The sequence below is a fragment of the Bos grunniens genome, chromosome 19 (genome assembly GCF_055505025.1).
Source record: "Bos grunniens cultivar Pamir isolate PY7600 chromosome 19, Bosgru_T2T1.0, whole genome shotgun sequence".
NCBI lineage: Eukaryota > Metazoa > Chordata > Mammalia > Artiodactyla > Bovidae > Bos > Bos grunniens.
The window spans coordinates 48062302-48134390 of NC_141183.1; positions in this window are offsets into that span (position 1 = coordinate 48062302).

The window sequence follows — 72089 nt, forward strand, 5'->3', positions numbered from 1 at the left end:
CTTTTCATACTGTTCATGGGGTTCTCAAGACAAGAATACTGAAGTGGTTTGCCATTCCCTTCTCCAGTGGACCACATTCTGTCAGACCTCTCCACCATGACCCGTCCATCTTGGGTGAACCCACACGGCATGGTCTAGTTTCATTGAGTTAGATGAGGCTGTGGTCCATGATAGTATTAGGTAGGATGTGGGAACTTTGGGAGGTAATTAAGTCATGAAGGTGGAACCCTAATGAATGGGATTAGTGCCCTTTTAAAGAGACCCCAGATACTTCTCTCCCATCTTTCTACTATGTGAGGATATAAGTAGGCAGTGTATAGCCCAGAAGAAGGCTCTTGCCAGGATTCACCATGCTGGAAAACTGATCCCAAAGTACTAGCCTCCAGAACTATAAGAAATAAATTTCTATTGCTTGTAAGTCATCCAGTCTATGGCAGTATTTTTAAAATTTTTTCTTTATTTTGGCTATGCCCCCATTTAGTTGTGGCACATGGGGTCTTCAATCTTTGTTGCAGCATGAGGGTTCATTCATTGCAGCATGCAAACTCTTATTAATTATGGCATGTGGGATCTAGTTCCCTGACCAGGGATCAAACCCAGGCCTTCCAAATTGGGAGCATGGATTCATAGCCACTGGACCACCAGGGAAGTCTATGGTCATCTGTTGTAGAAGCCTGAACTAAGACCAACCCAGATTCTTGGTTTCCCAGCCCAGAGAAGATCTGGGATTGCAGGATGCTTAGAGCACATTTGGTCCTAAACCCACATATTCCAAGTCAAGGAAACCACCAAGGCCTGGGTTCCAAGTCTTATTCCAATACATACTAGCTATATGACCTTGGCTAGACCCTGGAGTCCTGAGTTTTCTCATGCATAAAATCAAGATTGTCATCTTCTTCACTGACACGCATGAGGATCAAATGAGTTGGTCCCTGACAAAGTTCTTTATAAATTGCAAAGTACCATATAAATGTGAGTTACTGTTATTACTTACCAATGAAGGAAACTGAGTCCCAGGGGAATTAAGTGATTAATCCAAAGTCACATTGCAAGTAAATACAGATGAGAGCTTGAACCTAAATCTCCAGTGTTCTTTCCATAGGAAAGACACTGTGGGATAGTGGTTAGAGTACAGACTTTGGAACGGGCTGCCTGGTCTGCAATTTGCCAGCCATGGGACTTTGGTTAAGTCAGTTATCGTCCCTGTGCCTCAATTTACCCATCTGTAAAATGAAGATAATAATAGTACCAACCTCAGAGAGCTATTATGAGTTAATATGTGTGAAGCATTTAGAACAGTACTTGCAACTGGTATTTAATACATGTCATTTAATAACAGCTATCACTGTTACTCAGGAAATATGGGCTAAACCCAGGTAATCTCAAGGCATGTGGGGACCTACACTTGAGGATCCTCTCAAAGACCAAGAAAGGAGGAAAGAGAGCCATGTGCAGTGATAAGTATTCTAGCTAGGTTGAGTTAGAACCTCAAGCGTGGTAAAGGCTAATGGTCCTGCTTTAGAGTCAGGAGACCTGGTTTCTGGCCCCAGTTCTACCACCTAAGACAATCTCTCCAAGATCCAAGTGCCTTCTCTACAAAATGAAGCTGACAATACTTTCCAACCTGTTCATACTACAAGACTTTGAGTACACCTAAGTGGGACACATCACAGAGTGTGAAGTTACCTTTACAACTCCCATACCAGACTGGGAACCGTTTAAAGAAAGGAATTCACTTTATAACCTTTGTGTCCAGATCCTGGCATACCATAGTAGCTCAATTTTTGAGTGAATATTTGTTAGAGATTAGAAAGTATCATTAGCTGTTAGAATTATTTCTGATAACTATCAACTGCACCTCTTTGCCTTTTTTAGAATGTAGGAAGCAGCAGGAACCTTACCCCATAAATACTCCTCTACCCTATGACCTGGGCAGATTATGGGAGACCTTTAAAGTGTAAAGATTAAAGCAGATAGGAAGAGAGGAGCCTAAGATCAAAGACCAACCCAGAGTTAAGTTCCTGATCCTGTCAGTGACCATGACCCACTGAACCAAGATTGGGGTGGGGATGGGGAAGGAAACCCCAAAGCCTAGTTCAAAGTATCCTGCTTCCTAAATTCTAAAGTGAGCACCACCGATCTGACCTGGACATCCTTCCTGGAGGCAGAAACATGGACAAATTGACTTTGACCACATTTTGTTTCCTTGGTCATGAAATTCAACCTTAGCCACAGTTTTATGTGCCCTGACCTTCCCCATTCCAGACCTCTTTGTCATTCACCATAATTAAGCAGTCACAAAAACTCCATAAAAGTCCAGTTATTGCTACAAACAGAAGATCAGGAGTTATTCTCTGTTACCTGTACATAAATGTTCCTACTTAATGTGTAAAAGCACCTATTCTATGATTGAATGGGCTCTAGGTTTATGGTTGTAGCTGTTGCGTTCCTGTAGCCTGTGGTTTTATGGCCGTAATTCCATACTAAACCTTCGTTTTAATTTTCTCATCCTACCCTGAAGCCAGAGTTTCCTGGATGTGGGGGAAGGGAGAAGGTTCCTGCCCAATCACTCTAGGCCACCTGTCACAGCAAAATTTCTCACTAGAGCCAAACCAACCCACCTGCTCCTCCATCAAAGAAGAAGGTCACCTACCCTGTGGGGAGGAGGCCTGAGCAGCCCAGATGCCCTCTGTGTTGGAGGCCTGGGCTTCGAAAGTCGCAGGTTTGTCCTGTCAGTGTGCCAGGGCAGTGCCAGTTGTTCACGGCCCCAGGAGATATCCAGGCTAAGGCAAAGGGAGAGCAGGGACAGATAAACAGGTCAAGAGAGGAAGACCTGCCAGCTGGAAGACCTGACCCTAGCCATAGACACAGCATCATTGAACAAAGAGAAACTGGAGGACGGCAGGTAACAAGCTCTGTCTCTGTCCATGGTGCTGACTCATGTTTGTGACACTTGGTTCTCACTGTTTCTCCCTAACTCCAGGATTCCAGTGACTCCTGTTCAATCTTCCTTTGCTTTTATTTCCTCTCTTCATGACATTTTATCAGTTTTTACACTGCTGTAGAATACACAGAATTGTAACCTGTGTCTCACAATTGACTCTATTGGTTTCAAGGAATGTTGACAATTCTATCACACTCACAACATTTCCAAGAGTTTTCTTTTGAGCACATTGAGGACTCCTCCTCATAACACATCATTTCCCCTCACACAGTCCTTACTCATGATGTAGAGGTGAGAAGTGGAGAGAGAATTAATGGCATCAGCAGGAGCTATTGGGTGAGCAAAGATGGTCCCAGCAGAAGATTTAGTAGTCTAGGGAGCCACTAAACAGCCTTTGTGGAGCAGAGTGGGTTGTGTGGACATTTCAAAATCTGAAAAGCCACTTAGTGTGACCAAAAAAAACTCTCCCAAGAGGCATAGTTGGAGGGCAAGGATAAAGAGGAAGAAGCCCCACTGCAGCTCCATGCTCCAGAGAAGGGAGAAGGATGGACTTGCTCTATGAGGAAATCTGGTATTTACCTGCTACAGCCAAGACAGGGCTAAGGATGGGAAATGATAGGTGGTGTGATAGGACTCCCTAGGGGGATTCTTTTAGGTCCATTCTCTTCTTACCTGTGGACCTGTCATTCATTTTGGAGTGGAAGAAATATGAGTTCTGAACTGGAAACTATAATCTATCACTTGCTAAATGGTGAGTTTGGGCCAGATATTTAATCTTTCTAGATTTCTGCTTCCACATCTGTAAAATGTATGATAACAGCATCCTTTTTCACAGGATTCTTATGTGGATGCAATGAAATAATAAGTGTAAAACACCCAAAGCATGATGAGGACTCGGTGAATGGAGGGTGAGTCTCTTCTGTCCTCCCTTCTGTGCTTCACTCTTCTCAGATACACAGTGAGACTTTGAACATTTGCTCAGAAACCCAAAAAGGCAAAGATCCTTTGATTTCAGATTACTGAAGCTCAAATCCTTACCCTACTCTAAAGATAGGACCAGAGAGGAAAGTAGGATTTTTGAGACCAGTTCTAACATTCTTAAGACTTTGGGGGGGATCATAAAGTCATGGATATTAGTTATTGGTAAAACAATCATTGTCATACCATGGAATGAATCACTCACACTCATCCAGTGGGGGAGAAGAAAGAGCCATTTAAGTAAATAATCTGTTCCTTTTCTGTTCCATGTCCCTATAATTATTCTCCATGAACCCTTCCTCCATAAAGATGAGAGTATTTGGGGAAATAGGCATTAATAGAAGTTTTAATCAATGCAACATGGATATGAACTTGAGCAAACTCTGGGAGATGGTGAGGGACAGGGAAGCCTGCCACGCTGCAGTCCATGGGGTCGTGAAGAGTTGGGCACGACTTGGCAACTAAACAACAACCACCACCAATGCAACCAGGTGGTGGACATCACTATAAAGTGAGAGAGTTGGAATAGATGTCCTCTAAGCCGGGAGAAATATCAATAACCTCAGATATGCAGATGACTCCACCCTTGTGGCAGAAAGTGAAGAGGAACTCAAAAGCCTCTTGATGAAAGTGAAAGTGGAGAGTGAAAAAGTTGGCTTAAAGCTCAACATTCAGAAAACGAAGATCATGGCACCTGGTCCCATCACTTCATGGGAAATAGATGGGGAAACAGGGGAAACAGTGTCAGACTTTATTTTGGGGGGCTCCAAAATCACTGCAGATGGTGTCTGAAGCCATGAAATTAAAAGACGCTTACTCCTTGGAAGGAAAGTTATGATCAACCTAGATAGCATATTCAAAAGCAGAGACATTACTTTGTCAACAAAGGTCCATTTAGTCAAGGCTATGGTTTTTCCAGTGGTCATGTATGGATGTGAGAGTTGGACTGTGAAGAAAGCTGAGCACCAAAGAATTGATGCTTTTGAAGTGTGGTGTTGGAGAAGACTCTTGGGAGTCCCTTGGACTGCAAGGAGATCCAACCAGTCCATTCTAAAGGAGATCAGTCCTGGGTGTTCTTTGGAAGGACTGATGCTAAAGCTGAAACTCCAGTACTTTGGCCACCTCATGAGAAGAGTTGACTCATTGGAAAAGACTCTGATGCTGGGAGGGATTGGGGGCAGGAGGAGAAGGGGACGACAGAGGATGAGATGGCTGGATGGCATGACTGACTCGATGGACGTGAGTCTGAGTGAACTCCGGGAGTTGGTGATGGACAGAGAGGCCTGGCCTGCTGTGATTCATGGGGTCGCAAAGAGTCGGACACGACTGAGTGACTGAACTGAACTGAACTGAAGCTTCTTCAGCCCTGATTTTGTTACAGGTATACTAAGGCTTACACAAGCTGCTTGTAAACAGGGCTTGAACCCTGTGCTTTGACACCTGTCACCCTTAGATCTGCTTACAGTGCCTTTCACAGGTGTGCACAAAACTCGATGGCTGACAAATGGGCAACATTATGACTAATGGGCTCAGATATGCGATTCCCATTGGCCCCAAGTTCCTCAAAACCATGGACCTTCATGAACCATGGAAACTGTTCCCAAGGGGAAGTTGGTTGAGAAGACTCACAAAAGGGAAGAAAAACAAGAACAAAAGCAAGAATGTCAAGAGCTAGCAGAGACCTGAGAGATTTTTTAAATTTAATTAACCATTTTACAGATGGGAAAGATGAGGCCCAGAGAGGAGGAAGGACTCTTCTGAAGCCATACAGTGACCAAGTGTGCTCTTATGACTCCCAGACCTTTTTTTCAAACTCAGCAAATACAAATTCCAACAACTTCAACTTGCTAGAGGTAGATGATGTTTGTATGTCTGTTCCCAATTTGAGCTTTTCTGCTCCAAATGATAAGGAAAAGGACAACAGAATCCTTTTCTCGAGGTTTATTTGTGATAGTCTCTGTAAAACAAATTTAGAAAGTAAGAGTTCCTGTCCTGGGCATGAAATTACACACACACACACACACACTCAATTCAATATTATTGGGTTCCCTGCAAGTGACTCATCTCCCATCAAGAGAAAAGTCCACCTGAGGGCAGAGACCTTCCTCTTTACCCCAGCATCAAGTTGAATACTCTTCATCAGTCATCTTTTTGCACTTGAACTTTATATTTTCCCCTTCCAGCCCCCTTAACTTCTTTAGGCCAGCTTTCACTAAGGCAAGCAGACTGTCTTCCTCACTGGCCCAAGCATTCCCTCTGGGAGGCAGCCACAGTGTCTCTTTGGGCTGGGTACACCTTCCCACTAGGAGTTATGCCTCTGTCATTGGGCTCATATTCCCACAGGACCCAGCAGGCAGAGCCTCAATACATAGGATGCTAGGGTAAGCCCCAAGGAATGGAATAATTATAAGAAAATTATACTCGGGCCAGGAGTCTTTTCGGGAACCAGACACCTTCCTAAAAGCATGAAGGGAAGTGCAGCACCCAGGAGTCTGAAACATCTCTCGCTACGTTTTTACAGGTTCGCATCCTACCTTCTGTTCTCTACATCCCAGCCCCAGAAACATCTTCATTATTCAGTGCATCCAATGGCAGGAAAGCATCTGGAATGCATCTGGGAACTTTGGTGCTAAGCCGCTAATTGGGTTCTGTGGCTTGGAAGGAGGGGTCAAAGAAAGAGGAGTTATTGTGCCACCGAGAAATTTATTCAGGCTTCCTTGCGCACTGGAGCCCTGAGAATGAGCTGTCTCCTGGCTCCTTTCCTGGTGGCAGACATATACCTGCAGAGCTAGAACCAGTAGCCAAAGGACTAGGTGTCTGAATGTGGTAATGATGACTTCCTGCACAGCATGAAGACTCCACTCTAATTCACTAATGACAAAGGTCAGCCCAGATGCCTGGATAACCCTCCAAGCTATTCTTGGTTCTCAACTTCAGGCTGGGGAGGGAGCCCCCCAAACTCTCACCTCTTCAGTGCAGAAAGACAGCGCTAAAAGGGACTTTGGAAATCATCTGACTGAATCTTCTCATTTTACAGATGGACAAATAAAGGCCCAGAGAAATTCATCTGGGAATTTAGCATTGACATACATCTCTGAAACTCAGAACTTCCAACTCTTGAGCCACAGAGAGGCACCGTGGTAAAGTCGAAAAGGCTCTGGAGTCAGACAGGGCTGGTATCTAAACCCTGACTCTGCCACCTGACATGCTGTGCTCCTGGGCTAATCACTTAACCTCTCTGAGCCTGTTTCCTTGGGGATGATGGGGATTGTGAGGATTTAACAAGATGGCGTGTGTGGAAGAGCTTCATATACAACAGATGATCAAAGAAGTGAATCCTCTTTCCCCTGGATTTCCTCTGCACCCCACTCCTTCTCAACCCCATCAGAAATCTGTTCTCCCCACCAGCCTACAGGACAGCTGCCCTTTCCTTTCCTGCCACCATCGGAGTGCTCCCAACTCCCTCCACCAGAGTAAGTGGGGGAAGGAGGCTTCTTGAGTCCCTTCTGAACTCTGCCTCCCTACTTCACTCTGAGGGACAGCAGAAGTTCTAATACAACCAAGCAGAGGCAGGGATCAGAACAAGGTGGGAGGAAACCAGCAAGGTCAGCAAGCTGGCCTCTTTGTTCCTGGAAAATGAGTGCAATTTCCCTTCCTTTCCACAGGAAGCTGGGTCCAGTGAGACTGCGACAGCTAAGGGGTTGCCGTGGTGAGTAATGGCCCCAACAATGATTCTGACCTTGGCTTGTACCTCATGCCCCAAAGATGAACTTGGGGCCTATGAGTCAAGGGGAGTGACAGCTTCAACTCGGCTCTGGTCCCCACCCCAGCCCCTCAATTCTTGGCAGTATGTCTGTTCTCCAGGGAGTCCTCCAAACCCGGTCTCGTGAGAAGCCACCAGAGCTCATTTGATGCAGTGCAACAGGGGCAGATGGATGCCCAGAGAGGCGCAGGGCCTCATCTGAAGACACAAGAGCCACTCAGAGCACTGAGACCTCTGAGCCATCGGTGCTCCCTCCCTCAGGGGCCTCGGGACTTTCTGACACCCTCCTGGGCCCTGCCACTAGCCCACCTGCTTATCTGCATAGGGAGGAATGAAAACCAGACAGACCTAGATGGAATGTTAGCTTGCTAGCTATGTGACCTCAGGTAAATTACCTAACCTCAATGTTTCCATCTATAAAAGGTGATAATGATGGCGTCTCTACAGCCATTAAAGAATTGATGGATTGGCTGTTTAAAGTGCTGTGCACGATGCCTGCACACAGCAGGCGCTTAATATGTATGAGTTCCCTCTCAGCCCCGTTCTCAGACCCTGTGTATTTTTCCAGCAGGAACGAATCCACCTGCAATGCAGGAGATGTAGGAAATGCAGTTTTGATTCCTGGGTTAAGAGCCTCTGGAGCAGGAAATGGCAACCCACTTCAGTCTCCTTGCCTAGGAACGCCCACAGACAGAGGAGCTTGGGGGGCTACAGTCCATGAGGTTACAAAGAGTCAGACATGACTGAGTGACTGAGCACGCGCGCGCACACACACACGCACACACACACACACACACATTTATTTATTTACTCATTTTGCTGTCCTGGGTCTTAATTGCAGCATGTGAACTCTTAGTTACAGCATATAGGTTCAGCATGTAGTTCCCTGAACAGGGATTGAACCCACACACCCCCTTCATTGGGAGTGCAGAGTCCTAGCCACTGGATCACCAGGGAAATCCCCCAGAACCAACCTCTTAATTGCTCTGCTATCTCTGATGCACTGACCCTTTGCACAAAAGACACACACTCTCTCTCTCACACACACACACAAACACATACTCACAGGAAGATAAAAAGCTGGTCTGAAGCCCTAGAGTGAACCCTCTACCTGGAAAAATGCAGAAATGTGTCTGTCCACAATTCCCTTCCCTCGCCCAGCCCCCTCCATGAGGGAAAAAACCACCCTCCTTTCCCCTCCCTGCCCCAACCCCATCTCCCTAAGGTCCCATCTCCTTGGTCCCCCAGGGGCCTCGGTTGTGTTGCAAAGATGTCCTGGCAGTCAGGAGGCAAGAACAGAATGAAATATATGTAACATCTTATTAGTAAAGGACATCTGAGCCTCTAATTAAAATTTGCCTAATGACCCAACTTCTCCATCATTTTCGCTCTCGGAGACATTAATTTAAGGTGACAGGTACTTAGGCAAAGGGAAAATTAATTTTTCCTTTAAAAAATTAAACGGGAAAAGAGTGGCCTGCTCCCTTATTTATTGATTTCTCATTAAAATGTTTATTTTTCAAATTCCCTCCCACTCTTTCCCAATAAAACCTGAGGTGGAGAATAACTTGATGAAGGGGAAAGGGGTGGAAGGAAAGCATCATGGGGGTGGGCAACAGGTGCCCTGGGGGGAGTGGGCAAGCTGCTGCCCTGGGTGGGGCTGGGTGGTCCCTCTGCCTAGGATCCTGGATGGTCACTGAGAAGCTGGTTGTTGGTGATTCCAGGTGAACTTGTATTTATCCAAGCTGTTTGACTTGGCTGAGCCAATGTTGTCTGTTTCTTCACAGAACAGATGGTGGGTACCTCTCCCTCAACACCAGGCTGCAGCCGAGCTTTCTGCCAGGGAGGAATTCCCTGAGCAACAGTCTGCAGCCTCCAACACGCTCCAGGGGTACAGGGACCGGGCTTGAGACGCCCAGGGAGGCAGCCGAGGTGTGTCTACAGGACCCCTGTGCTGCTCCCTGGCCTCCCGATTACACGGGTCTCTAAGGACACAGGCGGGTGATGAGCCAGGGGTGGGGTGCGGCCCTCCAATCAGGGAAGAAGGACACGGCCAGGATGACTTTCCAACCTCAGAGTCCCATTGGGGATTGGTCTAGAGAATACAGAAACATTGCCCCGCCCCTTCCCCTGTTTATGAATTTGTGTCCCAAAATCTCCTCTTCAGATTCCCTGATGCTGGGAATCCCCAGGCAGTCCAGTGGTTGGGACTCTGAGCTCTCATTGCTGAGGGCCAGGGTGCAGTCCTGGTCAGGTTAACTAGGATCCACAAGTTGCACGGTGCGGCCAAAGAGTTAAAAAAAGGGGGGCGGCATTTCCTGATGCTTTCTGCCTCTCCCCAGGAGGCCTGTGCCTTTTCCTCTGTATTTCCATCCCCTCCCCAGAAGCTCTATGTCCCACCCCTGTTCCTAAATCTTTCTAATGGTCCATCCTTCAAGAGGGCTTCCCTGGTAGCGCAGTGGGTGAAAAATCCTCCTGCAACGCAAGAGACCCCGGTTTGATTCCTGGGTTGGGAAGATGACCTGGAGAAGAGATAGTCTACCCACTCCAGGATTCTTGGGCTTCCCCTGTGGCTCAGCTGGTAAAGAATCCACCTGCAATGCAGGAGACGCAGGTTCGATCCCTGGGTTGGGAAGATCCCCTGGAGAAGGGAACGGCTACCCACTCTAGTATTCTGGCTTGGAACCAGGGGTTCATGGTAGACTCAAGGGGAGAGAACGGAGGGGCAGAGGGCAGAGAGGTCAGGAGGAAAGAGAGTCTTCCTTTGTAGAGACTAGAAGTCTTATTGCTATGCTACTAACTTCTCTCTGTCGTTCTCTGTCCCTGTGTCTCTCCATCTCTGTCTCTCTGTCTCTCTCTGCCTCTATGTCTCTCTATCTCTCTGTCTCTCTCTGCGTCTCTGCCTCTCTGTTTCTCTAATTCTCTCTATGTCTCTCTCTGTCTCTGCCTCTCTCTGTCTCTGCCTCTCTCTCTGCCTCTCTGTCTCTCTGATTCTCTCTTTGTCTCTCTCTGCTCCTGTCTCTCTCTCTCTCTCTCTCTCTCTCCCTGTCTCTGTCTCTCTGTCTCTCTCTCTGTCTCTCTCTGCCTCTCCGTCTCTGCCTCTCTGTCTCTCTCTGTCTCCCTGATTCTCTCTCTCCTCTCTCTGCCTCACTTATCTTTGTCATCCCCTCTCTCTTTCCCCCTCCAGCGACATGACTGCTGCTGGGAAATCTGTCAGGTTTTGCTTCCTGGGGAGCCAGGAAGGCTTTTCTAGCAATTAGGCCAAGGCCTCTGATCCGAGAGATTGCTGAACACCTGGCAAGCAATAACTCACTCCACTGGGCCCCAAGGGGGACAGGAGATGGGGGAGAGGGCTAGAGGGGGAGCCTCCCTCCATCTCCTGGTCAAGGGAAGGCCAACCGCAGGCAGCAGCGGGGTGGACGTGGCCATGGTGATGAGGGCCTCAAAAAGTCCTTCCCCATAGGCCACCTTGCCGAGGGCCACTGGCCCCGCACGGCCCCTGCCAGGCCACCTGAGCGGCTATTCCCCATCACACAAGGGCCAGGAAAGAAGTTGGCGGTAAGGCCGTAGGCAGAAGAGGCACCCGTGCAGGCAGAGAAAAGAAAATGGGATTTGGAAGCAAAAGAGCCAAGCTTGAGCTTCACCCTTTCCTTCCTGTGTAATCTTGAGCATGTCACTTCACACCTTTGAGACTCAATGGCTTTGGAAGTGGGGCTTCCCTGGAGGCTCAGCTGGTAGAGGATCTGCCTGCAATGCAGGAAACCCAGGATCAATCCGAGTTGGGAAGATCCCCTGGAAAAGGGAATGGCAAGCTACCCCAGTATTCTCGCCTGGAGAATTCCATGGACAGAGGAGGTTGGCGGGCTTTCAAAGTAAAATGGGAATGTTAGCACCCACCGCCGAGGGCCCCTGGGAGGGACAGATGAGCCAGGGGACAGGAACTTGGTTTGGAAAGTGACTTAGGACCCCCTCCCCCGCATCCGCCCACGCTGCCACCTCTCCACCCACTGACTGCAATTCCACTAATGCAAGGAGGTAAAAAAATGTGTCAGGGCTTTAAAGATGCCTGTTCATCTTGCTTTGCATGCATTTGCATATTGAGTTCAAGAGGCTCGTCCTAATTCTGAGGATGGAAAATAAAATAAATTAACGAACGCGAGATTAACAAATGGGACTCCTGCTGCAGTTGTCTCTCTGGCTGCTCCAGGCTTGACACCTGGGAGACAATGTTCTCAGGGCAATCAACATTTAATCCTCTCTGGACCCTGCCCCTCTGACCCCCAGCCAGAGGTCAGTACTGGGGGAGCTGGAGGTGGGGAGCTTGAAAAGTGGGGGCCAGGCCCAGGCCCCGGGGCAAGGAGTTCCCCTCAGCTTGCTCCATTGTGAATCTGCAGTGCAGGTATGGTGCTCAAGATCATGCCCCCCCGGACCACGCTGCCTAGGTCTGAATCCCAGCTCTGCCACATCCAGCTCTACGGCTTTGGGGAAGTCACTAAATCTCTTGGTTTTTCAAAACCCTTGAGAGTCAAACAGGAAAAATTGTGACACCTAATGCATTGAGTTGGTGTGAGGGCTGAATGAGTTATGTATATAGTACTTAGAGCTGAGCCCTGAATAGGCAACTTCTTGGTAAGTGTCCTGGTGTTTATTTATCTATTTTCATCATCACCATCACCTCAACATCACCATCAAAGCCATCACCATCATCAGCATGTGGTAGAAAATGTCTACAGGACTAGGAACCAGAGACCCAATTCTTGTTCTCACTTTACCCTTCATCCACTGTGTGGCTTTGGGGAAATACCCTGGCCTTTTTGGCCTTTGTTCCCCAAAGGGACCGACCCAGGCCCCCTTCAAGCTGTGACACAACACGTCGAGCTGAGAAAGCTCCCAGCTTGCTCCAAGGCTGCCTGAGAACAGACTCTGAGGCATCTTGTCATGTGCAAAACACATGTAAAACACATACAAATTACCATCTCCATTGCACTCCAGGCTCCTACAGCTCCTACACCTGAGAAGGGCCCTCGGGGCCATCCTTGTGCAGGCCCAGAAGCTGGGACACTGCCTAGCCACCAGCTCCGTCTCCTTTCTTCCACCCCTGCCCACATTGCCCCCCTCCCCTCCGCCACTCTGTTTTCCTTACTGAATCCCTCACCACCTGGGAGACGGCAGATCACATATCACCAAGATGTACATCTGCCCTATGCTGGGCCCTTCACCCATTTTTTTTTTCACAATTCTCTCTCATCGCTGGGAGGGTGGGTGTCAAGACCCCCACTTTACAGATGGAAAGACTGAGGCTCAGAATGAAACAACTTCTGAGAAGTCACCCTGCTAGGAAGGTGATTGGGGAACCAAGAGACTCACCATGCTGGAATTCCTTTCCACGGGCTGTGGCTCAGAGAGGGAGAAAGGAGATAGAGATGGGGGGAAGCTTGTCAGTCCTCCTTCCCATCTTAGTGCCCTGGAGGCCAGCAGCTTCTCTGCTCAGGGAGCTGGCACCGGTAATCGAGGCTGAGAATCGATGTGGCTGTCTGCCAGGAGATTCCTGGAGCCCCCACTGATTGATAGTGTCTGAGAGTCACCAGAGGCCCACCTCTGCGACCACGATCCTTGACCCACATATGAGGGCTTCCCCAACTTCTCTCTAGCCCAGCACTCTGGATTTCAGAGGCTGCTAAGCTGTGTCAGGGGTCAGAAAGCAGATGCTAATGGCCAGGTCCTCCCAATTCCCTCGAGGAATTCACTTCCCCTCCCAAATCCCAGAGGGGCCAGGCTGTGGCCTGGAGAGAGGGTTAGGAGGGAAATGATGACACTCTCGACCATCAGTCAGCACCCATGCTTCCACAAGGACCCTCCTCAGGCCCCCCGGTCAGCCCAGCTCTGCCAGGACCCTGCCCACGTGCTGCACTCACAGCCTCCGTAGTCATCTCTCTGTCTTCTACCTTCTAAGGTCCTTGTTCAGCCTGAGGCCCATTAAGTTGATTAACAGGCACATTCCAGAATGGAGGGATAAATTTCAGTCCCTAGAGGACCCTCCTTCTCCACCTCCACCTCCTCCTCTCTGTCCTGCTCGCCTCCTCCTCCCCCACCTCCTCCTCTTCATCAAGCCCCTGCCCTGCCCACCCTGCTTCTGTCACTCACTCTCTGGTCCTCCAAATTCTAGAGACAGAGATGTTGGAAACAGGGAGGGCCAAGACTGGACCAGGCTGACATTTGAGATGTGCGGTTGGAGAAGGAGGAAACGGGAGTTTTTCTGCAGTGATCATTGATTTAATCCTCTCATTGGCCCTTCCAGGAAATGAGTATCCCTGTTTTTTATAGATGAGGAGACTAAAATCCAGAGAGGTTGAGTAGTGCCTTGCCCAAGGTCACCTAGCTAAAGGTCACTTAACGGAGACAAAACCTCCCTTGTTCTGTAGCCAAGCCCTGCGCTTGTGGGAAGCTGGTTTGACACAGAGATTCCTAAGCCCTCTCCCAGAGATGCTAGGTCTGGCTGGGGTGGGGCCCAGGGATCTGTATTTAGCCACCACTTTAAGTAGTTCAGATCTGTAGACAGGTTTAAAAACCACTTTATTAACCCAAATTCTTCATTTTGCAAATGTGAAAACTTAAGACCCAGAGAGGGTATGTGATTGGCCCAAGGTCACACAGGAAAAGGCCAAAGAAGGGCCTAAGTCCCAGCTCACCACTTGGAGGACCATTAGCAGAGAGCAGCCCCAGGTCTCCTCTGGTACCACCCCCCACCCCCATCTTTACCTGCGCTTCCCATAGAGTGGAAGGCCAGGGCAGGGCCTTCTGCAGGAAAAAATAGCTCCTTCTTTGGGCCTTGTCTTTTGGATCTGCAACTTGAGATGTGATTTTTGCCTCCTGGAGAGGAGAAGGAAACCCCACAAATGCAAGGAAGGATCCTGGCCAGTTCCTTTGTCCACGGTGGAAAACAAGAGGACAAGCTGCCTGCAGAAGCCTAGGGTTTATGCGAATGGTCCCTACCCTTGGGGTTGTTCAGGTTGAGATCTCATGGCTGCACCAGGACCCTCATCAAAGGGACCCTGGATGGAAGGAAGCTGCCTGACTTTGACAAATCAGCAGGCCCTCCTTGTGGCTGTTACCCGCCATGGATGAAGGAAATGGGTCAGAACCCAGAGATGACAGCAAGATGACCAACCAGCCTGGGATTTGCGAGGACTTTCCCACTTTATCACTGATGGAGCCCCACAGCCTCCATCTTGGAAAAAAAAATAGACCATTGGCCACTCTAGACAATAAATCACACACTCAGGGTCACGCGGCATGAGTCCCCACAGCCTCCTTCTCCTCCCTTTTCCAGGAGTTCTTTTCCTTTTTATGGTGAGGAGTAGGTAGCAGCATCCAGTGACAATAAATAACAACAATAATAATGTGAGGCTTCTTCAGTCCTAAGGTGCTATTGATTTTAAGTGAAATCCAAGTTAACAGCTTTTCAGAAGCAAAAGGAGACCTGTGTTACTATATTATATTATTAATCCATTATGATAGGATGCTTCATGATGGCAAAATGAAAACGTTAGAAAGATAATGGGGGCGTCTTCCAGTTGAGGAAATACGGTTGTGGTAATCACCCTAATAGAGGCACAGCCCGGCACGTGTGGTCCCTGTCCTTGGATGAGCACCACGTGGTATGGCAGGTGCTATTGTTACTCCACTGCAGTGATGAGGAAACTGAGGCTTAGGGCGGGCACACACCCTCCCGGGGATCCTCAGCTACATTCAGCTGACCTCTCACTCCTTGGGGCTCCCAGAGCAGACACTCAGCCAAAGAGGGTGGAGTCAGGGGAGGCTCTCTGCATCCTTCTGGGGACTAACAGTATTAGCTCCAGTCGTATAACACCAATGGCCTCGTAATTTATATTATGGTTTTCATTACTTCCCTTCTCTGCAGGCTTGTTCAATAAATTACCATTTTTATGAATTCCAAAGTGCTCGGTGGAGGGCAGAGCTCCACCTGGCTCCGACTGCCGTGGAGAGGACAAAGGAGAGGGGGGTGGTGGTGGCTGGAGAAAGGATGGGGGGTTTCCCACGTCCTGCATGCCAGGGACTGGACAGAGGAGGGGAAACCCAACAGGCTTGGAGGATGCCAGTCTGGGATCAAGTCACTCCACGTCCTGGCATTGGGAGCTGGGGCCTCCCTTCTGCCTTTGTGATACACATGGCGGGGGATCAGTCCTCCTTTGCAGATCCCGTGAGAGGTCAATACAATGATGGGAGTAGCATACCTCATGCATGGCAGTGATAAGTGCCGTTTTCATGTCTTGCTTGTAACCACCTCCCTGCCCCTCTCAGGCAAGATGGTGAGTTCCACCCCCACCCCCACACACACACACTCCGCGGAGCCTCTCAGGATTGCCCCTGCTTCAGGCCTCCTCTTCTTCTGCCCTTCTCAGCAACATAAGATAGATCAATACTTACTGATATGGAAAATCTCCAGTGTATATCTCAAAGTTTAAAAAGCAAGATGTAGGGGCTTACCTGGTGGTACGGTGGTTAAAAATCTGATTGCCAATGCAGGGGACATGGGTTTGATCCCTGGTCTGTGAAGATTCCCCATGCTGCAGTGCATACTAAGCCCACGTGCTCCAACTATCGAAGCCCATTCACCTAGAGCCTGTGCTCTGCAACAAGAGAAACCCCCACAATGAGAAGCCCATGCATGGAAAGTGAAAGTCACTTAGTCATGTCCAACTCCTTGCAACCCCCACGGACTACACAGTCCATGGAATTCTCCAGGCCAGAATACTGGAGTGGGCAGCCTTTCCCTTCCCCAGGGGATCCTCCCAACCCAGGGATCGAACTCTGGTCTCCTGCATTGCAGGTGGATTCTTTACCAGCTGAGCCACAAGGGAAGCCCAAGAATACTAGAGTGGGTAGACTATCCCTTCTCCAGCGGATCTTCCTGACCCAGGAGAGTAGTCCCTACCCGTAGCAACTAGAGAAAGCCCACATGAAACAACAAAGACCCAGCACAGCCAAAACTAAATAAATCAATAGGCTGTAGCCCATTTGTTGCTACAAATATTCACTTTTTAAAAAGCAAGACATAAACTAATTTGTAGAGTATGATTCCAATTTAATACAATATATTGTTACATGTATGAATATACAGAGACAGATCTGTATAAGCACAGAAAAATCAGTGAGTAGATTTCATAAGTGGTTCAATAGTTTGTAGGATTTCACAAGTGGTTCAGTGGTAAAGAATCCACCTGCCAATGCAGGAGACACAAGAGACACAAGTTTGATCCCTGGGTCAGGAAGATCTCCTGGAGTAGGAAATGGCTCCCCACTCCAGCATTCTTGCCTGGAAAATCCCATGGACAGATGAGCCTAGAGGGCTGCAGTCCATGGGGTTGCAAAGAGACAGACATGACTGAGCACACCATTTTTCTTTTCTTTTCTTTTTCTTCATAGTTTGTGAAACTTCTGAGTGATAAGACTTAATGATGAGGGGAGCAATTTTATTTTTGTGCAATTTTCCATAGTGGGATGGAGGTAATTTTTTACAGTGGGTATTTTTAATATATTTTTCACATTAAAAAGGAAAAGAAAATATGACTCCTCCCTTGAAGAACACAAAATTCCCAATTCCTCGTTGCTCTAAAAAGAAGCAGCCAGAGGTTAGTAGCTGATGCTCTCACGCTGTGGATTCTGAAGCCAGAAATTTCAAGGGGAGTGTTTTACTTTCAAGTGAGTTGGACTCTGGGCCCTGCTCCTGCCCTCCTACCCTTCCCCAGTCTCTGCCCCCCTCTCCGACCAGAGGCCTAACCCTGTCTTCACGCCCAGTGAGCGCTGCATGTCAGAGGACCTGTCTGCACACCGCTGGCTCTCTCTTAGAGGGGGACTCAGGGCCAGTTAGGAAGTAGAGCTGTTTCCTTCACCATCTTGATGCACCTGTACCCACTACAGTCACCATGGCAACACAACTGCAGCAGGGGGCACTGCCCAGGAAACAGGTTGCCTGGAAACAGTGCTGAGAATGGGCGGGGTCCGACCAGAGACAGTCCCTTCCCCTCTTTCTGAGGGGGAAGTAAAGAGGGAGAACCAGGCAAGAGAGACGGCCCTCCATCAGGAGTGGGGAATCCAGCCAGCATCTCCTTGCTCGCTACCTAAAGAGACAATGACAGAGATTTGTCAGGACCACTGTGGGTCTTGTAGTCGCTACTCTGTCTGGAGAAGGGTGGCCGATAGCAGGGTTAAGAGTCTGGGCTCTGGAGGGACCTCCCTGGTGATCCAGTGACTAAAAACTCCATGTTCCCCATGCAGGGGACCCGGGTTTGATCCCTGGTCAAAGAAGCAGATTCTATATGCTTCAGGTAAGACCCGGCACAGACAAATTACTTAATTAATTTAAAAAAAGAAAGAGTTTGGGTCTGGAGTAGACAACTTCACCTGGTCAATATCAAAAATGTTGGGCTCTCCCTGTGCCTCAGTTTCTTCATCTGTGCAAAAGAGGGCTAATAGAAGTACCTGCCTCTCCTTGTTCTTGTGAGGAATAACTATGTCTACTCTATAGAGTAGAAACACAATACACGTCAACTCTTGTTATTAAAGTGCCTGGCATACATTAAACACTCAATGAAGTGAAAATGAAAGTATTAATTTTTCAGTTGTGTTTGACTCTTTGCATCCCCATGGACTGTAGCCCACCACGCTACTCTGTCCATGGAATTGTCTAGGCAAAAACACTGAAGTGGATTGCCATTCCCTTCTCTGGGGGCATCTTCCTGACCCAGGGATTGAACCTGGGTCTCCTGCATTGCAGGCAGATTCTTTACCATCTGAGCCACCAGGGAAGCCCCTAAACACTCAATAAGCATACTACTTATTAATTCCTCTTCATCCTAGTGGAGTTCAGACAGCTTGCACCTTCCATCGACCCTCAACAATTATTTGTTGACATTTACACCCTGCCAAGCTTTGTTCTTGGCCCTGGGAACAAAAGATTTAATAAAAAATAGTAATTCTCGCTTTGTGGGCCTCACAGACTAAGGAGTTGTGGAAACCCATGAAGGGACAATGTGACACTGTGACCTGTCCTGGATGGAAGCCAAAGCAGCCTGGGGGCGGGGGACCGGGGGTGGTGGTGGAGCTTTTCCTGAGTCAGTAACACCTGAGCTGAAGTTTGATTAAGACGCTGGCCAGGGAGAGAAAGGCACTCCAGGCAGGAACAACATATGCGAAGGTGGAGAGGCAAGAAGGAGGCAGCAAGTTACATTTGCAGAATGGTGGTGCGGTTGGAGTAGGGACTGGGAAAGGGAGAGCAGGGAGACCAAGGCTGGAAAGACGGGCAGGGGGCGGATGGTGAACGGCCTCAAATGTCACATGAGGGTTTGAATGTCATTGTGAGGACAAGGCGAGCCCTGGAGAGTCTCTAGCAGAGAGGGGCAGAAGCATGCCTGAAGAGGGCAAGGGTGAAGGCAGGGGGTGTCAGGAGGGTCCCTGGGTCATGGAAAGAGAAGAAGGGCCAGCAGAGCTCTGCCCTCTTTCCAGGGCACCACTGGGGGCTCGTGGCCCTGCCGGCTTCCTGCTGCAGCCCTCATCCCAGGGGACCAGGATGTGGCTAGAAGAACTGGCCAAGCGTAGTGCCTGGAGCACTTGGTCAGCTCCTCCTGGGTCTCCTGGTAGCTCTCATGGCCTTTCCCATAGGGAGTGTCCCAGACAGTCCAAGCAACACAGGCCACCGGAACAAGCGCCGTGTCTCCCAAGAGAATGCCAGGATGGTGGGCAGCGCCCACGTCACAAAGCCATCTTATCTTTCTGTTTCAAGAAAATCGAGGTGCACGGCAGCACACTCACACCCCAGATTTCAGGTCAGGGCTCAGGTATGCAGGAGCCTTGGAGACCCTGTTCTCTGACTCTTGGAGACGGAGACCCTAGCGCCCCTCTATGAGGGAGTCACCCCAGTTTCCCCAGCCCCTTTCTTCAGAGCCAGGAGAACTCAGCTGTTCCACCAGGAACTGGAACTGCTGTGGACGGGAAATGGGGGTGCAAAGGTTTCAGCCAGCGGGAGCCTAGTAACATCACCCTCCCCGAGCTTTGCAGATGACGAAGCAGAGGGCCAGTGAGGACCCACTTGCTCAAGGCTGCGAGGGGCTCTGGGTCATTCTGCAGGCGGCCCCCTTCCCCAGCCTTCCAGAGCACTGGCCGGACAGTGCCCGCCGCCCCAGGCGCTGCGCAGTCTCAGCTCCAACCTGACTCAGACTGCCTAGGCAGCCCGACCTGTTCCTGTTCTTTTTAAAAATCTGTTTTCTTTTAGCCTGACCCTGAGTTCTGCTCAGTTGAGGGAATAAAGTGAGGGTTCTGGATGGCAGAAAGGAATGGGGCAAAAGGTGCTGGGAGTGAGATTCAGGTTCCCCATGAGCCCAGAATTTCACCCATTTTCAACTGGGCTCAGGACAGAAAGGGTTTGGTACACAGCCCTAGAGAGAGGCATCACTCAACTGAGAAGAGAGGGCAAGGACGGGAGATCAGGGACCCTGGACCACCAGCTTATAAACCCTGGACCTGGGAAGATCCTCTTTTAAACATCTACCAGCCTGAGCCCTCCTGAGTTTCTTCAGGTCTTCCCCAGCCCCACCTGCAGCCTCCCAGGGAAGCAGGAAGGGAAGGAGGAAGAGGAGGGACGGGAGGCCCCGCCTGCAAACTGTGAGGTCCTAAAGAGGAAGAACTGGATCTTATTCTTTGTTGGGTTCTCAGCATCAAACACAGTAAACTGCCTTTAATTGGAGTTCAACAAATACATCACAATAGAATCAGCAAGTAATTATTAAGCTCCCATAGTGAATCAGGCTCTCTGCTAGGAGTATTCACACACATCGCCTCATGTTAGCAACACCTCCGTGCACTCAGAGTGTTGCAGGAAGGGGGACCCCTTCCAGCGCCCGAAACTGGGCTCTTGTCTAACACTCGGAAATGAATTGTCTGAGGAGACACATGTGCTGACAAAGTAAGAGATTTTATTGGGAAAGGGCGCCCGGGTGGAGAGCAGTAGGGTAAGGGAACCCAGGAGAACTGCTCTGCCACGTGGCTCGCAGTCTCGGGTTTTATGGTGATGGGATTAGTTTCTGGGTTATCTTTGGCCAATCATTCTAATTCAAAGTCTTTCCTGGTGGTGCACGCATCGCTCAGCCAAGATGGATGCTAGCGAGGGGGATTCTGGGAAGTGGACAGACACGCGGTGTCTCCTTTTGGCCTTTCCCGAACTCTTCCGGTTGGTGGTGGCTTATTAGTTCCGTATTCCTTACCAGGATCTCCTGTCATAAAACAACTCATGCAAATGGTTACTATGGTGCCTGGCCAGGGTCGGCGGTTTCGGTCAGTGTGCTTCCCCTAACAAGAGGACTGTGGCGGTCCCCACCTTGCAAGTGGGGACACTGAGATTCAGAGAGCTTCAGTTCATCTGCTAAGGCCACACAGCTCGTGAGGGGCAGAGCTGGGATTCATGCTGGGGCAGCCTGGCTCTGAAGCCTGGTTTGTCCTCCTCACCTGTCACCCCCACGGTGGAGGGGGAGCTGGGGTGGGGTGGTGGCACTCAGCTCTGGGAGCCAGGCCTCCTGAAGCAGCCCCACCAGTCTGCAGTCCTTCTCCTCGAGCTGCTCTGCAGCTATGGCCCCCACTTCCTCATCCTGCTTCCTGGAACTCGGCTCCCTGTCGATGCCTCATTCATTGTGTCCCCGTGTAAACATCTACCAAGAAATGGAAATTTCCCAAAATGACTTTTTCACCGAATCTGACCTTCGGGGCTTACTTGAAAAGGGCACTGTGACAGGCATGTACTGGTGGCTGAGGCACTGAGTCAGAGGGTCAGGGCGGGAGGGCATGGGGCCTGGGGAGACGGGCAGAGTGTGACCCCCACCCAAGTGGCCATCCCCTACCCCCGCCACCTGGAGATCGGGGTGCAGGCTCTAAGCAGTAGTGGCCAAGGAGAAGGGAGGGGATTAACCCCCACTGAGAAGCAGCCGTGCCTGCAGGAGGAGGGGGTTCTGTCCACACCCGGGGCTGCATTTAGTCTTTAAAAAGCCCTGAGAGGAAGGCACTTTTGGCCCCACTAGACTGCAAATGAACCCTGCAGAAGAGACTTGTCCAAAGCTACACAGCCTGGAAGTAGCAAAATCAGGATTTAAAGCCAGATCTCCCTGGCCCCTGAGCTGTGTTTTTTCCTGTGGCGTTGCACTGAGTGGGAGACTCGAGCTGAATGTCCCCTGCAGGATGTGCCCGCAGCCACGTGGACCACTCCCGATGGGGCGGGGCACATGGCCTTCTGGCAATTATCCAGCAGATTAAGCCCACAGAGGTGGGCTCCAGCAGCAGTCAACCTCCATCACTTCCTGGATCCCTCCTTCCTGACCTCTGGGAGTCAAGGGTTCCTCTGCTCTGTCACTGCAGGGACCCCCCACGAAAGACTCAAAGAGTCCACCGGTTTTGCCTCTAAGATGACCATTTGGGATCCTTTCAACCAACCTTCCCTGCATTTGGCAGGTGGAGAAGTTGGCGTGCAGAGTGGAGCAGGGACATAACCAAGCCCACCAGCCCATGGGAGGAGGGCGGCTGAGACAAGAAGACTCATCCCCTGCCACCCTCCCCTTGTGGGAGCGCCTCTCCCCACAGTCTTGGAAGGGGGTACCATTTGAGAAGCCTGGGCCTTTGAGCCAGCCCCAACCAGTGGGTATTGAGGATGCAGGAATGACTGGATTAATGCTGCCTTAGTCCAGTGGGTAATTATTTCTCAGGTTTTGCAGGGGGGTGAGATGACACAGCATATGGAGAAGATGGCCTTCCAGGGACAGAGGAGGTTCATCACTGTGACAAAGAGCTTAGCAGGGGCCAAGCATTCCACAGGCCGTCTCACGCACACCTGTGTTAAATGAGAGCATCACTGTCCTGTTCGACCCTGAAGCCCAGATCTCAGGGTGAGTGAGTTGCGCGGCCAGGGTCCAAAGTGCCCAGGACGGGGACCCTAACACCCTCCCCATCTCTTGGAGCCCCCGCCTCCTCCCCCATCCAGGTCAGAGTTGGTGAGGATGAAGCGCAGCCCCCCTCCCCAGCCCAGGTGCCTCTGAGCACCTGGAAAGAGGCTCCGCCGGGAGCGGTGGCGGGGGCAGGCTGGGAGGCAGCGCTGTCAGCTCCCACCTGCGTGGGTTTGACGCCCGCTGCAAATTTCCGCTCCCATTCAGGGGAGGTGACTGAAGGCACCGGAGGGGAATCTCATCTCCCAGGAGGAGGAGGGTTGTTCGCTGGATAATGACTCCATGTCTATTCTTAAGCAGGGGGCTGGGGCCAGGTGCCCCCTCCTACTGTGACCTCGGTTCTCCACTGAGGCCTGCTGTTCCCAGGCTGCCCTTTCAATCACAGGAAACCTCCACTGAGACCCGGTGGGTACTCGGGCTGGAGGCCAGGGCTCAGCTGGAACTCCCAAGCTGCCCTTGGTGGGTAAGCAGCCTGAGAGCTCTCCCCAGGCCAGCTCCGAGCTTCCTCTGCGTTTGTGACAACAATCAGAGGCAAGAAGTTCTTCGTCAAGTTCAACCTGTCATGGGAAGGGCTAAGACACTAACCCAAGAGAAAAGGACCCAAGTTCCAATCCTGGTTCTGCCACGACCATGCAGGATGCCAACCCCTGGGTCAAAGGCGCTTGACTGGAGAAACTTTTTTCTTTTTCTTTTTGGCCATGCTGTGCAGCATGTGTGGGATCTTAAGTTTCCTGACCAAGGATCAAACCTGCACCCCTTGCATTGGAAGCATGGAGTGTTAACTCCTGGACTGTCAGGGAAGTCCAACTGGACACTCTTGAAGCTCTATCAACTCATGGTTCAAACCCAAGACATCCTGCAGATCATGTTCGTCTATTGCTCAGACCCCCGAAGAGCAGCTGGCCCCTTCTTCTGCTCGCCCTGCCCACCTGAGTCACCGTGAAGCAATGAAGAGGGGGGCTACCCCGCAACTCTCAGGCCCAGGTCACCAGTTGCTCCTGTCTGTGACACCAGGGTGTACCCAAGATACCCTCTCCTCCCCCATGAAGAGCCATGCCTTCTCCATCAGAAGGGGCCTCTGCCAGACCCACAGTGGGTCTCCCACCACCACGAGGGTCCCGTTTCCATGGAAATGCTGCTTCCCTCCATCCTCACATCTTCACTAGGGGACCTTCACTAGGCTCAGACTCCACCCCCACCCAGAGCTCGAAGCACCAAACTGGGTTGGAGCCTCTTAGAGCTGTAGGAAAAAGCTCCTCCAGAGACCCGTCAGGGCTGAAGGCAGAGGAACCCTTATGAGGATGTCATGGAGATGTCTGATCTGGGGAGCAGTGCATAGACGCCCCAGACCTTGCTGAAGCTCCAAAAGCCATCCAGCCCTCAGAGAGCCCCTCTGAATGCCAGTGTCCATAGGGCCTGGCGGGTGAGCAGGGCGAGAGACCCTCACCTCCCCCTGCCATGAAGACCCCAGTGCTCCAATCAGAGGAATGGCAGTAGCTACTGCCCACCAGCCCCCTCCCCACAGGTCAGGGACAGAAGTGGTACTTCTCCTTCCAGGGGCTCAAGAGGAGTTGGGGAAGGGATAGGGCGAGATTGGGGGCTGGGGGCAGAGGCAGCGGGCCTGGAAAGAAGGGTCCAAGGTATTTTCCTGTGTCTCCTGCAAATGTTCTATACAGAGGGCTCTGGGGCACAAATCTTCCAAAAGGACGCTCTTCAACTCGCGCTGCCTTTGCACAGCGAGATTGTTGTTACTCTGCAGAGGATTCCAAATCAGTGAAAATAGCCAGCCTTCTGAAGGTGCTTTATTCATACTTTTCCATGAGATTGCGAAATCATCAGTTGCCCACATTACGAATAATCCCACCACTTTAAAGGATGACTTTAGAAGTGGGTGGGAAGATAGGGAGGTTGATGAAATCCTGGGGAAGCAAAAGCCATTCTTCCATTTGCTTGTTTATTTCGCTGTGCCGGGTCTTAGTTGCAGCATGAGGGATCTTTGATCTTCATTGCAGCACGCCGGACCTCTAGCTGTGGCATATGAACTCTCAGTTGCAGCATGTGGGACCTAGTTCCCTGACCAGGGATCAAACCTGGGCCTCCTGCACTGGGAATGCGTAGTCTTAGCCACTGGACCACCAGGGAAGTCCACAAAAACCACTCCAGAAGCTTTGAAGGAAGGCAGCCGCCTTGCCTGGCTTCTTAGAAAGGTGAGCCTGGTGAGTCCCATTCTGAAATCTACCAGGTTTCTCCCCATCCCCTTCTATCAAAGGCAATTTTCCAAAAGTTTTCACATACTAAGTCCTGAATGAAAAACTAGGGTCCCCAGCCTCCCAGGGCCCTTAAGGAGCCAGGTCTCCAAAGACTGAGGCACTGGAGGATATGCAAGTCTGTCTACTCCTTGGCAGAAACACAAATCTCCCTGGCTTCAAAGAAAAGAGGCTTAAAAAGGTTTGGGCACCAAGACGCAAACATCAAAAGCCTCCTGCACACTGCTAACCAGATGTGTTAACTGCAAATGAAGCTGAAATGTACATATTCAATTTCCCTGGAAGTGTACCTGTCAGGCCTGAAGGGAAGTTCAAGGCTCTCCTTGGCCTATTGCACCTGCCCTCCTCCCTGGCCCCCAACCCCCCAGCTCCTCCCTCCACGTGAGTACCGAAATCTCTTCCTCCTTGGGTTGACTGCTCATTCTCAGGGTGTTTCGGGAAGGGAGGAAAAAGCTCTTCCAGAGGCCCGTCAGGGTTGAAGGCAGAGGAACCCTTATGAGGATCTCATCTGTAGAAAGTGAATTGAGGGACCTCCCTGGTGGTCCGGGGGCTAAGACTCCACGCTCCCAGTGCAGGGGGTCTGGGTTTGATCCCTGGCCAGGGAATTAGATCCCACATGCTGCAACTAAATATCCTGCATGCCACAATGAAAATCAAAGGTCTCACAGGCTACAACTAAGACCATCGCAGAGGAAGGAAGGAGAATTGAGGATGCTTTGCTTCTTTCTCTGGAGCAGAGGGGCATCTACCCAAGGACTGAAAATGACAGAAGCCCTGCCCCATCCCAGGGGTTCCCAAGGCCTGTAGGAAAGACCCGGTCCTGGCACCAGAGCCTTCAGTTTGCTGGGAAAGACACAGCCCAACTGGAGAAGCAGGTTTCCCCTGGTCTGAAGGGGCAGAGACAATTCATGCTTCCCAGGAGCCCCAGCCTGACAGAGGAGATGCAGACCTGACTCAGACGCGCTCCTACTCCCATGGGGGCGATAGCTCTGCCCACGATCCCCCAGGTGGATCCCCCAGGTCCCCCAGGACCCACCATCCCCTGATGGTCGGTCCACTTGTCCAATATCTGATACACAGTCAAACAGAGTTTCCTTAGCCCTGCAGAGTCCCTGGATGAGCCTTTACCAGCTTTGCTACAAGCAAGGACAGCTGCCGGGCGTCTGAGCACCAGATGTTCTTCTCATCTGCTTCTGGCCCAATCCAGGGACCCAGGGCCTTTCCCCCACTCACACCTCGAGTCTGAGCAGTTCCCAGCCTGGGCTACCCTGCCCCACTCTCACCCACCACCCCTCCATCTATCTTCCCCACCGAACATTCCGGGAAGACTGGATTCCGAAAGCAGAAATAGTAGTGTCCGCTCAGCCTGGCAACAGTCCCTGAAAATCAGCAACAGAATCAGCGAACATTATCGAGTGCTAACCACGTGCCAGGCATGGGCAATGTGCTGGGGAAGGAATGGCCAATAAGACACGGTCCTGCCCCCCGCTCCCGGGGGAATCCCCTGTCCCAAACACTGAGGTGTCACACAATCTGGTGCCTACAGATTGAATGTGCCTGCACGAATCCTGAGGAAATGCAGATGAGGGAATGATTGAGTCTGCCTGGGTGGGGGTGGGGTGGAGAGGCTCCTGGGAGGAGGGGCCCTGTGGCTCCAGCCTGGAAAAATAAACATGAATTTGCCAAGTGGAGCAGGGAGGTGGGGAGGAGCATTCTGGCAGGAAGAGAAAATACAGGCTCCGGGAAGGGACATAGTTTGTGGCACTGAGAGATAAAGAGAGGGGCAGCCTGGTTGAACAATCTGTGGCTCTCAAACTAGAGCCTGCCTCACCCCCAGAGTTTCTGATTCAGTAGGTCTGGGGTGGGTGGGATGCAAGTGATGGTGATGATTCTTACTAGTCCAGGGCCTATAACTTCAAGAACCACAATTGTAAAGGACTGTGGCAAATTGCTTTATTATCCCCAGTTCTTCAGTTCCTCCTTGTAATAGAATTACATATCTTTTCCTTTTGTCATGGAGCTCGCCTGCTCCTATTAGAGGAAGCAGAGTATATTTCTCTGCCACCATTGGGCTTAGCCACGCAACTTGCTTTGGCTGATGAAGTGTTAGTGGACTTGCTATGCCCAGAGACTTTAATCTCGTTCTGAGGGTCAGCTTGGTACTTGTGCTTCCGCCATCTGGCATGGAAAGAGCTTGGTTTGGGTAGTTGCTGGTCCCAGGACAAGAGCCATAAGTCACAGACCTGAATCCAGCCTGCAGCTTAAGACAGCTGCCCCAGACAACCCGAAGACTCTGGAATGAGAAAAACAAGGGTTTGTGGTTGTAAGCCATTGAGGTTTGGGGGACTGTTTGTTATACAGCATCATCGTAACAGAAGCCTGATGAATACGAGGGTTTTGAATGATATAGTAAGGAACCTGGGATCAGTACAGGAAGGCGAATAAAAGCTGATTGTGGAACAGGTCTAATTGGGCAAACTCGGAGGCAGGGAGGCCAGGGAGAGGCTGCTGCCATGTTTCAAACAAGATACAGGATGGGCATCCCAGTGAGCAGAGGGGAGAAGGTAAGGTATGGAGAGAACAGAGATGCTAGAGCCAAACCCACAGGGCCTGGTTAGTAACTGGCTGAAGAGAGGAAGGAGACAGAAGAAGCTCACGATTATAGTCACCCTCCTAGACAGGAGGGAGGAGATGGAGAAGTTCAGTAAGAACACAGAGGAGCCTCCACAATGCGCCAGGGAGGCCTATCACAGCCCGAAAGCCAATACACATAGAGCTCCCTCCAGCACCCCACCACCCACCCTAAGCTGGGTCCTAGCCAGGGTGCTCACCTGGGCAGGCTTCATTTCCTCTGCCCCCGCCCCCGTCCCGCCCTGCCCCACTGCCAGAGCACCATCCAAGAGCTGCAGGGCGACTTGCCTGGCTAAGGAACCGGAGCCTCTGCAATTTATGTTGTTTTTCTCCACTCCATTTGGTTCTAAGTCAGCTGTAGACGAGCTTCGCCCACAACCGCCGGTCTTTTAATTTAATTGTGTGCTGCTAGGGTGTTTTTCCCCCTGGCAAATACATCAGAATTGTCACATTGTAAATAAACAGCCTTCTTCCACGGTTCAACACCCACCATTCACCGCCCTACACTACCCCCCAACACACACACACACAGCTGCAACATCTGGAAGGAAAGGAGGCCCGCCCTGGGCCTGGATCACTTCCGGAAGAACGTGAGCCCTGCCTTCTGAGCCAGGGGACCTCAGGGATAGAGTCCCCTGCGAACCTCCACCATTTAGAGAGCGCCTGGAGCCCTGGAGAGGCTGGGCTGCAAACTGGGCCATAGGGGAGCATCCCTAGCTGTCTGAGCCTCAGTCTTCCTATCGGAAAAAATGGGCTTTGCAATGAGTCAAAATACAGAGCTACAATCAGATCTTGTCAATTGCATAAAGTTGGACTTCTCTGGTGGTGCAGTAGCTAGGAACCCACCTGCCAATACAGGGGACATGGGTTCAACCCCTGGTCTGGAAAGGGTCCACATGCTGAAGAGCAACTCAGCCCATATGCCACAACTGCTGAGCCGTCACACCCAGAGGCTGTGCTCAGGAACAAGAGAAATCAGCACAGCGAGGAGCCTGGGCGCCGCGACGAAGAGTAGCCCCCACTCAGCACAACAAGGGAAAGCCCGAGCAAAGCAGCAAACACCCAGCCAAAACTAAATAAATCAAAGCACAAAAAATTGTACAAAGTTACCTGTCACAGTCACAGGTGCGTGATTGGGCTTTATCCCGGCTCCATCATTTGCTGTGTGATCTTGGGCAGGTTATTTAACCTCTCTGTGCCTCAATTTCCTTGTCTGCAAAATAGAACTAACAAAGGTGCCTGAATCAAAGGACAGGGTCAGAAAGAAAGGTGGTACGTTTAAAGCATCTAGAACAGGGCTTCCCTTGTGGCTCAGACGGTAAAGAAACTGTCTGCAATGCGGGAGGCCCTGGTTCGATCCCTGGGTCGGGAAGATCCCCTGGAGAAAGAAATGGCAACCCACTCCAGTATTCTTGCCTGGAGAATCCCATGGACAGAGGAGCCTGCAGGGCTCCACGGAGTTGCAAAGAATCAGACACAACTGAGCAACTAACACTACACTAAGAACAAGGAGCGCATGGTAAGGGACTGATGAATGTTAGCTATTAACGTTACATCCAGGAGGAAACTGATCGGAGAGGCACAGCCTCCCTCTGGATTACTCAGCCTCGAACTTCCAGGGAGAGGCAGACACAGTCTGAGAGCCAGGGGACAACACAGAAGAAGTCTTTTTGGCCTAGTTCTCACCCTTGAAAACCAGATTCACCAAGGAAATCAAAGTTGCAATGGCGGGCACCCCCACTGGGAGGGAAAAAGTAAAGAAATGGAGACCGGATTGGCACATTCCCACAGGGCAAGAAAAAATGGAAGTTGCTCCTCTTAGGTTGAGGTGCCAACAGAAAAAAAACCAGAAATTCACTCATTCCAGAAATATTAATAATTCGGCCCCTCCTGTTGGAAGCGCTAAGAATAGAGCTGTGAAGAAAACTGACAATGCCCTTCCCTCCTTGGGATATCTCCTTCGAGGGATGTGATGGGAAAGTCCTGGGTTCTGACCTTAAGGGCCATGTCTGTGGACCCCATCTTGTCACTTTTAGCTTTGTGATCTTGAGTGAATCATTCAACACCCCCTCCTCACCCTGGTTTTCCCCTCTGAGAAGAGGGGGTGATGGCAGCTGCCTGTAATGTTGCCACAAGGCTCAAATGAGAGCACATGCCTCCAGGGCCTCAGTAAACTGCCTGCCTCAGTAAATTACCCTCAGTAAAGGGTCTGTTATTTTAGTTCTTTAAATCTGTGCAGAAGGGATGGCTGGTTGTCTCTCCCTCATCCCTGAGTGATGGATGGAACTTAGGGTTTTAGCTGGGCTCACGGTCCTCCAGGATCAACTACATTTCCCAGCCTCCCTTGCAGCTCAGTCCACACGTGTGAGAAGTGGCTGTGCTCTGCCAAAAAGTGACTGGGGGCCCTCCAGCTCCACTGCTCCCTACTCCCTTCCAACTGGCTGGAAAGCAGACCCAGTGGACATGCTGGTGTGTCATCTTGCCCATGCCGAGGAGGGCAGCACCCGGAGGAAGGTGGAATGGTCAGACAGAAGGGATCCCCAACACTGAGAGACCCAGCCTATAAACATGAGATGAAAGAAAGAAAGCAGGTTTGCTGTTGTTCGAGCCGCTCTTGTCTGAGGCTTGCGGTACAGCAGCAGCAGAAGCATCCCAGGTGAAGTAAGACTGTTTTTCCTGAGCCACCACAGTTGTCACTGCACCTTGACTGTGAGAAGTGTAAAAAGCACAAGGAGACAGGTTTTTGCACACAAGAAAAGTGATGTGTGCATGCAAGCACATGGCTCCGATGAAACCTGAGGGTGCAGGTGAGAAAGGACTGGTGGGACTTCAAGGATGAGAAGTCTGGGTTAGTGGGGAGTGTGATGAAGATGGAGAAGTGTGTGACGACCTCAAGAGGTCTTGTTTGGAAGATGAGAAGACTGGCTGAGATAGAGCTGGCTACAGGGCATGATGGGGAGATGAGGGGAGGGGCAGGGAGGGGAGGAGCCCAATCTGGGACCCACAGAGTTGAGAGGTGTGCACGACCTCCGTGCAGGGGAGACTTGGGGGCTGGAGGTGGGGACTTAGGGACCACCTCTCTAAGGCAATGAGGGTTTCCCTGGTGGTGCTAGTGGTAAAGAACCTGCCTGCCAATGCAGGAGACATGAGATGTGGGTTTGATCCCTGAGTCGGGGGTCAGAAAGATCCCCTGGAGGAGAGCATGGCAACTCACTCCAGTATTCTTGCCTGGAGAATCCCATGGACAGTGAGCCTGGCAGGCTACAGTCCATAGGGTCTCAAAAAGCCAGACACAACTGAAGTGACTTAGCATGCATGCATACTCTCTTAAGGAGATGAAGCCCAGGTCTAGGCACAGGGCTGGCCAAAACCTTTGGAAAGGAGATGGAGAAACACTCAAATACGTAAGCACATGATGTGATACAGAAGGAAAAGAGTCAGATGCTATCTAAGCCAATAGAGAGGCTGTGAGGAGGGGCAGGGCAAGCCTCCAGGACTCGATGATGTTGAAATGGAGACCTAGAATGTGTGTGTGTGTGAGGGGGCTTACCAGTAAATCAGAGGTGGGAAATAGGGTAGAGAGGGGAATGAGCAGAGAAAACAGCACAAGCAAAGGCCCTGTGGTTGGGAAGACTTCAGCACGATGGAAGCCAGGAGTAATGGAAATATGTCATTCCTTTTGGCTGTCCAAAATGAGAATCCCCTTCCTATGTTCAAGGAGGCCCCTACTTTACTAGCCAGACCAGCTTCCCATCCGAGGCACTAAAAATGTCAAATAATCACACTGTCTCCCTTGCAGCTAGGCTGTAGGGACCTGACCTGTGTCAGGTCACCTAAGGCGTGTGTGCCTTGTTCTGTCACCCAGGACCCCATACTACGCATATAACACACAGACAGGTCTGTTTTGTGATTCAGGATTGTGACCTTGCAGAGGAGCCCTACTTTATCCAGATCTCACCCTTTATACAGAGCCCCTCTTTGCCAGACAGAAGTCTGCTTTCTGACCTCCAAAGACATAAACTTGCCATTATCTGAAACCCCTGTGCTTGTTACACAGCCCTCTTCATGGACCCAGATGCCTGGCCTCCTATATAGAATTCCACCTGGTTCTATAGAACCCCACGCGGCTTCACAGAACTCGGCTCCTGGCTTTTCCACAAACAGATTCTAATACTGATATACAAGGACCACTTCTATTCTCCATCTCCCTGGTTGGTTATACAGAAACTTGCCCGGCTACACAGACTCCTGCCGTTTTCTTTAGAAACATGCTCGGTTGTGCTGACCCCTCGGAAATTTTGTAGAAATCCACATTTGCAGAATCCTGCTTTGTTACAGAGAAACCTGCTGGGCTCTCCGCAGCCCTGCCCCATTAGAGAGAACTGGGCATCGTTACGGCAGGATGGTTGACTTGGACACCTGCTCTGGGGCTCAGGACACTGCTGTTGGCCTGACCCCTGCTTGCCAAACTTATTGCACCATAGAACCCACTGTGGCTGCATAAAGGCCTCCAGGGAGGTTCAGAATCCTGATTTTTTAAAATAGATCCCAGAATTGGTACATAGACATCTAGGGGGTTACACTGAATCCATCTTCATTACGTAGGACCCCAGCCTGGTACATCTTCTCCTGTGAAGCCCAGCATCACCTCTGTGACTTCCCTAAGGATGCTGCCAGCATTCTTGGTGGCTCAGTGGTAAAGAATCAGCCTACCAATGCAACAGATGTAGGTTCAATCCCTGAGTCGGGAAGACCCCCTGGAGAAGGAAATGGTACCCCGCTCCAGTATTCTTGCTTGGGAAATCTCATGGACAGAGGAGCCTGGTGGGCTGCAGTCCAGGAGATCACAAAAGAGGCAGACACGTCTTAGCAACTAAACAATGACAACAACAAAGGACGCTGCGCCTGTGAGTGCCTTTGTGAGTGGAGGGACGCAAAGAAGAGCTGAAGGTGGTTGTGGTGGCTTAGTCGTTCAGTCATGTCTGACTCTTGTGACCCCAAGGACTATAGCCTGCCAGGCTCCTCTGTTCATGGATTTTCCCAGGCAAGAATACTGGAGTCGGTTGCCATTTCCTCCTCAGGGGATCTTCCTGACCCAGGGATCAAACCCAGGTCTCCTGCATTGCAGGCAGATTCTTTACCAATGGAGCCCTGAAGAGCTGAAGGGTCCTCCCAATATCACCTTTGCTTTAGGGGAGGCTGGGAGAACTTGTACCCACCCCATACCCAGGCTCCAGGCCCCTTTGCTCCATCCTCCCCTACCAGGGTGGACTTCAGCTTAAGCTCTGCCGAGCAAGGGGCCAGCAGGGACTCTGCTCAAGGCCTCGAGGGAGGGGCCTGAGAATCTACCCTACTTCCCTCCAGTGCTGGCCGGGGCCGCCTGGGCACAAATCTACTTGGACAGAAATAATCAGCCGAATTAATTTAGCTTTAAATAGCAGCACTGAGAATGTTTCCACAAAATTTTCTCCGAGGAGAGCTAAGCAGAATTAATGATGGCACAATATCAGAGAGAAATGTTATTTATTAAGGCCTAATCATTCTGGGGAGGGGGGGGAAGTCATCATAATATAGTAAAGTGGAAATCAGCCAGTCCGGCCCAGGCTGGCTCCCCCTTAGGAGCCAAGGAGCCCTGAGAGAATGGTGGGTACCAGGGGAGCCTCAGAGAGAAGCTTCCTGCAAAATGAACAGTTTCTCCTGGGATCTCCCTGGCGTGGGGGGCCTGATCAGGCTCCCTTGTTCCGGCCACATTTCTTATCGGCTGTGTCCACACCAGCCCATCTGGTTCTTAGCACCCCTAAAGGTGAACAGCCTTGACAATCAATGGCCAAAACTCCGTCAAGACACGGAGCGCCCCAAAAGAAGACCTGCCCCACCCCCACTTCCTGTTGCCCCTCACCATAAAGCATCCTTCATCCATTTCTTGTCTCAATTGTTCTTTGGGCTTTTTTGTTTGTTTGTTTGTCTTTGTTGTGGCACAGAGGGTCTTCCATCTTAGTTGCAGCATGTGGGATCTCGTTCCCTGACCAGGGATCAATCCCAGACCCCCTGCACTGGGAGCGTGGAGTCTTAGCCACTGGACCACCAGGGGAGTCGCATCAACTGTTATTCACTGAGCACCTAAAACTGTCCTAGATGCTGGGGACAGAACAGTGGGAAGACTGGCAAATGAGCAAATAAGCAAATAAGCACGATGATGACTGGCAGTAATCGCGTTATGGAGACAATGAAGTGATGGGGGGACAGGAGAGGTGAGGGATTTTGGCAGCATGATCAGAGGGAGGAGCACTGAGAGAAGGCAGCAGGGGAGCTGAGACTTTCAAGGAGTTGGTCCTGTGAAGATCTGAGGTGTGAGAAGGACTTCCAGGCAGAGGGAACAGCTTGGGTGAAGACCCGGACGAGGGGAGAAGCTTGGCTTTCTGAGGGAAGCATGAGAAAGGCCGAGTGACCGGGGCCTGCAGGGTGAAGGGGGGACTGGCAGTGCCTATGCTTCTAGCTGTGGGACCAAGAGTACAGGGATGGGCCAAAGTCACCAAGGGGAAGACGAGACTCAGAGGAGAACGAGTGAGGGGCTGCCGACTCTACAGCCACTGCCCACCCCGGGGTCTTCCTCCCACTATGCTGGGACCTCCAGCGTGCCTGACACTAGTGTGAGGCCTGGGAGGTCCCCACCTACACAGGGTACAGGCTACCAGACAAGGCAAGAAACTGGTTCACTGCAGTTCAGTCGCTCAGTCGTGTCCAGCTCTTTGCGACCCCATGGATCACAGCACGCCAGGCCTCCCTTGTCCATCACCAACTCCCAGAGTTCACTCACACTCATGTCCATTGAGTTGGTGATGCCATCCAACCATCTCATCCTCTGCCGTCCCCTTCTCCTCCTGCCTTCAATCTTTCCCAGCATCAGGGTCTTTTCAAATGAGTAAGTTCTTTGCATCAGGTGGCCAAAGTATTGGAGTTTCAGCTTCAACATCAGTCCTTCTTAGGAAACATTTATTAACCAGTGGCTGTGTGCCATCCACCATTTTTCTTAAGGGCCATAGACAGAGTAGGAAAGATCTGGAAGGAGACAAGCTTCCATGTGTTGGGGACATGGTCTCCAGGCAGTCTTCTGGGGCTGTGGTCCAAAATGAAGGTTCTAGGGTCAGAAAGACATTTCATCTCTAAACTTCAGTTCTTCAACTATAAAGTGGGATGAGGGACTTCCCTGGTAGTCCAGTGGTTAAGCATCTGCCTGCCAATGCAGGGGACACAGGTTCGATCCCTGATGTGGGAAGATCCCACATGCCCTGCAGCAACTAAGCTGATATGCCACAACTATTGAGCCCACAAGCCGCAACTGCTGAGGCCCACATGCCCAGAGCCCCTGCTCCACAAGAGAAGCCACGGCAGTGAGAAGCCCATGCACAGCAGTGAAGACCCAACACAGCCCAAAATAAATAATATTAATTAAAAACTTAAATACATTTTTAAAAATCTCTAAAAAGGGCCTCCCTGGTCGTCTCGTGGTTGATAATCCACCTGCCAATGCACGGGTCAGGGGTTCAGTCTCTGGTGCGGGAAGATCCCACGTGTCTTGGAGCAACTAAAGCCCGTGCACCACAACTCCTGAAGCCCACATGCCTAGAGCCTGTGCGCTGAAACAAGAGAAGCCACCGCAATGAGAAGCCCACACACCACAACAAAGAGTAACCCCTGCTCGCCACAAGCAGAGAAAGCCCACGCACAGCAACGAAGACCCAGCATAACCAAAAACAAATCTTTTCTTTTTTAACTCTAAAAGAGTAAAATAAAAATAGGCTGATCATACTTACCTTGTGGAAGTCTGTAGGAGATTGTGGAATCTTGCAGGAATTCTATAGGGTACAAGTCAGTTGCTGTTTGGCTGACTGGAGGCAGACGCAGCGATGCCTCTCTGTTGTAGACGGTGGCAGCTGGGTGGCTTCTGGTTTACGTGGCTTTCCTACTCCACAGGCCAGCCACCTAGTTAGTTCTCTTCACAAGAATGGCAAAAGTGCAAGACAGCAAGGAGAAACATTCCATGTCTTCAAGACTGAACTCAGAACTGTCACTTCTGCCCCATTCCATTGGCCAAAATAAGTCACATGGCCCAGCCCAGAATCCAAAGGAACTGAAGTCTACTCTGTCCATTAAGTGGAAAGAACTGCAGAGTCCCATTACCAAGGGCATGGACAGAAAGAGGGTTAAGATTTGGGGACAGCAATGCAAGCTACTATGGGTGGTATCATTTGAGTCCCCAGATCCAGCTGAATCTGAGTCAGATTCACCATGTGAGTCCAGCTGATCTTTCTTCCCTGTTCATACCTGGACAGAGTCCATCTTTTGCTTAATGTAGGAGGCAATTTTCTTCTAAGAGAGACAGGAGGAGCCCTAGGATATATTGAGTCCCACCATGTGATAAGTACTGTGCTAGAAGCTATCACTGAACTTTCACACTTGACCCTTAAATAGTAGCCCTAATGAAGGCACTGTGAGTAGCCCATCTTGCAGGTAGGAAATAGGGTCCATGGGGTGGTGTGACCTGTCCACCGTCTCATGGTGAGGACAGAGGTGAGTGGTCAGGGTTGGAAAGTACCCAGATGGTCTGCTTGAGAATGAAACAGGTGCCTTTCTCACTCCGTAACTGTGATCCTTCAACTTGGGAGTGGGGGCACAGATCAACTGTCCTACCCTCCCTTCAACCAACCAAACTAAAAAAATAACAACTGATTTTCCTGAGTCCTTCCTGTGTGCCAGGTAACTGCTAAGCACTTTTAATGTGTTAGCTCAGGTAACTGCTTTTTTTAAATGTGGAAAGTGAAAAATGAAAGTGTTACCTACTCAGTCGTGTCTAACTCTTTGTGACCCCATGGATTGTACCCACCAGCCTGTTCTGTCCATGGGATTCTCCAGGCAAGAGTACTGGAATGTGTTGCCATGCCCTCCTCCAGGGGATCTTCCCAACCCAGAGATCGAATCTGAGTCTCCTGCATTGCAGGCAGATTCTTTACCTTCTGAGCCACCAGGGAAGGACCCTTTCTAAACAGACATTTCTCCAAAGAAGACATACAGATGGCTAACAAACACATGAAAAGATGCTCAACATCACTCATTATCAGAGAAATGCAAATCAAAACCACAATGAGGTACCATTTCACGCCAGTCAGAATGGCTGCTATCCAAAAGTCTACAAGCAATAAATTCTGGAGAGGGTGTGGAGAAAAGGGAACCCTCTTACACTGTTGGTGGGAATGCAAACTAGTACAGCCACTATGGAGAACAGTGTGGAGATTCCTTAAAAAACTGGAAATAAAACTGCCTTATGACCCAGCAATCCCACTGCTGGGCATACACACCGAGGAAACCAGAATTGAAAGAGACACGTGTACCCCAATGTTCATCACAGCACTGTTTATAATAGCCAGGACATGGAAGCAACCTAGATGTCCATCAGCAGGTGAATGGATAAGAAAGCTGTGGTACATATATACAATGGAGTATTAGTTCAGTTCAGTCGCTCAGTCGTGTCCGACTCTTTGCGACCCCATGAATCGCAGCACGCCAGGCCTCCCTGTCCATCACCAACTCCCGGAGTTCACTCAGACTCATGTCCATCGAGTCAGTGATGCCATCCAACCATCTCATCCTCTATCGTCCCCTTCTCCTCCTACCCCCAATCCCTTCCAGCATGAGAGTCTTTTCCAATGAGTCAACTCTTCGCATTACTCAGCCATTAAAAAAGAATACATTGGAATCAGTTCTAATGAGGTGGATGAAACTGGAGCCTATTATACAGAGTGAAGTAAGCCAGAAAGAAAAACACCAATATAGTATACTAATGCATATATATGGAATTTAGAAACATGGTAACGATAACCCTGTATGCGAGACAGCAAAAGAGACACAGATGTATAGAACAGTCTTTTGGACTCTGTGGAAGAGGGTGGGATGATTTGAGAGAATGGCATTGAAACATGTAAAATATCATATATGAAACGAATTGCCAGTCCAGGTTCGATGCATGATACAGGATGCTTGGGGCTGGTGCACTGGGATGACCTAGAGGGATGGTATGGGGAGGGAGGTGGGAGGGGGGTTCAGCATGGGGAACACCTGTACACCCGTGGCAGATTCATGCTGATGTATGGCAAAACCAATACAATATCGTAAAGTAATTAGCCTCCAATTAAAATAAATAAATTTATATATTTTTTAAAGTATATAAAATAAATTTAAAAAGTCTTTATTGAGTTTGTTACAGTATTCCTTCTGTTTTATGTTTTGGTTTTTTGGCCATGAGGCATGTGGGATCCTAGCTCCCTGACCAGGGATCGAACTCCCACCCCCATGCATTGGAAGGTAAAGTGTTCACCACTGGTCTGCCAGGGAAGTCCCTGCTCAGGTAATCTTCACAAAGGCCCTGGATGTTAACTATTAGTATTATTTCCATTTTACTGATAAGGAAACTAAGCCTCAGAAATTTAGAGAGCTTACCCAGGTAGTAAGTGGTAGAGCCAGGATTCCCACATCTCCCATCTGGAAATAGAGTCCGGCCTCAGAACCTCCATTTAGACCAAAGGAGAAAGTATTAGTTGCTCTTTGAGATCCCATGGACTGTCGCCCGACAGGCTCCTTTGTTCATGGTATTTTCCAGGCGAGAATACTGGAGTAGGTAGCCATTTCCTTCTCCAGGGGATCATCCCTACCCAGGGATAGAACCTCGGTCTTCTGCATTGCAAGATTTTTATTGTCAGAGCCACTGAGCCGCCAAGTTGCTGCTAAGCTGCTAAGTCACTTCAGTCGTGTCTGACTCTGTGCAATCCCGTAGACGGCAGCCCACCGGGCTTCCCTGTCCCTGGGATTCTCCAGGTAAGAACACTGGAGTGGGCTGCCATTTCCTTCTTCAATGCATGAAAGTGAAGTCGCCCAGGCGTCTCCAACTCTTCGTGACCCCGTGGACTGCAGCCCACCAGGCTCCTCAGTCCATGGGATTTTCCAGGCAAGAGTACTGGAGTGGGTTTCCAGAGCCACCAGGTAAGTTAGACCAAACAGATGGTCCTTAAAACCCCGGGGGCAGGTGGGAGGGCCAGAGGCTTCAAATCTAGATCACCTGCTTCTTCCCAGGGGACCATCCCCCAGGCTTCCCCAGATTCTCACCCCTTAGTGCCTGGTCACCAGCCTCTGTGCCCATGAGCCAATCCCCTCTCTGGCCGTAGATGTGATAAATAGCTCCAATTATCCCCTCCGAGCTCCAATTTGATGTAATGTTTTATTAATGGCAACCATCAGAGAAAAGCATTAGCCCACTGCACGCCGTGAGGTTGCTGACCTCTGTTCTGAAGCCTGTGTCCAGGTGCAAAAAGGAAGGGGTACTGGGGAAGGGCCCGCCCCCCTCTCTAGGTCCTCGGGCAGAGCAATGACTCCACACACCTCACCACGCAGGCCCCAGGCTGAACGAAAGCCACACTTCAGCCTGGCACGTTCCACCCGTTGCTAATGCTTTGTTGCTTCTTTGACTGACAAATTAGGGGTTTGAACAAAACTCGGGTAGGGGAGCGGGAGATGGCAGCTGCCCACTCTGCAATTAAGACAGGCTGAGAGAAAAGGGGAGGACACTGAGCCATCCCATAAACATTCCTTCATCTGGTCCGGTTTGGGCTGAGCATTTTGAGTGGATAGTTAATCACTGACGAATTTTCCATTCGGAGCCTACCATCTGGGTCATCACACTGATCCAGGCTGAAAGTTCCCACCCAGCTTTCAGATCTGCTGTCCCAGGCCATCTGAGACTCAGGCCGGGCAAGTTCCAGTCATCCCATTCAGTTCAGTTCAGTTCAGTCGCTCAGTCATGTCCAACTCTTTGCGACCCCGTGAATTGCAGCACGCCAGGCCTCCCTGTCCATCACCAACTCCCGGAGTTCACTCAGACTCACGTCCATCGAGTCATCCCATTAGAAAGATGGAAAACAGGTCTGGAGAGAGGCAGTGCCTTCTGCCAGGTCAAGGTGGGTGAGCCAGCACTCGCGTTCCACGCTTCTGACCCAACCCGGATCCTCCTACACAGCCATGGATGCTTTGCAGTGGGGAAGGGGCATGGGTATGTTCTCCCCACCTCCCATGTAGATGCTGAGTCATCAGTCACCGGGCAGAGCCTGGCAAATTCTGGAGGGTGTGTGTTTGTATTCGCATGGATGCAGTGGAAGCTCACCTGAGACTCACCTCTTCCCAATATTAACATAGAAAGGAACCTGATGCTACTCATTCAGTCAGTAAACATGTACTGCCACAGCACGTGCTGTGGGAAGAACGGAAGACCAGACCAGACTCCGCTCCCAAAGCATCTTCAGATGTTAACAGACTGCTTCGTGCGTGTGTGCTAAGTCACTTCAGTCATGTCCAGCTCTTTGTGACCCTATGGATCATGGCCCACCAGGCTCCTCTGTCCTTGGGATTCTCCAGCAAGAATACTGGAGTGGGTTGCCATGCCCTCCTCCAGGGGACTCCCTCTAAAAATGAAGTAAAGGAGGCAGGCACAGAGGGTCCAGGGGCCCCTGATAGAGGTGGTGTGTTGATAGTTCCAGCCTATGGATGGAAATGCTATTAGCTAGGAATGCCTGAGGCACCCACCTGGTCCATTTTATTCCTTGAAAGCCCCACAGACACTTAACCCCACAGGGCCAACTTTGTGGCTGAACCAGAAGTTGTGGTTCTCATTGTCATCCAGGACACTCACTTCAGTAAAAACCATCAGGGAACTTTGGGGATATATCAGTCACTGATCTTGGAAGGTGTACAGCACACCAGAGGTCCATACCGTGGAGAGAGAAAGAGTACAGACCTGGAGCTATGTCTTTATTAAGGTCCAAGTGTGAGGTATCTAGAGTTTTCTGGGTTGCTGTTTATGGGTAACCTGAAGCATAAGATCAGGAGTTGGGGTGTGGGAAGGGAGAAGCAAGACCAGTCAAGCAGTCCATTACCTAGGTTACCCAGGGCTTTCTGAACAAAAGCCTTTCCTGGGTGGGGCAAATGTAATTCCTTACTTGATTGTTTTGTTAGTAGCTGTGTCATAAGCTGGCACTGGGTTTATTCATGATGGATGTCTTGTGAAATGGATGCCTTGGCCACCCAAAGCTTAGTGTCAGGCACTTTCTGGGCTCTCCTTGGTAGGACACGGTCAAGGAAAACCCCAAGGAGGAAAAAATATACCAGATGGGACTGAAAAAAGAGTGGGACGGACTTCCCTGGTGGCCCAGTGTTTAAGACTCCATGCGTCTAAAGCAGAGGATGCAGGTCCAATCCCTGGTTGGGGAAGTAAGGTCCCACAAGCCAAAAATAAATCAACAGAAAAATAAAAAGAGTAGACCTAACCAAGTGAAAATGTTAGTTGCTCAGTTGTGTCTGATTCTTTGCAATCCCATGGACTGTAGCTCACCAGGCTCCCCTGTCCATGGAATTCTCCAGGCAAGAATACTAGAGTGGGTAGCCATTCCCTTCTCCAAGGGATCTTCTCAACCCAGGGATCAAACCCATGTATCCTGCATTGCAGGCAGATTCTTCACCATCTGAGCCACCAGGGAAGCCAAATGAAGGGGATGGAAATCCAAGCAAAGGGAAAGTGCAGGAAAAGAATGTGTGGGACTCAAACTCCTAGCAGAAGGACTCAAACTTGCTAGCAGAAGCTAGCAAACTCCTAGCATTGGCTGCAGAGCCTGAAATGAAACTGAGGTTGAAAGCGGACAAGACCACCCCCTCCCACCCCCAAGGCCAGGCTAGGGAAGCTGTGCTTCCCTGCAGGACCCATGCATCTCTAAGCAGGAAGGTGAGGAATTGATGCTTCAGAAAGAGCATCCTGGCTGCAGTGTAGAGAAGGGATGGGAGGGCAGTGAGAGGCTGTGACCATAGTCCAGAGCAAGGACGGCAGGGACTGTGGCCTGAATGAGGGAAGATGGCAATGGAGATTCAACATTGATGAAGGGACTTCTAATTGACTTACAGAGATTGGACAAGGAAGGAAGCATCAACGTGTCACCCTGAAGGGACAACATGTACACTCTGGGAGTGTACACTCCAGAGTCTGGGATCAACATTCACGCTCTGCTATATTTAAAATGAAAAACCAGGATTTCCCTGGTGGTCCAATGGTTAAGAATCCACCTGCTGGTGCAGGGGACACAGGTTTGATCCCTGGTCTTGGAAGATTCCACCTACGGCGAGGCAGCTAAACCTGCGAGCCCGAGAGCCAGTGCTCCACAAGAGTAGCCACCTCACTGAGAAGCCTGCACTAGAGTGTACAGTAGAGTGTACCCTCCACTCCCCGCAACTAGAGAAAGCCCACATGCAGCAACAAAGACCCAGAACACCCAAAATAGATAGATAAATTTTTAAAAAATAATAAAACGGATAACCAACAAGGACATGACACAGGGAAGTCTGCTCAATGTTGTGTGGCAGCCTGGATGGGAGGGGAGTCTGGGGGAGAATGGATACATGTGTGTGTATGGCTGAGTCCCTTTGCTGTCTACCTGAAACTATAGCAGCATTGTTTACCAACTATATTCCAATATTAAATTAAAAGTTGTGGGTTTTTTTTTTTTTTAATGTCATCCTCGTTTCTAACACAAGATATAGTGGCTGGAACAGCAGGAGAAGTTTCCCTGAGAGGAAGTTGAGATGCAGGAGACAAATGTCCATGATATTTTTAATGAATATTTTTAAAGTGTAAAATCAGATAATGTTGGATTTCCTGGGGCCCCCGAGCTGGACCAGATGGATGGTGAAAATGAGAAGTGGTAATCAGAGAGGAAGCTGTTTTCCTTATGACAATAAAACCTAGTTCCTCCACGGCTTGGCTCTGGTATAGGACCTCCTGTGTGGGGAGGGGCGCTGGATCTGTGATTTCATGTCCCTCTGTGATTCCATGTCTCCCATCCCTGGAGCCTCTGCACTCTGGCCTGCCAGGGCAGTGTTGCTACCCTTTTAGCTCTTTTTTTTTCTTCCTCTGTCTTTTTTTTAATATCATTAACATAGAATAAAATTAGCTTTTGCTTGATTATAGTTCTTTGAATTTTAACACATGCATAGATTCATGTTCCCACCACTACAGAGCAATTCCATCACCCCAGAAAATCCTCACACTGCCCCTTTTTTAAGTATTTTTCCCACTCCTCTCCCTTGGCAACCACTAATCTGTTCTCTATCACTATAGTTTTGCCCTTTCCAGAATGTCATATAAATAGAATCGCACAATATGTGACCTTGTAAGACTGATGTTTTTTTTTTTACTCAGCATAATGCCTTCAAGACTCATGCAAAGTGTTATATGTCTCGATAGTTCTTATTGCTGAGGTGTATCTCATTGTATGGATGTAGTACATTCATTCATCCCCCAAAGGACAATGGGGTTGTTTCCAGTTTGGGGCGACTATGAATAGAGCTTCTGCTGCTGCTGCTGCTGCTGCTAAGTCGCTTCAGTCGTGTCCAACTCTGTGCGACCCCACAGACGGCAGCCCACCAGGCTCCTCCATCCCTGGGATTCTCCAGGCAAGAACACTGGAGTTGGGTTGCCATTTCCTTCTCCAATGCATGCATGCATGCATGCTAAGTCGCTTCAGTTGTGTCTGACTCTGTGCGGACCCCATGGACAGCAGCCCACCAGGCTCCTCTGTCCACAGGATTCTCTAGGCAAGAATACTGGAGTGGGTTGGCATGTCCTTCTCTGGAATAGAGCGGCTATTCACATTCAAATGCAAGCTTTTGTGTGAGTGCATTTTTCATTTCTCCAGGGTAAACACCTAGGAGTGGGAATGCTGGGTTGGATGATGTGTATGTTCAGTAAGGAAACTACCAAAGTGTTTTCTAGAAAGACTGTACCATTTGCATTCACACCAGCCATGATGAGAATTTCAGTTTCTACCTTTCTTCACCAGCACTTACTTTTATCAGTATTTTTTACTTTAGCCATTCTATTGCTGTGCTGTGCTGTGCTGTGCTCAACTGCTTCATCTATGTCTGACTCTTTGAGGCCCCATGGACAGTAGCCCACCAGGCTCCTCTGTCCATGGGATTCTCCAGGCAAGAATACTGGAGTGGGTTGCGACACCCTTCTCCAGGGGATCTTCCTGACTCAGGGATCGAATCTGCATCTCCTCTGTCTCCTGTATTTCAGGCAGGTTCTTTACCGGTGAGCCACTGGGGAAGCCCTAGCCATTCTGTTACCTATCTAATAGAAGATACAAAATAGTGTATCATTGTGGTCTTAATTTGTAATTCTATACTGGTTACGGATGTCAAACATCTTTTCATGCTCTTGCTTGCCCTCTATGTATTCTCTCTCCTTTGCCCATTTTTTAACCAAGTTGTTGGTTTTTTGTTTGTTTTTTTGCTTTCATCTTTTGGCTGCATGATAGGTGGCATCTTTGTTCCCCAACCAGGGATCAAACCCTTACCTGGTTAAGCACAGAGTCTTTATGCCTGGACCTCCAGGGAAGTCCACATTTTTTGGTTTTTTATTATTAAACTTTGAAATATACATATATTACAAACCCTTCATCAGATATGTGAGTTGAAAATACTTTCTCTAAGTCAAATATTTTGTCTTAAAAGTGTCTTTCACTTAGCAAGAATTTTTCATGTTGATGAATTCTGATTTATCAAATTTTTATTTTACAGACAACGCTTTTGGTGTCATATCAAAGAATTCTTTGCCTAGCCCCAAATCACTAGTTTTCTCCTTTATTTCTTCTAAAGATCTTATAGTTTATGTTTTACATTTAGATCTATGCTCCATTTTGATTGAATTTTTCTCCAAGATATGAAGCTTAGAGTGAGGTTCACTTTTATACCTATGGATACCCAATTATTCCAATATCATTTATTGCAGGGGAAAAAATTATCCTTTCTCCATTGAATTGCCTTCACATTTTTGTCAAATGATTTCTTTGTATAGGTCTGTTTCTATTGATTTATGCTTTTTTTCTTTGCATATATGTCTTTCTTTTTGCCATTACCACACTGCCTTGATTACTGTATAAGCTTTATGCTGCTGCTAAGTCGCTTTAGTCGTGCCCAACTCTGTGCAACCCCATAGACGGCAGCCCACCAGGCTCGCCCGTCCCTGGGATCCTCCAGGCAAGAATACTGGAGTGGGTTGCCATTTCCTTCTCGAATGCATGAAAGTGAAAAGTGAAAGGGAAGTCATTCAGTCGTGTCTGACTCCCAGCGATCCCATGGACTCCAGCCTACCAGGCTTCTCTGTCCATGGGATTTTCCAGGCAAGAGTACTGGAGTGAGTCACCATTGCCTTCTCCGATAAGCTTTATAGTAAGTCTTAAAATTGGGTACTGTGAGTCCTTCAACTTTATTCTTCTTTTAGAATTATTTTGGCATTCTATCAATACTTCCTTTGCTTTTCCATATAAATTATAGAATCAGCTCATTTATATTTACAAAAAAATCGAGTGGATTTTCATTGAAATTGCATTAAATCAATAGATACATTTGGAGAAAATTATTTTTATATTTTCTTTTATTATCTTTAATCTTCTAATACATCCATATTATATGTCTGTCCATTTATTTAGGCCCTCTTTGATTTCTTTCATCAGCATTTTGAAGTTTTCAGCATGCTAAACTTCTACATATTTTATTACATTTATGCATCAGTATTTCATATTTTTGGAACTATTATCATGAATGATGGTGTTTTTAAATTTTGGTGTCCAAGCATTTGTTGCTCATTTTTAGAAATATGATTGATTTTCTGTGTTTATTTTGTATCCTTAGTTGTAGGAGTTTTTGTTTTTGTAGGTACTTGGAACTTTCTACATAGACAAATATTTGGTCCTTGAATAGAGACAGTTTTATTTATTACTTTTCAATCTTCATGCCTTTATTTATTTTTCTTTCCTGAATGCATTGCTTAGAACTTCCAGTGCTGAGTGGACATTCTTGAATTGTTGCTTATCTTTCAGAGAAAACAGTCTAATTTCACCATCAAATATGATGTTAGTTGTAGGTTTTTATAGGTATCTTTTATCAGGTTGAGGAAGTTCCTTTATATTCTTATTTTCCTGAGAGTTTGTATCATAAATCAATATTTTATTTTGTTAAATGTGTTTTTTGCATTTGTTAATGTGATCATGTGGGGTTTTTTTCTTTAGAATGTTAATACAGTGATTGTTATTTAGGAATTTTCAAATATCTAACCAGCTTGGCATTCATGTAATAAACTCTACTTAGTCACAGTGTATTATTCTTTTTATATATTGTTAGAAGCAATTTGCTCTTCCCTTTTTAGTTCCTTAAGAAAGAACCTAACATTATAGATTTAAAATATTTCTTCCTTCCCAATATATTTGCTTAATGCTACAAATTTTCCTCTTACTATTGCTTTACTACATGCCACAAATTTTGATATGTTGCGATTTCATTTTCATTCATTTCAAAATATTTTCTAATTTCCCTTGAGGCTTTTTATTTGACTCATGGATTATTTAGATGTATGCTGTTTATTCGAAGTATCTGGAGATTTTCCTGTTATCTTTTCATTATTGATATCTAGTTTAATTTCATTATGGTAAGAGAACATGTTTTGCATAACTTCTATTTAATGCTATTAATATTTGTTTTATGACCCAGCATCCTGCCTATCTTAGTGAATGTTCTATGCACCTGAAAAGAACGTACAGTCTACTTTACTTGGTTTGTTCTGCAAATAACTGTTACATTCAGTTGATTGATCATGTTGTTCATTTTTGCTGATGTTTTTGTCTATTAGTTCTTTCAAAACCTGAAAAAGGAGTGTTAATGTTTCCAGTTTTAATTATGGGTTTGTCTATTTCTCCTTCTAGTTCTGTCAATTTTTCCTCTGATGTTAAGTGAATCCACATTAGATTTTTTGTCTTCTTTGTGAATTAATTCTTTTATCATTATGTAAAAACCCACTTTATCCCTATTAATTTTCTTTGCTCTGAAGTCTATTTCATCTTGTATTAACACAGCCATGCAGCTTTTTTTTAAATTAATGTATGCATAGTATATATTTCTCCACCCTTTTACTTTTAACCTATTTATATCGATATATTTGACGTGTCTTGTAGATATCATGTGGCTTTCCAGGTAGCTCATGGGCAAAGAGTCCACCTGCAGTGCAGGAGACGCGAGTTCAATCCCTGGTTCGGGAAGATCCCCGGAGGAGGGCATGGCAGCCCACTCCAGTATTCTTTCCTGGAGAATCCCATGGACAGAGAAGCCTGATGGGTCCATGGTGTTGCGAAAGAGTTGGGCCTGACTTAGCGACTAAAGAACAACAAGAGATCATTTACATTTAATATAATTACTGACATCTCTGGATTTAGATCTACCACTTTATCAGTTTCCTGTTTAATCCCTCTGTTCTTCTGTTACTTGTTTCTCTACTTCCTCCTTTTCTGACATATTTAATTTAGGTAATCATTTTTTGTATTTCATTTAAATTTATCTATTATACGTTTTACAAGATCTCTTTTTATAGCTTTTTTGTGGTTGCTCTAGGAATTAAATCATATATATTACAAATAACTTCTTCATGGTCACTCAGTAAGTGACTGGCAGAGCCAGAATCCCTACCCCCCACCCCACCCCAGGCAGCCTGGGCCAAAAGCATGAACATAACTACACACCCTGGTTCCAATCTGTCCCTATAGGAAGCCCCATCAGTTCAGTTCAGTGGCTCAGTCGTGTCCAACTCTTCGCAACCCCATGGACTGCAGCACTCCAGGCTTCCCTGTTCATCAATAACTCCCAGAATTTACTCAGACTCATGTCCATTGAGTCGGTGATGCCATCCAACCATCTGATCCTCTGTCGTCCCCTTCTCCTCCTGCCTTCAATCTTTCCCAGCATCAGGGTTTTTTCCAATGAGTCAGTTCTTTGCATCAAGTGGCCAAAGTATTGGAGTTTCAGCATCAGTCTTTCCAATGAATATTCAAGACTGATTTCCTTTAGGGTGGATTGGTTAGATCTCCTTGCAGTCCAAGGGACTCTCAAGAGTCTTCTCCAACACCACAGTTCAAAAGCATCAATTCTTCGGTGCTCAGCTTTCTTCCTAGTCCAACTCTCATATCCATACATGACTACTGGAAAAACCATAGCCTTGACTAGATGGACCTTGCTGGCAAAGTAATGTCTCTGCTTTTGAATATGCTGTCTAGGTTGGTCATAACTTTCTTTCCAAGGAGCAAGCATCTTTTAATTTCACAGCTGCAGACACCATCTGCAGTGATTTTGGAGCCCCCCAAAATAGTCTGACACTGTTTCCCCATCTATTTCCCATGAAGTGATGGGACTGGATGCCATGATCTTAGTTTTCTGAATGTTGAGCTTTAAGCCAACTTTTTCACTCTCTTCTTTCACTTTCATCAAGAGGCTCTTTAGTTCTTCTTTGCTTTCTGCCATAAGGGGGTGTCATCTGCATATCTGAGGTTATTGATATTCTTCTCAGCAATCTTGATTCTAGCTTGTGCTTCATCCAGCCCAGTGTTTTTCACGATGTACTCTGCATAGAGGTTAAATCAGCAGGGTGACAATATACAGCCTTGACGTACTCCTTTTCCTATTTGGAACCAATTTTTCCATGTCCAGTTCTAACTGTTGCTTCCTGACCTGCATACAGGTTTCTCAAGAGGCAGGTCAGGTGGTCTGGTATTCCCATCTCCTTCAAAATTTTCCATAGTTTATTGTGATCCACACAGTCAAAGGCTTTGGCATAGTCAATAAAGCAGAAATAGATGTTTTTCTGGAACTCTCCTGCTTTTTCAATGATCCAGCGGATGTTGGCAATTTGATCTCTGGTTCCTCTGCCTTTTCTAAAACCAGCTTGAACATCAGGAAGTTCACAGTTCACAGTTCACAGGCTGAAGCCTAGCTTGGAGAATTTTGAGCATTACTTTACTAGCGTGTGAGATGAGTGCAATTGTGCAGTAGTTTGGGCATTCTTTGGCATTGCCTTCCTTTGGAAGTGGAATGAAAACTGACCTTTTCCAGGAAGCCTCATGAGACCCAGCAAAGAGCCCAGAGCAGGTTATAAAATGTCTTGACTCCAAGAGATGAGAAGGGTAGTCCATATCACCCTATCAGACCAGGGCCCCCCAGGGCTTCAGTTACCAAGTTTTCAGCTGCTTTAAAAGCAGAAACAGCACAGGTAGTGTTGCTAAGAATGATGCCCCAGGATACAGCACCTTCTGTCACCTGTTTCCTCATCAATAACCCATGAAAAGAGTTACTGAGAGCTCGTGGCCTAGGTCAGGATTGCAAACAATATCCTAGGCTTGCTGATAAATGGGACTCATCAGGAGCTCAGACAGTGACCTCAGGATCAGAGGCAGGGACCTCAAACCCCAAACTTCCTACCACCCCAGGCCTCTCAGGCTTCTAGGCTCCTCAGTCTCCACCCCGGCCCTGCTCCCTCCCTTTGAATCTTCTCAGCCTCACTCTCCATCCCTCCAGCCTGGCCCCTGCCCTTCTGTGGGATCTGCTTTTCATTCATCAACTAGTTTTCCCTAGTTCTTCATAACCGTTTCCCCCTCTTCTCTCCTTCTCAACACTTCCTCCTCCTGCACTCTCCCTCATCTCTCCCTATTCCTTCCCTCTTTTCCATTGCAGATTCATTCATTCATTCAACAATTACCAAGAGCCCATTTCTGGGATAAATGTGGACAATTCCAAGAAATGAGGACATTGCTTTGCCCTGAAGGAACTCACAGTTCTAGTAAGAGAAACAGATGAGAATGCAATATGACAAGTTCTTAAAACATCCAGGCCCCTGGGCTGATTTGAAGAAGCTTTTCCCTCCCTCCCCATACCCTCCTGAATCCAAGCAGTCTCAGTCCCAGTGTAAGAAGCTTCCCAGCCTCATCCAAAGATAAAGTACCTCTTTTTCTGGTAAAACATGTTAACATTTCAGCTCCCACTTGCCCTCTTGGCTAGGAGTCTTTGTGGTGTGTTCAACCTACGCAACAGTTCATGGCAGCCCCGCCCTGGGATTCACACCTCAACCAGAAGGTCTGCTTCTCTGGACCTTCCTGGGCCTTTGGGCAGAATCAGAAATGTCTTTGCAAACTGAACAAAGCTCCCCAGACACATGAGGGAAGATCACACGGTGACCACCAGGTGCTGCCCAAACCTCTACCATCCAGGCTTGCGGGGGCCTCTGGTCTTGTTTCTTTGGCTGAATCCCACGCCTTCTCTTTCTCTCCCCCACTGCCTGAGGCTCAGGAAGACAGTGCATCCCTTGCCTGTCTTCTTTCTGTGCAGTTGGAATCGACAGGTCCTCAGGCAGAGAGATTGGCCCTTCATCTGACAGCAAACTAGTTCTAGATAAATGAGTATTGGTTTTGCTCTGTTTGGTTTTCATTTGTAGCTATCCTTTGATTTTTTTTCCCCCTGCAAAATTGGTTACGCAGTGATAGCGTGGCCTGCACCTGCAGCTGCGATGAAGGAGGGGCTCCCGGAGGCTGGCTCTTTCAATGGCCTTTCTGCTTTGTTTCGCTTTCCACCGCACCCCCCAGCTCACCTGTCTCTTTTGGATTTGTGAGAAAAGTAGAAAGAGAGGGAACTCACACACACAGAGCATCTATTAGTGCCAGGCACTGCGCAGGTGACTGATGCCAGTTGTCTCATTCTAGCTTCAAAAGACGACACTAAAGAAGCCGGTGTGGTGGAAATTATTCTTCCTATCTTTCAAATGAAGAAAATGGGGCTCAGAGAGGTTCAGAAACCTGTTCAAGGTTGCACAGCCAGATATCAGCACAGCCAGCTGGGGAACTCACTGCTTCGCCTGCCGGCTGACTAGGTGGCCCCCAGCAAGGGGTCCTCACTAGACCTCAAGCTGCCCCTCGGTGAAATGGAGCGAGCCTGGGAGGAAACCTGGCAGAGGGCAGGAACTGGGAGGAGTGGAGGGTGGTCAGTGGGGCAGGGGGGTGGGCTGGCTCCCAGGTCTGCCTGCTGGGTGGGCAGGGAGCAGTCAATCCTCGTATTCAAAGCAGAGGCCTAAGGATTTGACTCATCACCTCTCTCCCCATCCTCTGTGGGTTTACGTAAACTGGGTTTACGCAGTTGCCAGGCTTTACAGAACCGGGGCTGGAGACTTAGCACCCCCTCCTTCAGGTCCTGGGGTGTGTTTGATGGGGGGATCCTCTGTGGATTGGCCAAGCCCTCAGTGATGTCCAGCTTGAGACAAGCGTAGCCACAACCGATTGCAGGGTAGGGGAGGGAGAGGGAAGGGACTTCCAGGGGGCAGCAAGGAGGCGAAGTAGAAAGGCCACTGGCTGAAGAGTCAGGAGACCGGGGTATGAGCTGCTCCCATCGCCACACCTTAGCTGTGTGACCTTGGATGAGTTACTTCACCCCCCCGGGGCCGTAAAAATAACCGAAAGCAGATATTGGAGGGTTTACTGTCTTCCAGCCACTGATCTAAGCATTTTGCAAATATTAACTCATTTAATCCTCAAGATAGCTCTAAGAAGAGCATCATCTTCACTTTACCCACATGAAAAGAGGGGAGTTGTGAAGATCAAACGAGGCAAAGCAGTAAAGCAGTTTTTACAGTGAGTGCGGAGGCAGGGAGGCGTGTGTGTGTGTGTGTATGCATGCATGCGCACGCATGCATGCAGACAAGGAGAGGACATCATTGCAGAACTCACCTCTGCCAGAACCCATCAGAGAGAAGGAGCCTCCTGAGGCCTGGCCGCCCCCAAAGAGACTGACAACCTCCGTGGAGACCTCCTTGCCCTGGCCTTGGCCTGACCACCATCCGTCACTCAATCCGCAAACATTTGAAGGTGAGGTACAGGCCAGGTCTGTGCTGTGATCAGAGCCAGAGGGCATTCCTGTCTCTGTGTTTTGGAGAAAAAGAAAGCAGAGTGAAGGGTTCCAGAAGGAGGGTTGGTGGGGGGATTTTTGAAAAGATGACCTCTGAACAGATTCCTGAGCGAAGAGGGGCAGAGGACTGGCAAAGACAAAGCCTCTACGGTGGGGGCAGGCTCCGGGGTTCAAGCAACTGTCACCCAGCCTGATGGAGAAGAACAAGAGAGCAGGACCAGGTCTCCCTCAGCCCCGCGGACCACGTGAGGACACAGGGCTTGTTGTAAGCAGAGCTGGGAAGATTATGAGCAAAAAGAGGGTGACACCCTCTGATGGAGAGCGGGAGGTGACTCTATATCCAGTATCGAGTGACCTCTCTGGGACCCTTGTCTGAACCTCTCCCAATCCCTATCCTTTCCCACAGCTCTTTTGGGGCCACGATGGTCTTAAGATGCAGCCCAGGTTCCCAGGTGTGACCCTGCCTTCGCGGCCTCCCAATCAACGACCTCCCTTCCCAAGTACAACCAAGCTCCAGGCTCGCTGATGCCCCTTCTCCGATTGTCCCTAAACCTTCATCCTCTCAACGTGCTGGCTCTGCCTGGAACACCTGTCTCCCCACCTGCGCTGGACACCCCTTCCCCCACCTCTGGCCTTCCCAGGTGGCTCAGCAGTAAAGAATCCACCTACCAATTCAGGAGACTCGGGTTCTATCCCTGGGTGGGGAAGACTCTCTGGAGGAGGAAATGGCAACCCACTCCAGTATTTTAGGAAATCCCGTGGACGGAGGAGCCTGGAGGGCTATAGTCCACGGGGTCACAAAGAGTCAGACACAACTGAACAACTAAACAGCAACACCTTCACCTTCATCTCAGCTCATCATCTCCTGCAGGAAATCTTTCCAGCCCTGCTGTTGCACAGCAGGTGAGGGCCCCACACAATGCTTAGAGCCCAGCTGATGGCTGTTTCTCAAAAGAGTTGTCACTAGCTGCCCTCTCGTGAGTCTCTGCCAGACACAGCCAGCTCCTTCGGGCTGGGACTGGAAATGACCTGTCACCGTGTCCCCAGCCCCTAGAGTCATGCCTAACGGACATAGGGTAGGTGCCTAGCAAACACTGAATGCATTAATAACAATAATTGAAATAATAATATCCCAGCGAGGCTGCCCCATCTCTCCCACCCCTGCTGCACGAGGCTTCCAGGTTCCCAGGGTGGGGGGCCTGGGGAGAGAACACCCTTTTGCTTCTGCAGGGAGAGGCACACAGGCCGGACCAGGCCGGCTCTGAGAGGGCCAGGAACCAACCGCGAGGCTGACTTCCGGAGCCAGCCCACCAGCAGCGCTCGTAAACGGCCCAGTTACATTTATAGCCATGTTCTTATTAAGCACCAGGAAAGAAGAGATGAATCATACCCACCCCTCCCGCCCACAGCCTGGGGAGGTGGAGGCCACCAGCCAGCCAGGCCTTAAATCTCAGGAAACTTAAAAGTCACAAGTGCTCAGGGCCAGCCCTGTATCACCAGGGACAGCTGAGAGGAGAGCAGTTTCTCAGGCAGAGCCTGGACGTTTGCCCTGCCAGGGTTCAGGCTGAGGGCAAGAGAGGGGGAGGGGAGGATGGAGGAGGTATTCCTATGTGAGAGGTATCACAGGCATGCCAGTCGCTTCAGTCGTATCCAGCTCTTTGCAACCCCATGGACTGGAGCTAACCAGGCTCCTCTGTCCATGGGATTCTCCAGGCACAAATACTGGAGTGGGTTGCCATTTCCTCCTCCAGGGGATCTTCCCCACCCAGGGATCCAACCCGAATCTCATGTCTCCTGCATTGGCAGGGAGGTTCTTTACCACTGGCGCCACCTGGGAAGTACTGGGAACAGGAACTAAATGCCGTGTGGCCTTGGGAAGATCAGATAACCTCCCTGAGCCTTTGGGTGCCACACTTCTCCTTGGAGAACAGAATATCTGTGTTTTAGGAAACTACTTCCAAAGATATATTTTGCTTCCCCTCAATTCCCCCATTTTATAGAAAAGGAAAGTAGAACTCAGAGGAGACCCTGGCTACCTGACTCCCAGTAGCCACTGCCCTGAAGTTTAGAAGTGGGGTCAGTTCATAGTCCTTCTTTGGAAGGACTGGTGCCAAAGCTGAAGCTCCAATACTTTGGCCACCTGATGCGAAAAATCAACTCTTTGGAAAAGACCCTGATGCTGGGAAAGATTGAGGGCAAGAGGAGAAGGAGACAAAGAGGATGAGATGGTTGGATGGTGTCACTGACTCAGTAGACATGCGTTTGAGCAAACTCAGGGAGACAGTGAAGGACAGGGAAGCCTGGCATGCTTCAGGTCATAGCGTTGCAGAGTCAGACATGGCTTTAGCAACTGAACAGCAACAACAATTCACAGACTGGACATGGCCTTGAAGGTGAGGCCAGAGACAGCATTTACAACCACATCGTCACAGAATCCTCACCCCAACCTTAACCCAGAAGCCACAAAGCCCATCACCCTCCTGGAACAGAATAGGGGCCCTTAGGGGATGTTCTGCCCCTCTGCAACCCCAGACTCACTTCCCTGCAGAGGGGAGGGGTAGGGATGTCGGTACCCATTTCCCAGGGGAGGCAGCTGCAGCACAGAGCACCTGCCAGGGCTGGAAACGTGGACAGGGACCTCCTCAGGCCTCCCGAGGCCTCTTTAGCTTTCTTTTGTATGTGTAATTGATTTCAGCAAGATTTATTAGGGTTTTTAAACCTTTTTTATTGTGAAACATAGCACAAGTACCCTAAAGTGAATAACCCATACCTGTAGAGCTTAACGAGTTATCTAAAGTGAACACCCAGGAAACCATCTCCCGGACCCAGGACCTAGGACTTTGCCAGAAGTCTCCATCCTCACAGGCGTCTTCTCACTTCCCGCTCAGGGGAACCACATCCTGACCCTGATGGGAGCGTTTGCTTTTTTATTTTTTCCTCCTGTTCTGTACTAAGCTCACTCATCTAGGAATTTAAGAGAATGAAGACACTCAACTGGAAGGCAAGAGGCATGTTTCCAGTTCCCCCCGCCCCCTCTGGAGCCTCAGTTTCTTCATCTGAAAATAGAGGATTGAAGCCATTCAGCCACAGCAGTCGAGAATCCTAACTCAACAGGAGCAATTTCCCCTGGATGAACATGTGCGTGCAGGGGTGCGGGGCAGGGGTCAGAAGGAACCTGGACACACCCTGATAGGGTGCTGCTTTCATTCCTGGCTCTCTTCCTGCACCCCTACTCCCCTCCCGCTTCCTGCTCTCCCACCCTTGACCCTCACTTCCTCCTCTGTCTCCCTTCCCCATTACCCTCCAGACGCAGAAGGGAAAACGCTTCTCCAAGCCCGAGAACAATGGCGGTCAGCTCCAAACTCCTTTGCTCGTACCAGCCACTCCAGCCGGCAAAGCGGGGACCCTGGCTGAAGTCACCTGCAAGGCCTGATGCCGAGAGGGGCGCAGATTGCCTGGTCACTGGACTCCCGGGACTCACTGCTGAGCACACGTGCTGGGGGAGAGGTGCTGGGGCTCCTAAGACTGAAACCAGCCAGCTTGTCAGCCCCGCTGAGCTCCTGCTTCCCAGCCTACGTTAAGGTTAGGGCTTCTCAGCAGTAAACCGTGATTGCTCAGTTGCCTTTCCAGCTGGACGATTTTAGTTGAATAATTTTGCACAATCTCAGCACAGTATGAGAGAGCCCCAACCCGAGGATAAGGAGCTTACACGGCAGGGGAAGGGTCAAATGGGGACGTAAAGAGCCCCCTACAAACCAGCCTCTGCTGGGGACCCAGGTTTCCTGCTCCAGCGGCTGCTGGTCATCACCAATTACAGCAGCCCCTCCCTCTGCGCTTCGCTCCAAGCAGACCCCGAAAGGAAAGCACCCGTGGGTGGCTCCCAGCCTTGTGTGGTCATGGTGGGTTCCATGATGACCAGTACAGAGGCGCTGTACTGGCATTCAGTCAGTTCACTTCAGTCGCTCAGCTGTGTCCGACTCTTTGCGATCCCATGGACTGCAGCACGCCAGGCTTCCCTATCCATCATCAACTCCTGGAGCCTCCTTAAATTTGTGTCCATTGAGTCGGTGATGCCATCCAACCATCTCATCCTCTGTCGTTCCCTTCTCCTCCCACCTTCAATCTTTCCCAGCATCTGGGTCTTTTCCAAAGAGTTAGTTCTTCACATCAGGGGGCCAAAGTATTGGAGCTTCAGCATCAGTCCTTCCAATGAATATTCAGGACTGATTTCCTTATCTCACTGCATCTCCACCACGTCTACCCCAACCCATGCACGCACACCTGGAAACAGGCATTGCCATCCCTAACATGCAATGAGGAAAGAGAAGCTCATTCTTGCCTGAGATCCTCGACCCAGTCAGGACTGATGGAGCCAAGGTCAAGCCCAAGATTGACAGACCTCAAAAGAGGGAGTGCTCGGGACTCCAAGAGACGGCACTGGACCTGGGTTGGAAGTGGAGATTCCAAAGCGGAAGACCTCTCTAAGACAGCAGAGTCCAGTAGAGGAATGTAAGGGGTCTCCCTGAAGGAGGAATGGGAAAGCGCGCAGTTAGATCTGGAAGAAATTTAGAATCACAAGCTACAGCCCCCTAGAGGGCTTTGAAATCATCTTCTTCATTTTACAGATGAATTCCACAGTAATCCCAGAGAAGTCAAGTGGCTTAGCCAAGGTCACACAGCCAGGGAGGTGAGACCAGAGCCAAGTGCTCCAAACCCCGTGACCCCGCGCTGGGCTGGGCCTCCCCCCTTTCCCCAAGGCCAACCCAGCTTTAGTTCCAGCAAGGCCGGGTCAAGCTGGAGCCAGATGAAGAGGGGTGGGGGTGGGCAGTGGAGGGCAGTGCCCAAGCAGGCCCAGGCAAGGGGGGCACCTCCCCAGCTGTCCCACCCCCACTCATTACTATTCCTGGCATCACCCCCTCACTCCCCTTACTGTGGAGACCCAGCAATGCCGAGAGCTGGAATTTGGATGTTTTCCCAGCATTGGGGCTGTTAATTAAAACTAATAAATCTGTCACTTGGAGTTGGGTTGAAGAGGAGAAAGGGTGAGACGGGAGAGGGAGGGGGACCAGGCTCCTCACACACACCCCTGCGAGCCTCTGTCCCTTTTAGTCCTGCCTCCTGAATTATCTTCTCTTTTGGCCACTTCCTCATTCCACGCCTGAGCCTCCCAGCTGCCAGCCGCAGCCTCTTCCCAGGCACACTCTGCTTCATAGAATGGAGGAAGGAAGAAAGACTGGCTTCTAAGGCAAGGGCTGACTGGCCACCCCCTGCCACTCCATGGGATGGAGCAAAAAGCATTCAAACCACCTGGACAAACCCGGGTTCAAATCCCAGCATTCTAGTCATGTGAACCTCTGCGTGTCATATTTTCCTCTCCAAGGTTCCCTTTCTTCAAATCTAAAATGCAGATTATATTTCCTCCTTTGAAAGAATATTGCAAAGATGACATGCAAAAGTACACAAAATAACCTGTCACCAACAGAACGGTCGCTCTCTTTCCTGGTCTCTGTGATCTCCCGTTCTGATCTCCACTTCCTTCTTTCCCATCTCCCCTGACTCCCAGTCTCACAAACACTGTCAGTCATGTTAGTAAGAATAGAAATAATGCCACCTTAGATCTGCAGAGTGTGTGTAGTCACTCAGTTGTCTCTGACCCTGCAACTGTAGCCCGCCAGGCTCCTCTGTCCATGGGATTTCCCAGACAAGAATACTGGAGTGGGTTGCCACGTCCTCCTCCAGGGGATCTTCCCGACCCAGGAATCAAACCTGGGTCCTCTGCATTGCAGGCAGATTCTTTACCGTCTGAGCCAAGATACACAGGAAGTGCTCAGTTAATGTGCCTTGGATGGATGAATGAAGTGCTTTCACAGCTGCGGGGGACATCCATTCCACTTGTCTGCCCAATACTCTGTCCCCTTTATCTAGTAATGGCTTCTCCTTCACTTAGAGAACTGCACCCCCCACTCCAATCCCGCTGAGTTTTCCTTCCTCTTCCTGCTGTGCAGATGGTCATGTGACCAGGCTGGTCCAATCAGAGCCTTTCCCAGGATTTTTCTCTGAGGGACTGGAAGGGACTCTTTCCTCTTCACTCATGAGGTCAGAGCGTGGGTGGCCCAGCACCAGCTTTTCTCACTGACAAGGGTGAAGTTATATGCACAGAAAGACAGAGATGAGAGTTGAAAAGAGGTTGCCCAGGTCTACTGGTTCTCCTATGACTGGGTTATGTGGAAAAATGAAATTCCCGTGTTTTCATTAAACAGTAAAGCTGAGATTCTGCCATTCACAGCCATCAACTCACAAAACATCTATTATCTCATCTAATCTGCTCAGTAACATCCCCAGCCAAGCCAGGAGGGATTGTCCACATTTTATAGATGAGAAAATCAAGTCTGGAGAAAGTGAATTCATTTCCTGAAATCACACAGCTGGTAATGATGGAACTAGATCCGGTAACCAGGAGTGGTCTTTTATCCAGAGTGATAGGTGCTGTGATTAGGGGCCCCTATATATTTAATTCCATATTATCAATAACCCAGTGACATCACCTGCTATCAATATCTGCCCTCACACAGATGGGGAAACTGGTTGGAGAAGTAAATTACCCAACGTCACCAAACTGGTCTTGGCCTAGTTCTGTCTGCCCAGAGCCAGTGCCACTAGTCACCTGCTGCACTGCCTCTAAGTCCAGTCTCTGAGGTCACCTTTCCGGGACAGGAGCATCTCGAGCCAGTGAAAGAGCACGGGGAGATAATGAAGGACCAGGGACACGTATGGTTCTGTGCAAGGACTCTAGGGATGCAGAGACAGCAAACCATGCTACTCACCTCAAGGAACCCCAAGACATGTCTATAAATTCCATGCTGCAGACTGTGAGGGTCCTAATAGATGCTCAGGTGGCGTGCTCTGCAGCCCAGGGGAAGGAGAGGTGACTCCAGCTTGGGGAGGGAAAGGACCAGGAAAGCGTGATGGGGCAAAGAGCACTGAAACAGGGCCTTAATATAGGTAAGATCTGTCCATGTGGACACAGTGTGGTCAGCGCATGGTGGGCAACACAAGCAGAGGGCAATGTGTAAGTGAACACCTTGAGATGGGAAGTCCAGGGGTATGACTGGCCAGGAGGAAATGGACCTATTTCCATAGTGTGCATGAATGGAAAAGACAAGACGGAGAAGTCAGTAGAGGCAACAAGTCATCGGCCTTGCACACCAGGATGAGAAGTGTGGGCTTCATTTAGCCAAAAATGGGGACTCACTGGGGCATTTTGAGTAGGACAGTGACCCCGCCAGACAGGATCATTAATATCCAAGACAAATGAGGAGGGAGAAGCCAGTTAGGAGGCCATCAGAAAGACAGTGAGGCCTGAAGTAGGCCAGGGGAGGGAACAGGGAGGGACAGCAGATGACCCCAATGACATTGTGGAGGCAGAATGGTCAGGGAAGGGTGGTTGTGGGAGAAAGAGCTCAGATTTGGGCTTGGACCTGGATTCCTGGCTCCCAGAGTTGCCGGGCAGGTCACCAGGACCTTGAACGGACAGCAAGGGCACTTGACTGTCTGATGGCATCCCAGGAGCCAGATCCCAGCCTGACATCTAGCGGGTGTTTGATGAATGCGGAAGGAATGATGGGGGTTGGGGGGAGGTAGCTGTGGATGGACAAGTGAGTGAATGAATGAAGAGATGAATGAATGAGTGAAAGAAGCGGGGGAGGGAGGTGGAGAGGCAAAGAAGCTTCTTCCAGCGCCTCCAGAGGAAGCTTCCTGACCCTTCTTCCACCTCCCCCAGCTCAATCCCTAGCCTGTACACAGCCCTGGACTGAGCCAGGGTTTCCACAGCTGCAGGACATTAGGTGGAGGAGGAGGAGGAGGGAGGGAGGGGTGAGCAAGGGGGGAAGGCAGAGGGGAGGGCAGGGAAGGTTTAAACATGATGAACCGCTCGCCATGCACCATCGGCATCCCTCTGCCTTCTGAAAAACAGGAGTACTTATTAATAGAAGCAAATGATACTTAAAACCCAGTTAGCGGGGCTGTGATTTAAGACTCCTCTGTATGTGTTCCCCACCAGCCCTGCCAGTTTGGGGCACGGATGGCGGCCACTCCTGGGGCCGTGACCTCAGCTGAGCCAGGGACCAACACAGGGAGAAGCCCAGTGCTTCCTTGATGTGGGTCTGGCCCAGGGACCAGTGGTGTCTAAGCTCACGTGGGGCCTGGGAGCTCAGATCTCCTGCCTCCAGGCAGCCCTCCAGTGGGGACCACTCCTTCCCTTTCAGACACATCACTCACCTGCCAGTCAGTTATCACACTGCAAATATTATTAATGGGGATGTACGGATGTGAGAGAAGGACCCTCAAGAAGACAGAGCACCGAAGAAATAACGCTTTCAAACTGTGGTGCTGGAGAAGACTCTTGAGAGTCCCTGAGACAGCAAGGAGATCAAACCCGTCAATCCTAAAGGAAATCAACCCTGAATACTCATTGGAAGGACTGAAGCTGAAGCTGAAGCTTCAATACTTTGGCCACCTGATGGGAAGAGCCGACTCATTGAAAAAGACCCTGCTGTTGGGAAAGATTGAGGGCAGGAGGAGACAAGGATGACAGAGGATGAGATGGTTGGATGACATCACCAATTCAATGGACATGAACTTGGGCAATCGCTGGGAGATGGTGAGGGGGGAGAGACCTGGTGTGCTGCAGTCCACGGGGTTACAAAGAATCAGACACAAGTTGGCGACTGATCAACAACAAAAACGTTGTGCACCCATTCTTATTAGATCTTCACAGCAGCACTGTGAGCTCTCTCCCCAGTTCACAGATGAAAAAACCGTGACTCAGAGAATGTGACTTCCTCCGGTTCACGCAGTCAGGGGCGGTTGCTGGTCCAACATGAAGCATAAAGGGGTGGCTGGTCACCTCCCACTGCCCCTCTCACATTTGTGCAAAACAGGGATTGGAGGGGGGAACTGATGCAAATCAATCCCTCCCCTGCCAGGAATAGAAAATGCCACCCAGGCAGGAGTGCAGGCAGAGGAGTCCTCAGAATCGTCGTATTGATGAGGCTGAATATTCCTGCAATTTTTCCTTTGTCCTCCTGTGCACTAGAAATGAATCAACTCATTTAACCCCATGGGAACAACAGTAACTATCTCTCCTGTACAGGTTAAGTGTCTGGGGAGGGAAGAGACTAGTCCCTGCACAGCCAGGACATGGCACAGCCTGGACTCAAACCCAGGTCATTCAGCCCCACAGCCAGGGCCCTACACCTCCTCCAGTTCCAAAACTGCTCTAAGTTTTGTGCAGGGTTAATGCTGCCCCTAAGTTCTCTGGTTGGTTAAGTGGAGACAGTGACAGTACTTGACATACAGCATGGTTATAAAAAGCTAGCTGAGAACATGGCTACAGCGTGTGTTGGTCGCTCAGTCATGTCCGACTCTTCGCAACCCCATGGACTGTAGCCCACCAGGCTCCTCTGTCTGTGGAATTCTCCAGGCAAGAATACAGAAGTGGGTTGCCATTTCCTTCTCCAGGGGATCTTCCTGACCAAGGGATCACACCCTGGTCCTCTGCATTGCAGACAGATTCTTTACCATCTGAGCCAACTGCATGGTTATAAAAAGCTAGTTGAGAATATAGCTACAGACTCTGAGTGAAGTCGCTCAGTCGTGTCTGACTCTTTGTGACCCTATGGGCTGAAGCCTACCAGGCTCCTCCATCCATGGGATTCTCCAGGCAAGAATACTGGAGTGGGTTGCCATTTCCTTCTCCAGGGGATCTTCCGGACCCAGGGACTGAACCCTGGCTTCCCACATTGCAGGCAGACTCTTTACCGTCTGAGTCACAAGGGAATCCCTAAACTGTCAAATGCCATATAGTGGATCTTATCACGGTCCCTGGGGCTTGGCTGGCACCTAGGGAGCCACTTTTTTTGTTCAAAAGACAGAGAAGGACTTCCCTTGTGGCTCAGTGATGAAGAATCTGCCTGCTAATGCAGGGGACATGGGTTCAATCCCTGGTCAGGGAAGATTCCACCCGCCGAGGGCAACAAAGTTCATGAGCCACAACTACTGAACCTGCTCTCTAGAGCCCCTGAGCTGCAACTACGGAAGGCTTCAGGCCCTAGATCCTGTGCTCTGCAACTAGAGAAGCCACCACAATGAGAAACATGGGCGTTGCAACTAGAGAAAGTCCACGAGCAGCAACAAAGACCCAGCACAGCCAAAAAAAAAAAAACAGAAAGGAGAGGAATTGATGGAGTAGACGGGAGGCCAAGCAGGTGTGTGGACAGGGAGGCAGAGGCTGGGAGGCAGCCGGACAGAAGGAGCTGGGACAGTGCCAGTGGGGAAAGACAGAAAGAGCAAAGTCACTCAGTGCAAACTAGGGCTCCTGGGACTTGCTGTCACTGCCCCTCTCTGATCCCAGTTTTCTCTTCTGAAAATAAAGTGGGGCTGGGAGGTAGGGACAGTGGTGAGTGGAGTGAGGATGCTCCCTGAGGTCATGTCCACTCTCTCAGCACTGTTTCAATTTTCCTGAGAGCTGGTCTGCAGCACAATGGAGCACAAGAAACAGATTTGGGGGTGTGGGTGTGGTATAATAGCCAGCACTCCACAAGCGTTGCTACTGGAGTCCTAGAACGCCAAGAAAATGTGGATGTCCCCACTTCGTGCCCTCCATCCCGCCCATCCTATACTCTCCCTACCAACTGCTCCAAGATACTAAGTAAATGGAGCGTGGGGGACATAGCAGATAGTCATGGATCTACTCTAAGCCTCAGTTTTCCTCATCTGTATAATGGGGGCAGAGGGACTATGGCAAGGTGGTTGCTTAAGTCCCTAACAGCTCTGCTAGTCTAGGGTTCTGGCCTTCAAATGAAGCTTATTTTTTCATGAGGCTATCTGTGTCTCAGGGGATAGGAGCTAGGAGAGGGTGGGAGCAGGGCTAACTCAGTTCTTCTGGGGGTAAAACACTCTCCAGAGGAAGATGAGATGGAAGATGGGTGCCCCGTGGCTGAGGAGAGGAGAATAGAGGAGGGACTTTAGCTCTGTACTAGATTCTGGATCAGCTTGGAAAAAGAATGCCACTTCCTCCAGGAAGCCCTCCCCGACTGTCCTGGGTGCTGACCACCCAAGTACATGGTGATCATCCCCACCTCTTCCCCATTTCCAGCCCATTCCTATATGGGTGCCCCCACACACTCACATGCACTGACTCTCCAGCCCTACATGTCCAGGAGTCCCATTGACTGACCACATGTCCCCACCACACTGACTTCTGAGCCCTGCCTAAGACTCCCTAGAAAACGTGAGAAGTCACGGCATCTGTCCTGCTTTCTGATTGCCTTCAGCTTTGAGTTTGCAGGCTTTTTGACCGCTTGTGGACTTCAAGCTTGGATAATACGCAGCACTTTACAAGGAAAAAATAAATAAATAAAGAGAAAGCTGGGAAATAAATAGAGGCTGCCTCCTTCTCAGGCCACTGTTCTGACTGGGCTCTGAGAAAGAGCCTGTGACATGGGGCCCCTCAGAAGCCACTCCATTATGCGAGGTTCCCAGTGTGTTCAAACAATGAGATTTTGCCAAATTCAGCTTACAAAAGGTATGGTATATATTACAACTTCACATTTAACAATTTAAAGCTTTAACACAAAAATTACAATGTATTTAATATGATCACTCTATTAACAAGATAATTACAGGTTCATTTTTAATTAATTCATAACATGCTGCAGATGGTGAGGTCTGGTTGTAGGACTAAGTTTAAAGTTACAGGTTGAACAGTCTCTTTGGAACCTGTCGGGGGCCTGTGAAACAGGAGAAATAAACTCATCTGAAATACACGGCAAGAGTTGAATGTGAGCATGGGGGACCCAACTCGAAAGCATCTCCCACCCCTTCGTGCCCCCCACTCCATTCCCCCATGACAAGCTCTGCTCCCAAATCTGTCACTCCCCTGAGATACCCTAAAACCTAGATCAGGGAGGAAATTTCTTGCTTAATAGTCCAAACTCCTCCATCGATCAGTTAGGGGGTACCAAGGCCACGGGCAGCAGAAACAAGATTTGGAACCAAAAGAGTCTGTTTTGAAACAGACTTACTAATTTCACTTACTACTTATGTGGCCTCTGAAAACTCAGTTCACCACTCTGTGCCCCCAAGCTCCTTATCTGTGAAGTGGGCATAAATAAAGCCCACCTTCTGGGCTTCCCTGGTGGCTCAGATGGTAAAGATTCTGTCTGTAATACAGGAGACTGGGTTTGATCCCTGGGTTAAAAAGATCCCCAAGGAGAAGGGAATGGCTCCCCACTCTAGTATTCTTGCCTGGAGAATTCCACGGACAGAGAAGAGTCTTGAAAAGAGTCGGACACGACTGAGCAACTTTCCCCTCCTGGCACTGCAGTGAGGTACCCACCAATGGACATCGATGACATGACTCCTGCCTGGGACAGATGAGCACGGGGTCAACAAGACTGACAGCAGAACTGAGATTAAGACCCAGGCCAGGGGGCCACGCCTTCGCTGCACTCACCCGGCCCTCCTTTCTGAGTAGGAAGTGGACTTGGAGGACAGAGCGACCCCTAAGTCCAGGGTCAGAGGGAGAAGCTCTGTTGCCTGGCTCTCACCCTTCAGCCATGAAAGCAGGGAGAGCTTGGGGTCATGGAGAAACTGACCACCGGGGAGGTCTACCGCTGGGGAGCATCCCACCCCACCCCTGTCAGACCCAAGCAAAGCTGTGTGCACCCAGAGGCCTCTGGCTGTGCAGGACAGAAATAGAATCAGTCAAACTGGCTCCCCCCCTGGGGGTTACGGGACACTAGGAAGGCTTGGAGCCTGGACAGAAGGGCCCCCAGCAAGCTTGGCTCTGGACTCCAGGGACTGAATCAGAGACCTGCTCCCCAGCAATCCTCCCTATTTCTCTTTCATCTCAAAACCAGAACCGGAGCCCCAGGATTCCAAGAGTGTTGAAGAGGAGAGCAATGGCCCACCCCCTGCCTCCCAAGCCTTCCCTGAGGGGCAGGGGCTGCTGGGAGGGAGCCTCCAGGTTGGGAGCCACGAAGCCACTTAGCAAGGAGAGGGCCCCCTTCCCTGGCCCCCACCCGTATGGAGCAAGGAGCACCCACTGGGCGGAGCCAAAAGCCTCCTAGCACTGGAGTCAGTCTTCGAACTGGGACCCTCCTCCACTGCGTCCCTTCCCTCACCCGCATACGCTGTTGAGGTGAACCCTCTAGAATGCAATCTGACCAAGTGATCCTCATTTCTTCTCTCATGACTCCCATCACCTGCAGATCAATGAGCAAACCATGCAGCAGGGACCCGCTTCCTCTCTCACGACTCAGTGCTGGACACACAGTCCGCTGCCCGGGGAGGCCAGCTCTTCTCTGTTGAGCACCTTGCAGGTCAGCCCTTTCCAGGGGGAGCCTGAAACCCTCAAGCCAGGAGGAGACAGACCCCGTCCCAGGTCAGTAGGTAGCAAGCCAGTGAAAGGCCACGCACCTCCTCTCCATAGGGGTGCAGGGTTATCAGAGTTCCTGGAGAAAACCCAATTTCAGGCAGAGAGAAAAGAAATGTGACTCCCTGCTGCCACAGCCCTCCAAGGACCCCTCCCACAAGCCTCCCTAAACCAGCCTAACAGGCTGCTCCCAACCCCGGGAGGCCTCTGCCCATCCCCCAGACTCCCAGACCCCCTGTTACATGTCAGGGCAGCTACCTGGGCCTCCAGGACCAACCCCACCATAGGTCCCACCCCCCTCCTTTCCCACCCGACTCATCATCCCCTGATCATGCAGTCTGTTCCCAGCTGGATCCAGGCCTCCCACACCCCCACTCTTTGTCTCCAGGGCTTATCCCACTATTGTCCTGCACACCCCCTAGCCGGGCCCTATCTCCAACCACTTCCCACACTCCCACCCCTCTGGATCCCCACTGACGTGGACATGGACGTGAAAGTCACTCAGTCATGTCCAACTCTTTGTGACCCCCATGGACTATACAGTCCATAGCATTCTCCAGGCCAGAATACTGGAGAGGTTAGCCTTTCCCTTCTCCAGGGCATCTTCCCAACCCAGGGATCGAAGCCAGGTCTCCCATATTGCAGGCGGATTCTTTACCAGCTGAGCCACAAGGGAAGCCCTAGAATACTAGAGTGGGTAGCCTATCCCTTCTCCAGCAGATCTTCCCGACCCAGGAACTAAACCGGGGTCTCCTGCATTGCAGGTGGATTCTTTACCAACTGAGCTATCAGGGAAGCCAGATCCCCATTGGACATTGGCAAATGCACCCACTCCTCGACTTTCTCTGAAGGTTCCCTCCCCTTCTTGCTTGAGGACTGGTTCCCCTCTGAGAACAGGTTCTCCTACAGCCCTTTCAAACAGCATCTATTTTTTTTTTCACACTCCTTGCTCGTCAGTTTCACTTGCCAGCAATTTCCCTGGCATCTTCCTTTAACATCTTTGAAGGGCTCGGCATCAGATCCCTACCGCCTGCTCCCTGCTAGTTGCAGTCGTCGACTCTCAAGCGTCTTCTCCAACATCACAGTTCGAAAGCATCAATTCCTCAGCACTCAGACTTCTTTATAGTCTAACTCTCACATCTATACATGACTACTGGAAAAACCATAGCTTTGACTAGACAGACCTTTGTGGGCAAAGTGATGTCTCTGCTTTTTAATACGCTGTCTAGGTTTGTCATAGCTTTTTTCCCCAAGGAGCCAGCATCCTTTAATTTCGTGGCTGCAGTCACTGTCCACAGTGATTTTGGAGCCCGAGAAAATGAATCTGTGGCAGTTACCATTTGTTTCCCATTTATTTGTCATGAAGTGATGGGACCGGATGCCATGATCTTTGTTTTCTGAATGTTGAGTTTTAAGCCAGTTTTTTCATTCTCCTCTTTCATCTTCATCAAGAGGCTCTTTAGTTCCTCTACGCTTTCTGCCATTAGAGTGGTGTAGCCACTGAAAAACACAAAGATATCTTGAACAACAACAGCAACAGACCACACTCGCTGATGAGCTGAGCACTCACCACACAGCCTTCTCCATCAAACTCCCGTCACTCATCAGCATCCATGAAGACGGTTCAGTCAGTATACTGGCCTCTCTATTCTTTGTGATCTCCTTCCTCTATCCTGCCACGTGCTCGTTCTCTATACCCTGCATCAGCATGTCTTCACCTCCGTTGAAATCTTGATTGTAAATATCTCTGAAAACACTCTGCCCATCACCCCTCTCCTTCCAACTCACCCACTGTGGCACCCCCATCCTAGGAGCGCTGACCTCACTGAGGCCCCTTCCACTTTCTCGGATCCGTCACCTTGATGCTGTCCCCCTTAAGAGCCCTGGATTCCACGGATCAGCCCTCCAGCCATCCCTCCATAAGTGCCCCCCAAACTCTTGGATATGGTTGTAACAGAGGCCTCGGCTGATCCCACAGGAGCTGTGGAGTAGGTTGGTCCTTCCAAGACATCCCAGGCAGGCACTCAAGCCTTGCCGCCTGTACCAGCCTGTCCTGGCTGTGGGATGGCTTTCCCAGACCCGGGACGCTTCCCTGATTGGACCAGACAGCTCTCTTCCACTGACCACAATACCTCACAAAGGGCTCAGCTGAGAGCTCTCAGTCGCCCACTTTCCTAGCCACAGAGGAGCAGGGATGCAGCTCCCCACCATGGTGCCCACAGCCTCCAAGACCCGTATGCCCTGTCTCCTAGCCCCCAATGCCTTCCCACCACTGTCCCCCATGTTTATTCGGCTCCAGCCACGCTGACCATCATTCAGTCCATAAACTATGCCAAGCTCGAGAACTTTGCTCATTCTGTTTTCTCTGGGTCTCAGTTTCCCCATTTGGAAAATGAAGGAAAGAATCACATCGCCTTACAGGGTGGTTGAGAGGATAAAAGGTGTCAACACGTGTAAAGAGCAGTGCTTGGCATGTGGAGGGGTCATGTAATCAGAAGTAGCGGCAATGACAATGATGACAGAGGAAACTCTTCCCCGTTTCCTGCTGTAAACACCCTAAAATGCACAGGGCAGCTTCCCCTCAACAAAGAGATTTCTAGCCCAAAACATCAGTAGTGTTAAGGCTGAGAAATCCCGATTTCCATGTTGATTTTCTGTCTCCTCCACAGTGAGAAGCCTTGTCTTGTCCTCCCTTATGGCCCCAGTATTGACACCTTGTAGATGCTCAGTAAATAGCTGTTGGCTGGCGAGGCTCATACGCCCTCGATATGGAGCAGAGGCGCCAAAACCTTCGCCATGTGAACATGTGATCGCTCAGTGACTTTAGAGCCTAGGATCTTGGTGAATCAAGCTTGGTTGACCTCTCCAATTTTCAGTCTACAAGTTGTTCATTTGTGAAACAACATAAATGTTCATTCATGCAACCAACATGTACTGAGAGCTTGCTGAGTCCTTGCCCATCCACCCTTCAGAACCGGGAGCTTTGTGGGTTCATCTTTTGGGGCCTGCTGACATGTCACCTCCCTGGTGAAGTCTTCCCCCATCCTTGCCCTCCCCAGGAGCCCACTCCCCTCCTTCGGTTTTCCCAAGCTCCATGTTTGCAGTGCTGTGAGCTTGAAATGCTCCTTTAGTTCTCGGCCTTATCAGAGTCCCCATTTTTATAACAAATAGCTCACAATGGCTCTCTTACAATCCTGAAATGAAATTCATAGACTGTATAACCTACCTAGACACATCGTTTGAAAATATATCAACATAATGCCTTAACTATAATATAAAAGTAAAATAAAGAACATTCCTAATAAAATACATATTTCAATATGTAAATGCTCAGGTTCAACTACTCAAGAATGAAGAAGTCAGAACTCGCACCCACACGCCGAATCAGTGCGAAGGCCGCAACCTCAAAGGCTGCCTGACGCTCGCGGGTTGTATCTGGGACTCAAATACCACAAAGAGCGTTGCCATCGGAAATGTGATTTTCCAAAAGTGATGAATAACTCCTGGTAATGTTTCCAACAGAACAAAATACAATCTTCCTTCAATTTACACGGTAGTTGTATTCCTGGAAATTCAGAGTGTATTAAATCTGTGACACAAATGCTTTCTGTTTATATATAAAACGGAGTTAGGTTCCAGACTCAAGTAATTATAAACAGGTTTTCACCCACTTAAATGTCAACCAGGATATCTGAAAGCCATGCAGGACGTGGGATGACTCTTGGTTATGCAGGACTATCCCATGTGATTTGTAAGAGTTTAGGAATCCCTGGCCCTTCCCACCAATGCCAGCAACACCCTCTATAGTAACTGTGACCATCAAATTGCCCCCATTTATTCCCAAAACTCTCCCTCAGGGACAGCACTGTTCCCATGGAGATTTTCTATTCTCATTCAGTCTCAATTTAAAAAAATTTTCAATATCATGATAGTTTCAATATCATGATAGGTGCAGAGCAGTTCAGCAATTCAGCCATACATATCCATGTATTCACTCTCCCCCAAACTCCCCTCCCAACCAGGCTGCCACATAACATTGAGCAGAGTTCCATGTGCTATACAGTAGGTCCTTGTGGTTATCTACTTTAAATATAGTAATGTGTACACGTCCATCCCAAACTCCCTAACTCTCCCTTCCCCTCATCCCTCCCACCGGCTACCATAAGTTCATTCTCTTAAGTCTGTGAGTCTCTTTCTGTTTTGTGAATGAGTTCGTCTGTACCATTTCTTTTTAGAGTCTATGTATAAGGGAGATCATGTGGATCTAGAGATTGTCATTCTGAGTGAAATAAGTCAGACAGAGGAGAAGTATCGTATGTTCTCATTTGTTTGTCTCTTTCTCCAGACTATGAACCACCAGAGGGTGGATGAACTTGTCCTGTCCATCAGTATGCTCCCAGAACCTAGAAGGAGCTGAGGAAATGATGGGTGCTCAGTGAAGATTTATTGCTCCAGTAGCTGGGGTCACAGCCCACCCACATCCCCTCAGCCAGGCCCAGAGGCCACCTCCAGATGGGCAGGCCAACTTCTTCCTAAGCCACAGCCTGCGGGAATTCTCTGTCCCCAGGGGGTGCCAGCCCATGCACAGGGAAGCCTCAAGGTAAAGGGCTTACATCCCAAGCCAGGGAGTAAACCCACCACGTCTGGGGATAACCCCCACCTTCCTCCCTGTTTTATGGGGTGGATCCGGGGGACAATGGGCACAGTGTCTCAGAGGGTCCTCGTGAGTCTGAGCGCTCCCACCCTGCATGAACACACCCCGCCTGGTTCCCCCTCCCCGGTCTCACTTCCTTACTTCTCAAGGCTTCCCGCCATGACCCCCACAAACACAGCACTTGCACCAGACTCCACTTCAGGTACTACAGCTACATTACAAACCACCCCCAAATGGCTGGTAACAGCAACCATTTCTTATTTCTCCCGATTCTGTGGATGGGTGGGTGGTTCCTGTGAGGGATGGCTGAACCTCTCAGCTACGTTCAGCTGGAGGGTCGAAGATGGCCTCATCCACGTATCGGGCAGGTGGTACTGGCCCTTGACCAGGGAGACTCCATCCTTCCCCTCGTGACTTCCCATCCTGCAGTAGCTGGACTGACTTCCGCGCATGACCCCGTGGGACAGTACCCCCAGACAGCAAAGGAGAAGGCTGCAAACCTCCCAAGGCCCCGAATCACAAACACCCTTTGCCCCGCATCCTGTAGGTCAAGGCAATTTAGGCCACCCAGGTTTGGGGAAACAGACTTGTAAGAATGGGAGTTGCAGTGAACGGTGTGCGGGCCAGGACAGGGAGGGTGTGATCATTAAGCAATCTTCCACTTGGGTCTGCTTTTTTAGGGGGTGAGTTCCACATTGACAGCAGAAGATGGAAGCCTCGCGAGAAAGTGCTTTGGAAACTAAACTAAAGCACCCCGCCCCACCCCAGCCGCTGGGGCAGACTTGGGCGGGTAGCTCATGGGACACACAGGCTGGGAGGCAGCCGAGACCTTCTCAGCATCTCTCGTTCCACCGCCAGACTTGTATTTTTCCGCAAGACTGCATAGTTCACCAAAGATACAATTACCGAAGGCAGAACATAAACAGTGCGTGCATGCCCGTGGGGGTCTGTAATTCAGATGTGTCTCCAGGGATAATTAAAACCTCCTCTGGAAGCACAAAGTCTTGAAATAGGGCCCCCGCAGTGTGCCCTGTGCCTGCCGAACCCTGGGTGGTGGCCGGGGACTACTGGGGCAGAAAAGGAACAGAGGATGGGAGACAGAGACAGCCGGCAGTTCTCAGAGAATTCTCTCCAGGAGGCCTCGGCCAGAGAAAATGGACACCCCGCTGCAGTGGCAGAAGGGAGTACTATGGCAGGAAAAACTCATCACCAGGGCCATTTTTCACCCTAGCACAGGCGTGCCTCCCTTGCCGGCAGATGGAAGAGGAGAGACGGAGAGAAGACTCATGGGACAGGGGCATAACAGGGGCTGGACCGGCCTTCTAAGGAAGGCTAGGGATCGGGAGAAGGAGACTTCCTCAATAAAGGAGAGGAAGGGACCCTGGAGACTTGCAGACCTGCTCTGTGGCAGGCACTAGCTAGACACTCTATACCCATTCTCACTCAATCTGTTCCCATTTTACAGATCTGAAGACTGAGTCTCAGAGACATAAGCTGCTATGCCCAAGAGCACCACGTTGCTACATGGCAGAGCAGGGATCAAGGGCTTTTGACTCCAAAGCTGATGGAAGCATCTAAAGGAGGGCAACAGGCCAGGTGAGACGTCTAGACAGCAAAGAGAGGACGCTCTCCAGAGGGAGCAAACACTTCTGCCTTAAAATACTGGAAGGCCAGTTACAGAAAAGAGACGTGCCTTAGTCTGCACGTCTTCAAAGGCCAGAAAAAAAGGCCGGGAAGGAATTGTTATCAAAAGATAGATTCTAGTTTGATATAAGAAAGAACTTTTAATAGAAATGTCCCACACTGGAACAAAAGGGCTGGGTGGATAGGGAGTGAGCTCCCCATCCCTGGAAGCATGTAAGCACAGCCTGCCTACTCACCATCAGAACTTCTACAGAATGGTTTAGCTCTGGTTCCTGTGAGTCTCCTAAAGCTTGAGGATTCCTGGGAGTGGCTAGGGTGCCCTAGCTCGGGTGTCCCTAGTGTACAGAAACAGGGTTGGGGCAAGGGAGGTTTGGTAAGTCATAGACCAACTCTGGGCCCCACTTACTCTCTTCCCTGCCTCCAGACAGCCTCATCTCATTGCTGTTCTCCCAGCAGAGCTAGGGGAGGAGAGGTTGGAGGGAGGAGAGGAGTCAGGCAGCCCCCAGCCCCACCTGCATGCTGAATGGCAACCATTTAACCCGCTGACCCTTAATCAAAGGCTCAGAGCACAGCGGCCGCAGGATGGATGCAGGCATTTCTCCAGCTCCAATTACTCCACAGGGGGCTCATGCAGTGGCAAGAAGCAGAAGGAGCAGAAGGCAGAGACAGGAGAGATGGAAGGGTCCCGGGGGGTGCACAGCCATGGCCTCAGCCTCGTGTGGGGGCAGAGAGGAGGAGGGTCTCCTTCTCCATCCCCGACCGCTGGTGCCTTCCATTCCAGCCCCAGCTTCCAGAGCTCAGCGACCCAGGAGGACCCCCATCTGGGCTGGGAAAGGCCTGGTGCTGGGCAAGGGAGAGAGGAGACTGAGGACCTGAGGCAGCCCAGGCCCTGGTGGTACCAGAGAGGTGGGCCAC